The following is a 69,901-nucleotide window of genomic DNA, read 5'->3' as shown; positions in this document are numbered from 1 at the left end:
GACTACTTCACGAAGTGGATAGAAGCTGAAACTTTCCAACAGATAACTAGATTCGAAGTCGAAGGATTTGTGTGGAAAGACATTGTCTACCGCCACGGCGTCCCGTATGAGATCGTAACCGACAATGGAGGACATTTCATTTCTCGCGACTTCAAAGCATTTTGCGACAAGTGGAATATCCGCCATACCTTCTCAAACACCTCGACGACCTCAAGGCAACGGTCAGGCGGAGGCTGCTAATAAGTCAATATTAGCAAACCTCAAGAAACGCCTCGGAACCAAAAGAAAACCTGGTCTGAAAAGATACCTGAAGTACTTTGGGCATGACGAACCACCCCTAGAAAGGCTACAGAGGAAACCCCTTTCTCTTTAGCCTACGAAAAGGAAGATGTCGTTCCGGCGGAAACCTCCACTGGGAGCCTCCTTCGAGAGCTCTGTACGTCTGATCCCGAAGCTAACGACCAGCTCTTATCAGAGAGCTTCGATTTAATCGAGGAACGACAAGACCAAGTTTTGCTTCGGATTCAAAACTATCAGCAAGCAATGGCCCGACATTACAATTCCAAAGTCAGGCCCCAACAATTCGTTGTATGTGACCTAGTACTTAGGAAAGTTTTCGAAGGAACCAAGGAACCAGATGCTGGGAAACTAAGGACCAATTGGGAAGGTCCTTACCGGATTGTCTACGTGGTACGACCTGGCGTCTATAAGCTCCTGAAGGTACGAACCGAGGTACCTGAAATCAGATCGTGGAATGCCACAAATCTTAAGAAATACTATCATTAGGTACTTAAATTCCTCGAATTACGTTAGGCTTGACCCCTTGACTGGGTACGTAGGCAATTGTGTCATGAGTGTAACCCCAATCTCATTTTAACACTCTTTCCACCATGGCGAAAGGGGGCATATGTTTGAGAACATATAGCCCAAACAGCGATTGTATGATTATTGTGATACCATGTATCCTATTATCAATAAAGCAATTATCTTAGATACCTTAACTTTTTAACAAATTCAGGTCTCAATGAACCTGAACCAAAGGTTTTAAAACCCTTCGTACAAATTCAGGTCTCAATGAACCTGAACCTAAGATCTTAAAACCCTTCGAACAAATTCAGGTCTCCGTGAACCTGAACCTAAGGTCTTAAAACCCTTCGAACAAATTCAGGTCTCCGTCAACCTAAACCTAAAATCCTCAGTAATCTCGAAGGTCTTAAAATCCTTCCAACAAACTCAGGTCTTTACGAACCTGGACCTAAGGTCTTAAAATCCTTAGTAACCTCGAAGGTCTTAAAATCCTTCAAGCAATATCAGGTCTCGACGAACCTTGACTCAAGGTCTTAAAATCCTTACCAAATCTCCAAGGTCTTAAAATCCCCATCAAATCACAAAGGTCTTAAAATCCTTATCAAACCTTAGAAGGTCTTAAAATCCTTATCAAATCCCAAAAGGTCTTAAAATCCCTATCAAATCTCAAAAGGTCTTAAAATCCTTATCAAATCTCAAAAGGTCTTAAAATCCTAAGCAAACTTTAATGGGTCTTAAAATCCCACACACGAATTCAGGTTCCCATGAACCCCCTCCTAAGGTCTTCAGAGTAGCTCAGGTTCCTAAAAACCCGGAGCTAATCTCAATATTTCAGGAACTCCTTCTAAGGATCCTCATAATCGAATACACTCGAAATCTTCGAAACCTGATAAGTCATTAGACATTGTATATGATAATCAGGATACATGTCCTAACCGAAACTCCCACTTGACAAAAGTCAATCTCATCCAAGAAATGATCAAACCAAGTCAAATGACTTAATACGAAAAACAAAACCGAAATTTGAATAAAAGGGTTTAAAAGCCTCCTCAGGCTAACGAGGGTTCAGAGGACCCTAAGGTTTAAAAGCCTCCTCAGGCTATAAGTCTGAAACATAAACAAAGCCCATTGGGCAAAAGTCATGAAAAGCAACATTACAATTCAAAAAGAGCCGCAGCTCTTAGACATCATTATCACGGGAGCTCATCCCGACATCCTTGTCTCCCTCGACTGGATCACATTCTTTGGCTGGATCTCCCTCATCTGCCTCCTTGTCATCGCCCATCTGGGACGTCTCGACTGGAGCTGAATCAGGGCCCACCAAACCTAAGTTTGAACCATACTCTCCGGAAAAGGATAGATTAAACATGTTAATCTCGAAAGTACCTGAATTCTCTGAGAATTGAGGAATGGGAAGCTTGCTGGCCGAGAAGTCGGATACTTGCACCTTTTCATACGCAATCGTAGCCATCAGATTAAGCAAAGGAAATCTTCAATAAAGATAACTGTTGCTCGAGATCTCAACAAAAAGATTGATGCTCGGCGGCTAGGTCTAGCTTCCGAGATAAGGAATCTTATCTCGAAAGCTGGGGGCAACTGTTGGGCCCAAATATGACCCTCTAGCTAGTAATAAACAACAAGAAATGATAACGGGTTGCGATAGGCCCATCATGGATTAAATCCTCAGAAGCAGCTAAGGCAGAGCCGGAGGCTGTGAGCTGGAGATGTTCATCAGAGAGGTCAAGGAAAAGAGGCAGCTCGTTGACAAGTAAATAGGCGCAGGACCCGGTCAAAGAGGTAGCTCGTGGACAAATAAATAGGCGCAGGACCCGGTCAAAGGGGAGCTGTTACAAATCCCTCAAATCACGGAGAGGATCTCGGGAACCTGTTGATAGCAACCGACGGAGCCTGAGGCTATTTAAAGAAGACATCAAACAATAATCAAAGGATCCGCATTCTTACGATTCATAAGCAATAGCTCTCAAATTTATTACTTTCCTTGTAAACATTATAAACATCTCTTGTAAACAATTCTTACAAAAATATCAATAAATCATTCATTCATTCTACAAAGTTCTTACGGGATTCAGCCCACGTTATCTTTCCCTAATCTTTCCCTAATCTTAACCTGATCTCAAAACCAGGAGGTGAGTTTAATCCCTCACACCGATCATGCAGTACATCTTGTAGGGTAAGATCCCTCCCCCAATAAGTGGGAGGCCCGAAAACTCAAAGCATTAAGCGCAAGATACTGCATAATCGAGTCAGCCCTCCATAAACGAAGCATTTCCGGACCTTACATAAAATGCGTCCATGGCCCCGATGCTATCAATCTTATGAAAGAAATGCACGCATGCTCCTGAGGAAACCACTATAGAGGCAGAGCTCTAGCTATCCGAATCAAAAGACAAGGCTATTTCTGGCCCACCATTATCGCTGACTGCGAGGTTTACTCCTCTTCATGTGATAAATGCCAAAGCATGCACCGATTATACATCAGCCTGCGGAAAAATTATCCTCAATATCCGCTCAGTACCCGTTCATGAGGTGGTCCATGGACATCGTAGAACCACTCATAACGTCAGGAAGAGGAAGGCAGAAGCTACGCTTCCTCTTGGTCTTGACAGACTACTTCACGAAGTGGATAGAAGCTGAAGCTTTCCAACAGATAACTAGATTCGAAGTCGAAGGATTTGTGTGGAAAGACATTGTCTGCCGCCACGGCGTCCCGTATGAGATCGTAACCGACAATGGAGGACAGTTCATTTCTCGCGACTTCAAAGCATTTTGCGACAAGTGGAATATCCGCCTTACCTTCTCAACACCTCGACGACCTCAAGGTAACGGTCAGGCGGAGGCTGCTAATAAGTCAATATTAGCAAACCTCAAGAAACGCCTCGGAACCAACAAGAAAACTTGGTCTGAAAAGATACATGAAGTACTTTGGGCATGACGAACCACCCCGAGAAAGGCTACAGAGGAAACCCCTTTCTCTTTAGCCTACGAAATGGAAGCTGTCGTTCCGGCAGAAACCTCTACTGGGAGCCTCCGTCGAGAGCTCTGTACGTGTGATCCCAAAGCTAACGACCAGCTCTTATCAGACAGCTTTGATTTAATCGAGGAACGACAAGACCAAGTTTTGCTTCGGATTCAAAACTATCAGCAAGCAATGGCCCGACATTACAATTCCAAAGTCAAGCCCCAACAATTCGTTGTAGGTGACCTAGTACTTAGGAAAGTTTTCGAAGGAACCAAGGAACCAGATGCTGGGAAACTAGAGACCAATTGGGAAGGTCCTTACCGGATTATCCACATGGTACGACCTGGCGTCTATAAGCTCCTGAAGGTACGAACCGAGGTACCTGAAATCAGATCGTGGAATGCCACAAATCTGAAGAAATACTATCATTAGGTACTTAAATTCCTCGAATTATGTTAGTCTTGACCCCTTGACTGGGTACGTAGGCAATTGTGTTATGAGTGTAACCCCAATCTCATTTTAACACTCTTTCCACCATGGCGAAAGGGAGCATATGTTTGAGAACATATAGCACAAATAGCGATTGTATGATTATTGTGATACCATGTATCCTATTATCAATAAAGCAATTATCTTCGATACCTTGACTTTTTAACAAATTCAGGTCTCTACGAACCTGAACCTAAGGTCTTAAAATCCTTCGAACAAACTCAGGTCTCTACGAACCTGAATCTAAGGTCTTAAAATCCTTCGAACAAATTCAGGTCTCTACGAACCTGAACCTAAGGTCTTAAAACCCTTCGAACAAATCCAGGTCTCAATGAACCTGAACCTAAGGTCTTAAAATCCTTCGAACAAATTCAGGTCTCAATGAACCTGAACCAAAGATCTTAAAACCCTTCAAACAAAATTCAGGTCTCAATGAACCTGAACCAAAGGTCTTAAAACCCTTCAAACAAATTCAGGTCTCAATGAACCTGAACCTAAGGTCTTAAAAACCTTCAAACAAATTCAGGTCTCCGTGAACCTGAACCTAAGGTCTTAAAAACCTTCAAACAAATTCAGGTCTCCGTGAACCTGAACCTAAGGTCTTAAAACCCTTCGAACAAATTCAGGTCTCCGTCAACCTGAACCTAAAATCCTCAGTAATCTCGAAGGTCTTAAAATCCTTCCAACAAACTCAGGTCTCCACGAACCTGGACCTAAGGTCCTAAAATTCTTAGTAACTTCGAAGGTCTTAAAATCCTTCAGGCGAAATCAAACTTCGACAAACCTAAATCTAAGGTCTTAAAAATCCTTAGAAACCACTAAAGGTCTTAAAATCCTTATCAAATCTCAAAAGGTCTTAAAATCCTTATCAAATCTCAAAAGGTCTTAAAATCCTAAGCAAACTTCAGTGGGTCTTAAAATCCAACAAACGAATTCAGGTTTCCATGAACCCTCTCCTAAGGTCTTCAGGGTAGCTCAGGTTCCTAAAAACCCGGAGCTAATCTCAATATTTCAGGAACTCCTTCTAAGGATCCTCATAATCGAATACACTCGAAATCTTCGAGACCTGATAAGTCATTAGACATTGTATATAATAATCATGATACATGTCCTAACCGAAACTTCCACTTGACAAAAGTCAATATCATCCAAGAAATGATCAAACCAAGTCAAATGACTTAATACGAAAAACAAAACCGAAATTTGAATAAAAGGGTTTAAAAGCCTCCCTAGGCTAACGAGGGTTCAGAAGACCCTAAGGTTTAAAAGCCTCCTCAGGCTATAAGTCTGAAACGTAACCCATTGGGCAAAAGTCATGAAAAGCAACATTACAATTCAAAAAGAGCCGCAGCTCTTAGACATCATTATCACGGGAGCTCATCCCGACATCCTTGTCTCCCTCGACTGGATCACTTTCTTTGGCTGGATCTCCCTCATCTGCCTCCTTGTCATCGCCCATCTGGGACGTCTCGACTGGAGCTGAATCAGGGCCCACCAAACCTAAGTTAGAACCATACTCTCCGTAAAAGGATAGATTAAACATGTTAATCTCGAAAGTACCTGAACTCTCTGAGAATTGAGGAATGGGAAGCTCGCTGGCCGAGAAGTCGGATACTTGCGCCTTTTCATACGCAATCGTAGCCATTAGATTAAGCAAAAGAAATCTTCAATAAAGATAACTGTTGCTCGAGATCTCAACAAAAAGATTGATGCTCGGCGGCTAGGTCTAGCTTCCGAGATAAGGAATCTTATCTTGAAAGCTGGGGGCAACTGTTGGGCCCAAATATGACCCCCTAGCTAGTGATAGACAATAAGAAATGATAACGGGCCGCAAAAGACCCATCAAGAATTCAATCTTCAAAAACAGCTAAGTCAGATCTGGAGGCTGTGAGCTAGAGATGTTCATCAGAGAGATCAAGGAAAAGAGGCAGCTCGTTGACAAGTAAACAGGTGTAGGACCCGGTCAAAGAGGTAGCTCGTGGACAAATAAATAAGCGCAGGACCCGGTCAAAGGGAAGCTGTTACAAATCCCTCAAATCACGGAGAGGATCTCGAGAACCTGTTGGTAGCAACCGACGGAGCCTGAGGCTATTTAAAGAAGACATCAAAATCAAAGGATCCGCATTCTCTACGATTCATACACATTAGCTCTTAAATACTATTATCTCTTTGTAATCTCAAAAACATTCCTTGTAAACAATTCTTATCAAGAATCAATAAAATCATCATTCATCTTATAAGTTCTTACGGGATTCAGCCTACGTTATCTTTTCCTAACCTTTTCCTAAATCTTAACCTGACCTAAAATTAGGAGGTGAGTTTAATCCCTCACAATCTCCATGTGTGTTCTTCTCCACGCCTTGAGCATGTGCGGTTGCTATCGGAGGAGACGAGACGCAGCCACCACCATTGTTTACCTCCATTGCGAATCACCATCACCGGAGGAGGAGCATGTGTCATTGGAGCCTTCGTGGCGTGGTGTTTCCTCCCTTGTGTTGGTGTTACCTATTAAATCTATGAGATAGAGAGCATGAGGCGAGAGGGAGATAAGGCGTTCGAGTCGGAGCCGCCATGTTCCTCACCACAACCGTTCGTAAATCTGTACCCCGTGATCCCTTGGTCACCATAGTTGATCCATGTTGTCGAGAGCCATACGTCGTAACTTTTCATATTGGTTGGCGATGTGGAACATGTGATCAGTTATTATAAGGTTTAGTGCCTTATTCCTCTTTTTCTTGTGATTCAAGTAACCATCATAAACCTTATAATTATATATTAATTATGTGTTTTGACTTGTATCTTTCTTATTTCCCATTTGATGTGTCCTGGTGAGAAGTCGAGATCCATGACGAAACCCTAGATTTCTTGTTGATCAAGTCATTTCGTTTATTGTCGAATTCGATTCTGGTGTTTCCTTATTATCTAAGGTGATGTCTATTCCCAAAATTCTCATACACAGCTTAAGATTTTGAATAAGTATAATTTATTTTTAATATGTTTCGTCTGTGTGAAATCGAGTCGGTCATTGATTGCCTTGTGTTAGGGTTTTTTGTTTAAACCAGAATTAGGGTGTTAGAGGATTCAATATTAATTGTCTTACTTAATGTAAATTCTTAGTTAGAATTTTTTTAGACGAATACAGAGACGTACTTATGTATGCCAGATTTTATGGGGGTTACGGCCAGCTATAGTCGACCGGTTGGGCCGCAACGTAGAGGCGTCGACAAATAGTCTACGGGCAGTATTACCGAGCACTATCTCGACAGTGTTGTTGGCCCGTGAGTGGGCAGCGAGTGTGCACCTCGCTAGGACCATTTCTTGTTCTTTGAAAACTTTAGGTGCTGTGTTCGTTCATGTTAAGATTAAATTATATTTATTCAGAATGCTATGTCCGGGTGCTATGAATTTCAATTTTAGCATCCTATAACTCACTGAGTGACTCTCATGTTACTCACTCCTCTTTCTTCCTATTTTCAGGTGAGACGTACGAGTATATGATATTTTGGACGGTTTGGTGCTATTGGATTTTTTATTCGGATTTTATTTGGGCTTAAGGTGAGTAGTGTTGTGTATATGGGCTATTGTATTATGAGATATTATTGGTGGCACGATGTTCTCTAGATAAGAGGTGACGGTGTCACAACATTATTCAGAGTTAGGCTTGGATTCATGCTAAGATTTGATTGGGATTGCCAATCTCGCCTTCTAGTATCATTGCTTCGTCATATGGGATTGATCCTTGATTGTTGTCCGACGTATTGACTCATGTTGAAGTTGTACATTCTCTTAGGGATGCAGTGGAGTTCTTGGCGATGGGTCCAGTATATTGGTGATCAAAACTTGTTGATCTGCTTGAGTTTGGGTGATTTGTTCCAGACGTTGCAAAGCTTGCTGCCATGCGGTGTCCTGCTGATCTGCACGTCGAGTCAAAAAGAATATGTCATAATGTTTTGTGTACATGAACTAATAAGGTGTACAGATCGATGGATGGCACTGCTGGGCCAAACTGCTGTGTTCTAACCTGTTAGGTGATTGGATTTATGTCCAAGTCTAGTCTCAGTCAACATTGTTATTAGAGTTCTATCTGAGTTGACATTATGCACTCTATCCTAAGGATTGTTGTTGTTCCATGCTCCTGTTTATGCGAGTTTATAGGTTGTGAAGACTTTGCTTAATAAACTCTTATTTTCGGATGAACATTACAATAGAGTGTTACATTGTTTATATACACAATAGAAGAAGGATCTAGTTCTTAGTGTAATCTTATCTTTAATGCTAGCTGTAAAGCAGTCTTAGTCCTCTTTGACAGACTGTAAGATGCTGAATCTGTTAGCATTAGGAGAGTGTGAAGCTTTCTCTCTAACGTCTACTTTGTTTCCTTTTGCAGGTACGGAGAGAGCTTGAGACGAAGGTGTTGTCGTGACTTGAACTGTGGGCTTCGGTATTGGGCTTGTAATCTTGGGCTTATCTTCTTCAGTCCCCCTCAAACTCGGAGTGGGTGGCCCAGCAACACCGAGTTTGCTACGGAGATCCAGGAAGGGACGGCGAGGGAGGGACTTCGTGAAGATGTCGGCGATCTGTTGAGACGCCGGAATGTGCTGAGTTTCGATAAGCCCCAGAGCGACTTGCTCACGAATATAGTGGAAGTCAGTGTCGAAATGTTTCAATCTGCTGTGGAGAGCTGGGTTTGCACTGAGATAGACGGCGGATAGATTATCACAATGGAGGATCATCGGGCGATACTGAGGAATGTTGAGATTGCGGAGGAGCGCGGACAGCCAAGCTAGCTCCTGAGCTGCAGACGTGAGGGCACGTTACTCAGCCTATGTCGAAGATTTGGCAACTGTGGGCTGTCTCTTTGCAGACCAGGAGACCAAATTCTGACCAAGGAAGGTACAGACCCCCGTCGTTGATCTCCGACTATCGCGACAGCCAGCCCAGTCGCTGTCGCTAAAGGAGCTAAGCACCAGCACCTGATCCTTCCTGATGTGAAGCCCAAGTTCCAGCGTGCCTTTGATATAGCGTAGGATACGCTTGAGAAGACCAAAATCTGTCATCGTCGGAGCGTGCATACGCTGACAAATGAAGTTGACGGCGTATTGGATGTCTGGTCGGGTTATTGTGAGGTATTGGAGCTTCCCTGCGAGGCTCCGAAAGTATGTTGGCTCAGGAAACAGAGTCAGATCAACGTTGTCGATACGCTGGAGAAGTGGAGTGGGCATAGGGTTGCATTGAGACATCTGAGCTTGATGCAGTATATCAGCGGCGTAAACAGACTGGTGAAGAAACAGAGAGTCGTCCCTTGTGATGATCTCAATGCCTAAGAAGTACTTCGGGGTTCCAAGGTCTTTCATAAGGAAGCGGGTGTTGAGAGCTGCAAGCAAATCACTGATAAGGTCATCATCATCTCCGGTAAGTAAAATATCATCTACATACAGTAGAAGAACCATCGTCTTGTTGTGTTGATGATAAGTGAAAAGTGACGGATCAGATTTGCTGCAGGTGAAGCCTTGTTCCAGAAGAAAGTTGCTGAAGGTATTAAACCAAGTGCGAGGAGCCTGTTTGAGACCGTAGAGGGCTTTGGTCAACCGACAGACGTGATGAGGTCTTTCGGGATCAATGAAGCCCGGTGGTTGAGTCATAAACACAGGCTCTTCAAGTTCACCATGGAGGAACACGTTAGAGATATCCAGTTGCTTAATCTTCCACCCCTTAGCAACTGCAACATCGAGAACCATTCGTATAGTAGCAGTGCGCACCACGGGACTGAACGTTTCTAGGTAATCCCAACCCTCTTCTTGATCATAGCCTTTAGCCACTAACCACGCTTTAAACTTCTTTATAGTACCGTCTGGATTATACTGAATCTTGAAGACCCATCTGCAGCCCAAGACGTTCATATCAGGAGTTTGAGGAACCAAAGTCCAGGTACGCAGCATATGTATGTTAGTCATCTCGTCTGACACTGAGGAGTTCCAGTGAGGATGTTTTAGAGCCGCCGTAATAGATTTAGGTTCTTCAGTGTCATAGCGAGATGCAAGCAGAGCATAGCGGGTATTTGGCTTGTGTATACCGGCTTTGGACCTTGTCGTCATAGGATGGTTGTTTTGTTCAGGTACTGGAGGAACTAGAGGAGCCTGGTGGGGAGCAGGGGAGAGTGTGAACAGAGCCAAGGACCTCTTCAGACAACGTACCAAAGATCCAGAAGCGGACCAGTTGGTCAGAGCAGAACCACTGCTCATACGGTGGGTTTAGTTCTTCGACAGGAACCTCATCGACGACGACGGTACGGGTTTGAGCAGACGGTGTTGTCACTCCATTAACGAACCCGAGAAGCTTCTGACTGGAGAGCAGGGACTCTATCTACGTCTTCCACAACAGGTAGTTACTGTCAATAAGCTTTAGAGTGACACAACTTAGGACATGAACATTGCTAGGAAAGGGATAGGGATTTGCTGGATCGGCCATTGCAATAACCTGTTAAGGCAACAATGGCTCTGATACCATATGCGAGTTTATAGGTTGTGAAGATTTTGCTTAATAAACTCTTATTTTCGGATGAACATTACAATAGAGTGTTATATTGTTTATATACACAATAGAAGAAGGATCTAGTCCTTAGTGTAATCTTATCTCTAATGCTAGCTGTAAAGCAGTCTTAATCCTCTTTGAAAGACTGTAAGATGCTGAATCTGTTAGCATTATGAGAGTGTGAAGCTTTCTCTCTAACGTCTACTTTGTTTCCTTTTGCAGGTACGGAGAGAGCTTGAGACAAAGATGTTGTCGTGACTTGAACTGTGGGCTTCGGTATTGGGCTTGTAATCTTGGGCTTATCTTCTACACTGTTGTGTTTGATGTGTTATCTCCAGTCATTATGGTATATATTTCACGTCGGAATTTCAAAGGATTTTATGTTGAATCCACCTTTTTTTAGCGTCAAATGGTAGAATAGTGAGAAAATATGGTACATAATTACGGTGGCGTGTAAACAAAGTAATCTAAAAAATACATATAAACTAGTAATCAAACATAAAAACTATGTGTTTTAGTAAGAGAGTACAAATGTATTTAGACTATAAGTTCGATATGACAAAATTGTGATCCTCTGTTCCTCTTCGTAGTTCCCTTTTTTATAAATGTTAGGGAGATGGATCATTATGGTGATGTTATCTTTGGAGAGTATTAGATGCCTTTATAATTGTCTTTGTTTTTAATGTCTTTATTCTTTTTAATGTTATGGTTTGACCATGTTAGCTTGACATGAATTACTCTATCAGCTCGGAGTGGGCCATTGACCTTCGCAAGTCTTGTATCTTCTTTGGTTTCTATAGTAATATTGGACCAGACTCTTGGATCGGATCTAGCGTGGAGTGAATTCCACCTCCAAACATTATGTAAACAAAGAAAAGTTATGCTCACATGTCATGTGAGTACCAGGGTAGACGTAGATGCATATATATGGTTCTAGGCAAGCTTATTATCTACATCAAGAGGGATTACAATATCTGTCAAGTAACGATTCAAATTGAACGCCAATGATAATATGTTTTTGGTCTAGAGACAAATACAATACAACATGTATTAACCCAGCAAATGTAGAAATACAAAGTGATATATGTACATATTACATACATATGGATGATTGGCTTTTTAAGAAACGTTTATTTTTCTTTTAAGAAACGTTAAAACATTTGATTACATAAGGCGACAAGCGTGGACGTTATCGTCGTTAAAGAAGTTGCTGACTTTATCGTCGCCACGGTTAGTGACGTGGATGTGGCCATGACGGTCGCTGAGGTTGTAGCCGTGGCGGTAGTAGTTGTAGCTTTCCCTGAACTCGCGTGTTGTGTCTTTGAAGTAGTGGTCCGAGGAAGTGAAGTAACGAGGCATGTCCGGGTATGGCCAGAACTCCGCTCGCTTACCGGCTCTTCTTACCGCCTTTAGCACCTTCTTCCTCTCCACGTACCCAACCACCGTCACTCTCTCCAACTCCAGGTTCACCTCTACCGAGTCCACTCCTTCACCGCCATCAATACGATACCGTTTACTTTGTTAATTCAATTGTATATACATCATTCACAATTTTACTAATTAGCTTCTTTTCTAAAACACACTTTGATACCTCTCAACTTGTAAATGGCATGCTTGACTACCCTCTCGCATCCACTGCAGCACATCCGTACTTTTAGGTCTATCGTCTATTTTGTTGCAAAACATTCATATGTTGCAGACTAATTAATTAGTATCATCAATATGTGATAGTATCTAAAATAAATAAAACTAGATTTTGATCCGCGTTTTTGAAGCGCGGGATATTTTACGATGAAAAATTTCACTAATAATTTAACAAATATTTTGGTAATTTTTTAAGAGTGTGTATTTAAAATATTTTTTTCATTTAAATCAGTACTTTTAAATTCAACCCGATTGTGATTATACCGGTTAATCCGGAAATCTAACAATTCAATTTATGTTTTTAAAATATTCATATTAAAAATCACTAAAACCCGAGACTAACCGATTGAACTGATGGATGACCGATATGTAATCTAATTGGATTTAAATTGTAATAGTTTCATAATTTGTAATCTTATAATCGAAATTTTAAAGTTCACTATTTTGTAATTTATGAAATTATGACGTTTCTACAAAATTTTAAAGAAAAAATGATAGATATAAAATAAATAAGATTAATTATTGTATTATTTGAAAATATTGTTTGAAAACATTGATAGTAGTATATAGAAATAAGTATATGGTTTGGAAACACTGATAGTAGTATAAAGAAATAAGTATATTGTTTGGAAACATGGATAGTAGTATAAAGAAAGGAACATTAGTGATTAAATGTATGTTTAACTATAAAGTATAAAGATGTATTTAATTTAAAAACTTACAAAATAAATGTTAGGTCTAACAGAATGTTTCTGTTTTAATAAGATAGATAATTAGAACATTTGTATATGTATATGCTTAATCGGCCAAAGGTATATTATCAACATCCACTAGTGCGACAAACTAATGACATTTCGCTTCCGTTTTGTCCGATTCCCTTTAACGAATCAATAAAAAAACAAAACAAAAATCATGGTTTAACATACAAGGGAAAAAACGCTTGAAACACAGTACGTTAATATTTTCTTCCGAGAATCTAATCTGCCAATTTCTTTTTTTTTTCCAAAATCCGCATAACTTATGGTAAGTAACTAAGTAAAAGACTAAAAGCTAACGAGTTCCACTGATTAGCCATATCATAAGGAAGGTTGATACTGATACATGTATATTGCTATCCTAATTAATCGATTTTATACCTTTTTATTTACTGCATGACAAACTAATTTCATGATCATAGGGTCGACCAGAGACTAATTAAGCTATATACATGAAAACTGAGGATAGTTAAAAGAGAAGAAGAAAGGGAATACCTGTAAAGAAAGTGGACGAGCCTTTGGCATGGTGTGGTAATAGTTGAGGTGGCTCATACTTTTGACCTTTGGCTTCTTGTGTGGATAGCCAAGGAACAAACCGTATGTGATGGTCGATATGATGGATCTCAAACCCATTTCTCTGCTCCAACGCTCTCTGCTCTATATATATATTTGTACGTACTGTACCTACTCACTTAGCTAGAAAGATTGATGGTCAGGACTCAGAAATCTTAGAGAGAGGAAGCAATAAATATATAAACAAGAGGAATGCATGGAGAGGGCTTTTAAACAAAGAATAAGATTAGACAGAAGGAAATTTATTCCTTTGGAATCGCTTCTCTCTGTAATAAGTTGTAATCTCTGAGGTGATATTTATTTATATTCCATAGTCATTTTCATGTATATTATTTATAGGACTCAAAACACATTACTACTTTATGGTCTTAGCGAAATCAGAGGGTAACAAACAATAGCTTGTATTTTGTTTATAATGGCTTTATATGCAAAGGCAAGTTGATGAAGATATATGATTAGTTTGCTAACCATTATGGATATCATATAGTGATAAATTTCATAATTAAAGCTTCTTTAAGTATAATTTATAAAAAAGCGTTGTCTTGACATAATGCAATGGTATCAAGTGTATTTTCTTCTCACTGATGGCATATTAACGTTTTAAAAATGCAATTCTAACGAAGCGTGGCGCTATAGCTTATGCTTGATGTATTAAAGTTTATAAACAAATCAAAAGAATATAAATTGTCCTGGTTTTATGGCTTCATTGGTCATAAAGTGGCCGCAACCGCACTATCCAGTGCACACTGCTATAAAAGGAAGATTTTATTAAAGATCCAACCGAAAAATTAATTGAGTTGATTAAGAATATATCCATAGTTTTATACCCATGAGTGTATTTTGAAGGAGACCTCCAGAATTTTCATATCTAATTCTCTACTCTCTAGTAGAGAACTGGTAACAGAAACATAGAACAACTCCTACATACAAATCCAGAAACTCCTACAGTCCTACTATATATAGGGAATCTAATCTATCATTGGGTTGTAAACTTGTAATAACGGTGTAGCTTGCATGCGTTCAACAACTTGGGCTTCACGGCTCATTTTCTAGAAGTACATATGATTGTGATATTGTCTTCCTTCTAATTACTCCAAGAAATGAAACAAGTGAAATGTTTCGTTCGAGTATGAGACTATATCTTTATGTAAGAAAATGTTACTAAAAAAACGAATGTATTATATTTGAAGAATAAATAAATAAATTACTTGAACTCCCACTTAATCTGGAAGAACAGTACCCTATAGATGCTAAGATAATATTATATTCTGAAGAATATATTATCGTTGGTAGAAATAAAACGAAACCATAGATTTAAATTTTTGGAAGGAGAGCATCAACATGTGTCAGTATCATCCAAACTAAAAAATATCAGGAGAGAACGCGATATTCCCACGCATATATTGTAAACATGAAAAGACATGTATTGATGGATGATCTTAGAGAATCAACCAACGTTAAGAAAAAAGTCGATGAGTTAGAGAAAATGGAGCATGTGCTGCTCCTGCTTCTGCTGCATGGCCCTGATTAAGAAACCACTCTCCTCTCCTCTCCATTCCTATTATTCCTTTATTCCCTAAGTTTATTTTTATTAATAATATTACTATTTATTTTAAAATTGTTCCTTCTTGTTCACCCTTTTATTACAGTTCACATCTTTTTCCCAACAACTCTTAGTAAATATCTCTAGCAAGAGATTATCAAATACGTGAAATTAGTCGAGTTTCTGTTTCTGAGGGTGTTGTAGTTAGTATACTGTTTTAGATAAAACAAAGATCATCAAAATGTTTTGAAGGGATCGGGATTCGAGAATATAATTAACTTTACCTAATTATTCTTGAGTGAGTGGGAGCTTTTTAGATTAGTTTTTGTTATTATGTAGAAAAAGTGGTCGGTGTAAACAAAGCTTTCATATATTAATAGGAGAACATAGCATGTTTATTGTGATTTCAACCCTTAATTTATGGAGGACCACAGTTGTATTTTGAGTCAAAATAATTGATTCATTTTCGCGGTGATTTATTTAGCGCAGTAACAGTGGTGAACAGAGTCATTGACTGGAAGATTGATCAACAAATATGAAGTGGTCCAGAGCTATAGCTTGTTAACTAGACCCAACTAAAATTCCTTTGAATGCAAAATCAATCAAATACAAAAGTTACTTCTGCAAACGCAGTCTGTTTACTTTCCACTCCAGCTCTTCTACATTACTTTGCTTGGTGGTGGGGTGGTACAGCATCAATAACTTATGCGAGAATTCCTTCAAGGATTTAATTATGTTTCTTCTCGTCTCTATTGAGTCTTATGCGTTCCTACCTCTTCAGGAAGCAGATGAACTTTTTGTGATACTGAAGGCATCGTATACCATATAAAAACTGATCAAGATACTTCTGCTGCATTCACATATTTGCTCTAAGCAACTTTGATTCCACATCTAGAGAAGAGGAAAGTGTCGTTCAGTTTTGTACATAAAACAAGTTTGAAACTAGAAGATAAGCACAAGTTGTAAATTATCTCTGCAAAGAGTAGCCACCTTTATAGTACTTGGTTGATAATGTTGTGCGTCAAACTTTGCGAGTTCCTAAACTAATCTCTCTGTTCTCATAGAGACAAGAACCCATGCAGGGATACAGAAGACACAAACGGACGTTGTAATATCCTGCCCATTTATCAAATTTCAGAATCAGAATTATCACCAATGTAGATCCTACAGAGCATCGTCCATGTCAAGCTCATCCTCCATGCCAAACATACGGCTCATCTGCAAAACCAAATCAGCTCTATGTAACAGAGGGAGAGTATGCCCATTTGGAGCGGTGTCAAAGACAATATTTGCATAATCCATTGGTTGAACCAACCTAACGAAACAAAAAAAACATATTACAGTTAGTAAGCAGCAGCATTTGCTGATGGTAAGTGTGTATAAATACGTGCACACCACCGAATGAGTTTCAATATTTTAGAAGAATAGGCATAACCTCATCATCAAGCCGTTTTCTTAGAGGGGGTACAAATTTTTGAAAAGCTCTGTTGGACATAACCAGCCAAAGTCCAACTTGGGGATCAAATTCATATGAAGAATACAAGTGGAGCACATCCAAGTTCCAAACCTATTCCTACAATTCTCAGATTCGGATTGAAAGTTTACTCAGAGAACCCTCAACTTGGAAACATTAGGTTAGCTGCTGAGTAAACTTATCCTTGGTCCTTTATTTTGAAGGTAAAGTATCAACGTGTTCCTGGCCATGTCGTTGGCCTTAAGTAATTTAAGCAAGTGACTTGTATATTTTGTATAAATATAATCAATTCTTGTATTTCTTATAAATGCCTGACTTGGTTAGTCGTAAACATGTATATATATTCTTAGCTAGGAAACAATTTTTTTTCTTCCTAGGTAGGGGATGTAAAGCCGAAAAATGAAGAAGATTCGATCCCTCCACTTCTTCTGCTCTCAAACTATCTCATGGATGATGGCTTGGTGGGCACACTCTGCTCATCCCTGAAGAAGTTTTCTGGATCCACTGCTGTTTTTACGTTGACCAACCGATCAAAATTCTCTCCGAAGTACTTTCTCCCGTAAACCTCAGCTTCTCTGTAACTGTTTGGGCCATGACTGTTGATCCCTATTTCAAGATCCCTGTAGTTTAGATACGTGTGCCTTGGATTCTTGGTGACGAAAGGAGCCATGTAACTGTAGAAGCTTCTGGTCTTTTCCATGAAACTGTTCTCCGCTTCTATCCCCGCATCTTTCCAGTTCATTGAGTGCTGCACCTTGAATAGCCTTTTCCTGTGAGGGAAGGGGGTCTTCGTCGTAGGCACACTGCACATTATCCCTCCATAGGGGTTGAAGACGAGCCCTAGCTTCCCAGTCTCCATCAACTTTGTAAACAGGAAACTTAGACCTTCTTTGCTGATCTCTTTCTCCACGTAATCCGATTTCCTTTTCAAGAAAGACGCTTTATCCGGCTCTCTCTCCAGCAGAATCTCGGGTTTAATCAGCAAGGCGTTATCGCTGTTGGCCCACCACATCACCGACTGTATCCACGTCATCTCCGTGCAGTTCTCCGTCCTCAAACCAAGCTCCGGGAATTCTTTGCCCAGCAGAGACAAGAGATCGCTCTGTCTCCCCAAGTACAAAGCCACCACCGACGCTCGAACCGTCTGAGTTGTGTTCAGGGTCTTGGGTTGCAACATTAGCCTCATGAACAGATCCGGGCTTGTCTTGGGAGCAACAAACTGCCATTTGTGGACCATGTCTAGTGCATTTTCTTCTAGCGTTTTCTCCACTCTGAAAACAGTCACTGTCGGGGGAACAGGAACGAGCTTTATCTTGAAGGCTAAGATCACACCGAAGCTGGCCCCACCTCCGCCGTTAATAGCCCAAAAGAGATCTTCTCCCATCCCTTTACGGTCAAGAACACGTCCGTTAACGTCCACGATCTTGGCGTCCGTGACGTAATCAACCGAAAGTCCGTATTTTCTGATCATGTTTCCGTAGCCTCCGCCGCTAATGTGACCTCCAGCACCGACGGTGGGACAGACTCCGGCGGGAAAACCATGAGATTTGCTTGTCTTCCAAATGTTGTAATAAACCTCGCCAAGTGTAGCACCTGCTCCAACCCATGCAGATCCGCCATCATCGGACATATCGACCGTTATGTTACGGAGATAAGACATGTCGAGGACGAAGTAAGGGCGGTTAGAAATGTAGGAAAGGCCATCGTAGTCATGGCCACCGCTACGAGTCTTGAGCTGGAAGTTGAGAGATTTGGTACAGAGGACGGTGGCCTGGACGTGTGCCTCCGAACGCGCCGCGATTACGATCAAAGGTTTAGGGGATGTGGAAGTGTTGTAACGCGCGTTTCGGATGTAGGCACGCAGCGTTGGGGTGAAACTGGCACTGCTCTGTGGCAAAACAACGCCGCATAATTTACCTGGAGCTGTACATGTTTGGTTGCTGAAACACTTGAGAAAGCTTTCGTAAATTGGCTGATTCGACGGGTCTACCGCTAGAGAACTTGAGGCAAGGCTGAAAAATATAATTAAACAAGAGAGTTTCTTCATTTTCTTAATGTTATAATTAAGAAACTCTCTTGTTTCTATTGTTGTTTCCTTAGCTAATTGAATTTCTTGTTGTATTCTCATTAGATTAATAGTACACGAGTTTTTCAAATTTAGTCATAGTTCCTATCTTTAGACATGGCTATGGCATGCTAATGGTCAAAGCGTGATGTGCGGGTTTCTGAAATTCCTTGGTTTGTGATCCAAATCTCTTTATAGTCAAATTTGTAAGATCATTTTCATCATGTGATGTATGTATATGAAATCTTGATTGTTAGCATTGTTTGATAACAAATAAATTTTTGGTAGATATGACGTAGGGAAGGGACAGCTGTCCCCAGTAATTTTTAAAAAAATGTTACCAGTGTTTTTTTTTAAATGTTTAATATTAAGTTATTAACCATATTTCAAAGATAATGCCGATGTGGAAGCTATAATATAATAAGGGAGTTTTGCTCACTTATAAAGCTTTTTGTATCAGCGAATAATTTTTTTGTGGACCCCACTGAAATAATAAATATTTTTTTAAATCAATGTTTTTTAGTCAGTGATTTTTTGATATATTATTTGTTTTTTAGGTTGGTTATCTAAAATATATACCACTAGGTGATAATCCGCGCCATGTGCGGAATGAGTGACCAGAAATTATTACTTTTAATCTATAGATATTAGAAATTTAAAAGTTATAGTCACTAATATAAGATCTAATGATATATATATTTATAAAATTGTACATGTATATATAATGCAAGCTTATTTATTTTTTACTTTTAGAAGACTTGTGTAATTAGCTAGGTGTAAATGAGGTATATTTCTTTAGAAAACAATATATAAGAGTATACAAAAATTAATATAAATTTAAACAATATATAAGAGTATGCAAAGATAAAACAAAACATAGACAATCGAATTTTTTCTTTCATAAAAATATGATTATAATATTAAAAAGACATAGGTAATAGAAAAATAAAATACTAAAAAAACAAATAAAAAAACTGATAAAACCATAATAATGTGAAAAGTGTTTTCAAGACTTCTAGTTTGCACACAAAGAATTAATTTACCAAACTAAACATACTTATTTACCAAATTCATTAAACACAATGATATACCTCTTTCTGAAAGCATTAATTTCTGGAATATTATCGGATTTGTCCATGAGTGTTTTGCTTGCTAGAATGTTTTGATAAAGAAGTTCGAGAAGCAGAATGTGGTGAGGAAGAGATGCATTGTCGACAACGTATTTATATTAAGAACAAAACTGGTCTAGGATTAATGCCATGAAAACAAATCACCATAACAATAGAAAAATTTTGATATTTAATATTACATAACTTACGCTCAAATGCATAACTAAAACTTACCTTAAACTTGAAAACATAATTAAAATTCTCTTTTATTTGACCAGATTGACGAAAATCAATAAAAGTAAGATTATGATTTGCTTCGAAATTTTGAATTCATAATCTAATTTTCTTATATGCATCATTCAAGTATTTCCGGTGTACAATTTTTTAAAAATATGGCATCAATTCATAGCATTGATACACAAAATCACTTGCATATCAATTTCGGCATCGAGATTTCCTTGACCAACACTATAATTGGTGAGATAAAACTCATGACAAAAATAATTTGAATTAAAAAAAATTGTTTGGTAAGGATGGACACTTTAAGAAACGTTGGTAGAGTGATTAGTCAAATTTCAAATAATTAATTGGTAATTATGAGCATGAAAATCTGTAATAGGAATGATTTAAGGCAAATTTCACTTTGTTGTAGCCTCACAATACCATCTAAATATGATATTTGGATAGGTTGGTGATTTAAAAAAAAAATCTCATAAAGTATATAACAGGCAAAAGTATGGAATCATATAATATCACGAAACATGCATGAAGGATGCATAGAATGAACCACATAATATCATGAACAAAATTATAATAAATTAATATATTGATCACGCATGAAGCATACAAATATGTCAAATTTGTCGCTTTTTACTATTGTTGCATTAGTTTGTTGTATTTGAGTTTGCATTTATGTAAAAATTTATCTTTGAAAGAATCACACTTTAGGAAACATATTTTCATAAACATGCAAAATAAGGGAACCACAAGAACCATAATTGTAGAGTCAAAATGATCAGACATATTTTTGGAAACAATGGACATACGACTTCATAACGTATGTCATTATATTGACCTCCAAATATTAAATTTTTGTAACATAATATCATGTCTTATAATAAAATGCTAATATAATTGACAATGGCAATGCAATGTAATATTCCTAGCAATCAAAGGGTTTTTTCAAATTATGGTTGAGAGTGATTGTGGAAGTGACACCTAGAAAATAGCAATATGTAATTAACACATGAATGCAAGGTTATTGTTTATGAATGCTTCTAAAATAATATATAGGGGATATGCTACAGACGTGCCTAAAAAATCCCCAAGTCCATTAGCAAGCCTTCTTAGTAATGATCTGTCGTTTGGACCGGACTCCAAAGAAAACTTTTTTTTTGCAACAACCGGAAAGAAATCCAAACTATGCGTTTAAGGTGTTACTCAATTAGGTTTGAATTCGTCTCTATCTTCCACGATACAATATAAATCTCTGCCTTGTTTTAAAAAAAAATTCTGTTTACTTTTGACCTCCCTTATTTCTTCAATTCCGTCTCTTGCTTACCCTCGATTCAATGTTTCTCTCTTACCTACAATGAATCTTCAGTTTACATTGAAATCATTAAATCCCACCAACTCTCTGTCTCCCTACATTTACAATCGAAGCTTCATACGTGTTATAACCGATACACACCTCAAACCCTATAAATAGAAGAGGCTAGGGACTGGAATCTCGCCCCTGAAAGTCTCTCTCTCTCATTTTATCTTCACGCGATAACCCATAAGCCTCTTTCAAAAATTTCCAATCAGCCCTCCGACTTGGCCATAATTTCAAATCAGCCTCCTCCCTTTTAGGATTCACCCTCTTTTGTTGGATGAAAAGTTATTTGTATTTCCACTCTATCACACATTATATTCTATCTCCATCTTTTTTTTATTTAAATGTTTCGGTTTACTCTTCTTCTTGCTTAAACAAAGTTCTATGATCCACATATTCATCCCACCTGGGTGCCCCAGTCACTACCATCCATTGTTACGGACGGATGGATCACTACTGTCCATCGGACGGTTCCATTGTCAAAGTTGATAGGTTTTGAAGTTCCAAGATCTTTATCGGTTTATAGCCTCCCACAAAATGGCTGTTCAGTTCGTCTCATCCACCGGATGCAACATGAAATTAGACAAATCTGGCACTTCTCTCCTTTACAACAAATATGTTGCTCCCAACATTGCCGGTGTGATCAGCTACAAAGTTAGCATCCTCACCTATGGGAATATCATATTTTAAGATATTGGTTAACATTTTTCAAACTTTTTTACAGGTACTGTGTCCTAACTATCAGTTGAGGATGGCAACGATAGTGCTACATTTGTGATCTTCGACAGGGAGATGACCAAGCTCACCCAGCAAGATGCAGCTGCTCTGGCTCTTGAAGAGGTTCGTTTTGGTTATCCACTTCATTTGACCCATGTTTAAAATTGTAACAAGCACTCTAAATGTCTCTCAAACGTACTAAAGATAAATGGCAAGGACTCTCAATCGCAAGACCTACTAAGATGTCTTCAAGAACTTGCTGGCAAGGACAACATTTATTCAGATACGTCCCACTCCATGTACCTCTCAATCAGTGACAATAGCTTCTTTGGCATCCACACCGATGTTGAATAATTTTTGTTTTCCATAACGTTTTCTTCCAACAAATTTAAATTGACACATGTACAACTCTGTCTCAGAGTAGCATCAATTTGAAAGCTTCAGTTATTGTAGGGAAAGGTCGAGAAGCAACATCTTCTTCAAGCAACACGGTTCCAGCGTGAAGATAGTAATCAGAGGCGATGAAGCAAATCTGGCCAGTTTTGAAGGCAAAGATAGTAGCACTTTTAAGTTTTCTAAATTCTTATGTTTTTACTATTTTGAACTTTGGTTTTTTCTTTTTTTCTGGCAACAACCTCCCACCAGAAGGATAGTGATTAAAATTTTATATAATAAACATTGATGAAACCTTGCTTTTTTAGGATGTCCAAAACTAAATGCATCATTTAGTGTTTACATAGACACATGAACTCACATATACATGCATTTTCAAAAAAAGTAGCCTGAGTTACCCTTCATGTATACGTGCAATTCTTTATTTCTCACCATATGGAGACTAGCAACTTCAAATAAGGACACCAACAACAAAACCGTAGATTCCTCCTCAGATATAGATAACCCAACAACAACAACCCCTTGCAAGCGCCGGATCCAACCCCTAGTCCTTTTTAGTTTAGTGGGTTTATTAAAATTTAATTAATGTTTCTTAATTACGAGGTCTAAGGTTAAAATCATAAAAGATGTAAATTATGCAAATTATGAAAAAATAGTTACAAGAGATTTTAATATGGTGCAAAGCATAATTTGAACATGGATTTCACATAACAACTCAAAATAATGTAGCGAGAAGTGAATTTTTATAAGGTGATAGAATTGTTAGTTGTTTAATCGTCTACCTAATGTTTTTCATCGCTTTTCTTTTGTCAACATTTGTCATCGTTTATGATAATATAATTAAGAATATGTTAAAAAATAATGCTGATTAAAGTGGTTATTGCACTAATGTCAGGTCTCTGCCCCTATTTTCGCTTTAGTCACATTTTTTTACTTTTATTTTTGGGTGAATTGGTTTAAAACCCAAAAAATGATGAAATTAACAAACTATCTGTGATGTGACAAGTTTGCTCTCTATCAACTAAAGTGCCATGGTGTGAGATTTAAGGTATTTACTTAATTATGGTATAAGTTTTGTATACAAAGTACAATTTTCTATATTTTTGTATACTTATTTAGTTTCCAGAATAAATCATAAACTGTTTTCTAATCTACTTACCCATAACACGTGTTCAAAAACTCGGGCAACTCGGCCGAGTTTAGGCCGGATAATCGCTCGGCGTTAAGCCCACGTACTGATTAGTGGTAAAAGGCAAAACAAATCGGTCCTCTCACAAATCTGTTTTTTTTTTTCATTTTTCATGCAATAAATCAATGGTTATCTACTAAGTCCATCTTCAAAGGGGGAGCACATGGGGTGTGCTTGGGCTTAATATATTTGGATTTAATCCAAAAGTGGGCTAAGAGCAGTTTGGGAGGGCTTGTCGAAGAACTGTGCTTAAGGGAAGTGCTGGTCGATGTGGCAAGTGTGTATTGGTCGAAAAAAGAAAGGGAACACGGGTTTTTCTTTTCCCCATTTCCTAGGGTTTGCGATCTATCTCTCTGTCTCTCGAATCCACAAACGGCGACGAACGGGAGAAGCCAGTTCCGTTTTGGTGATGGTCACACAAGAATTCATGATAGACAAGCACATCACCAATTGAAAGAGGATTTGATTGAGAATATATGGAAAAAATTTGGATATTAAACTTTGTATTAATTAAATAAAATGTTTGTTTGTTTAATTAAATAATATGTTTGTTTCATACAAATTTCCAATTGTATTTTGTTTTTCTTTTTTTTTTTGGAATCAATTTTAAAATAAGTTTTTTTGTTACATTATTTAATTAATTTTATTTGGTTAAGCACACCCTTAATTAAGTGATCTCCTTTTGACACCCTTAATTAAGTGATCTCCTTTTGAGGATGTCCCATGTTCTTAGCCTAAATACAATATTATACTACTATTTTCACTCTAAGCACACACCTAAATTAGGTTCTGAGTGCTGGTGGTATTGAACCCATGTCCCAGCTTGTGAAAATGACATCAATTACCACTGAACCAAACGAGACAAACTGGTATTTTCAACAATAATTATGTGACGACATTACGACGACCAAATTGTCGTTATTATGACCTTGTTTTCTTGTGATAACAATGTTAAAGCTTTATTACAATTTTCAAGTTTTAGACAGAAATACAGAAGTTACAAGGAGAAGAGGATGCAAAAAATTAAACTAAACAACAATTCAATCTAAGTCAAACAAGACCAGCAACAACTACAAGCAAAGCAACAACAAGACCATAGGCTACACCAAACTCAACACAAACTCTTGCTAAAATTGGAACCACAGTTAATACGAGAAGTCGAGAACTGAACCCGGTAGATTTGGCAATACCCGGTGAACAATTCCTAATGATTAGCTCCTTAAGAACAGCTCGAGAGAGACCTCCTTATCAGCAGCAACCATAGACAGTGAGCAACACTTGAGCAAGCTCATCTGCGTAGACAAAAATGAGCTTTATTTGAAAAAAAAACTACCTGAGATCGTCACTTGCTATGGACCTACACCAAGAGATAGAGAAAGCCAGCACCACATCAAAATGACTTTGTTTTCTTGTAGTGCTATGTATTTTTATAAAAGTTCTTAAAATCTCTATACATTGAAAATTCTCCCCAACAATATGTATTATATATTAGAAACTATATGAAACTTTTGAAAAAAAATATACAATTTAAGAGAAAATCTATGATGATAATAATATTTATTTGGTTTATCTTTGTTAACGATATATATATGGGTATACGGGTCGGATCAAATCATTTCACCAGTGTAGAGACCTAGGTGTGTTTGTGAAGATGTCGGGTGGTCTCTGCCTAGGTTGCATGGAATGGAGAATTCAGACATGTATTTAACATGTGTTTGATTATCTCCTCAACCTATGTAAAACATTTTTCATTAATTTTTATTATTTCACACGTAAAAAACTACGTAGAACTCTGTAATGGACTACAAGCAAAAGTTAATTGATAGTTCAGATTCTGTTATAACTGATTAACAGAAAATTAATCAATATATTAAATGCAAAAAAAATCATGTATTAAATTTGAATTTATTAAGTGTCATTATTAAATTCACTGTTTTATCAATGAAACTTGAAGGGAACAAAATATTTTCACAGGATAAGGATGATATTGTCGGAAGACGGATTCCCAAGATGTTGTGATGGAGCAATGAATCTTCGAAAAAGCCTATCTCCTTTATATGCAGAATGTAAAGTATTGATTGGACGATGAAATGCATGAAGACCCTGCAATTTTCGGACGTAGTATTTGCAACGAATTGTTCTCAACTGGTGAAGATGATGTCATCACCTGCAAAATAGTCAGCTTTGCTACACATATGGAAAAAAATTCTTGCAATAAGATTTTCTTCTCTACATTTAAGATCAGACATATTCCGAGGACACAAAATACAATGACGGATAAACTTGCACATATTGCGAGGAATTCACCTTCAGCTATATTATATATTGATTCTATACCTCCGGTTTGGCTTTCTGAGCCGATGGTCTCTTAGACGTTTAACATACTGTTGTCAAAAAAAAGTGTCGGCATCGTGTGTACATATACTGATCGGGACCGGACTATTAAACTGTGTTGATGTTGAAATATGCCTATTTTTCTTTATGCACTAGCGTAGCGAAGCTAGTGCATGTTAAAAGGATACTGCACATGCATCCATCATTTAAAAGAAAGAAAAACTTAATGCATCCTTATTTTTTCAAAGAAAAAGTATATTTCTTCACAAATTTCATATATTTACGTAGGACAGGATTTGGATTCACCCCTTATGGTGAATCTTTAAATTCACCACATTCCTAATAACCAATCAAAATGTCACCTAGACTAATGATAAAATAATTAAAAAAATAAATAATGTCATATTTAATAATACTAATATTACTATTTAATCTCTAAACTCAAAATCTATACCCTAAATCCAAATTCTAAACCCAAAATTTTAAATTATAAACCCAAACTCTATACCCTAAACCCAAATCTTAAACCCTAACCCCAAACCATAAATCATAAACCGAAAAATCTAATTTCTAAACCCAAAACTATACCCTAATCTCAAACCCTAGACCCTAAACCCAAATCCTAGACTCTAAACCCAAACCATAAACCCTAAACCCAAACCATAGACCCTAAATCCAAACCCAAACCGTAACCCAAACCATAAACTCTAAATCCAAACTTTAATTCTTAACCTTAAATTTCAAAAGAACAACATCAATATTAATCCAAATATTTAGGGTATAGGGTTTGGGTTTTGTATTTACGTTTTGCGTTTAGAGTCTAGGATTTGGGTTTAGAGTATATGTTTGGGTTTAGAGTTCAAGTTTTTGGGTTTTTGATTTATGGTTTGGATTTAGGGTTTAAGATTTGAGTTTATGGTATAGAGTTTGGATTTATAATTTAGAATTTAGGATTTAGAATTTGGATTTAGGGTATAGAGTTTGAGTTTATGGATTAGATAGTGACATTAGCATTATTAAAATTGATACTATTTATTTTTTTAATTATTTTGGTTTTTGAAAAAAATATTTAATATTTTTTAGTCATTAATCTAATTGGCACTTTGATTGGTTATTAAAGAAGTGGTGAATTTAAAGATTCACCATAGGGGGTGAATCCAAGTCTTGTCTATTTACGTAAGTTTTATAATTTGTAAGTTTAGACTATATATTAGAGTATTTGTGCATCCAGTAAAATATAGTTCTAGATTGTACATCCATTTTTTGACCAGAATAAAAATTTGTTACGTAGAGACGTTTTCAATTCAAAGCTAGTTACCATTCATGGAAAAGTTCATGTTAATTTATATACATATAAAATTGTTTGTAACGCTGAATTTTCATATGCACTTATCTGTAGGTTTCTCTAGATTAAGGATAATTTCTATCTGCTCAGAGTAGAGGAAAACAAACATTGGAACAAAACTCAAGTGATGATAAACTACATCAAGCCACGTCCAAGTACGTGGTCACTTTTCGTAGCAGCAGAAGAGGACAAGTAAAAGCATTCAGATTACGACTTTACATCGGTGATTTTTTTATATTTCCGAGTCTTATCTTTCCTGGATTACGTACTTTGAAACCGAGAAGATTTTTCAGCTATGTTAACTCTTTTTATATCAAGAATTTTTGTTTTCACAAACAAAACTAGTAATCAGAATATTATTGTTGTTGGAATATTAAGTTGAATAAAGCAGGTCGAGTACTTATCAATATTCTTCCAAAAGATTCAAAGAAAATAAGTAAACTTTTGAGACAGCTACAGGTGTTCTATCCAAAATTCTACGTGTTGCAAATAAATTGTGTCTTCCTCAGAAAATCAAAATCAATAATCTCTTAGTCAATAGGAAATTGTGGAATCTCCTTAAATCTATCTTATTAAAGGTGAAGTACAAATTCGGTGCGTTTGGATACTTGGATAAAATTAATAAAAAAATTTGGTGTGTTTGGTTATAGCTATAAAAAATGGAGTGTTTGGAAACTTGAATAATAGTATCTATTAATTGTGTTTCCATATTTCACTTAGTTTAACAATTTAATTAATTATATTACTTTAATAATAAATTACATCATTAATTATATTACCATAATAATAATAGTGCATATTTTTATTTATTAGTTAATCAATATTAACTTTGTGCCAATTATAAAATCAAAATGCTAAATAATTAGGTTTTACATATGATTAAACATTTGGTTTATTTTATTTTACTAAAATATTTTTATTTTAGTTACAATCTGTGGAAAATTACATATCCAAAAACATAGTTCAAAAATATGTTTTGTGAATAAAATAATAACTTAAATCAAAATACTTAAAATGTCCTACATTTATTGTCACTTAATTTTCCACTCCATATAATTATTTTACTTGATAAAAAAACTATTTCTATTTCACTTAATTTAGCAAAACACATAAAACAGTTTTTTATTAATTTATATAATCATTTAGACATGAACATTATCTGTCTATTTAGATACATGTTGTTCTTTTCGGGTATCCTTTTTTTTTTGGTAACCAAGTTCCGCTTGAATATTATAAACTTATGTGTGGATTTTGAGTTGGATCATTCTAGATCTGGATAAATTCGGTTCTGATGTATAGGAACCTAAAAATATCTAAATAATCAATGTATCTAAAACGGGTTCGGATATTTGTAACAAAAATAACCATATAACCTTATTCGGTCCAGATCTTTTGAGTATCGTTAGTTACCAGATCTTTTGAATATCGATGTATAATAATATATTTCACGGGCCAATTTAACAAAATATTAATTGGTTCAGTTGAAATAAATATATTTTAAAAAATTATATGAACTGAAAAATCACTATAAGAGTACTTACATTTGGATTCAAATCATTTTTTTAATAACAAACTACACAAATATGTTGATTTGTATACAAATTTAAATTACAATGTAAATATTTAATTGAACACAATTAATACAGAAATATGTCACATTGTTTAAACAAAATATCAAAGTAAACAGTTGCGTTCTAAAATCATTTATTTTAACAACAAGCCAAATAAATATGTTGATTGGAGAAGGAATAAAATAAAGCCAGATAAATACATAGTTTACCAGAGACACTCTATATGTCAAATTTATTATAAAGAAATTTTTACTAAGATAAATACATTCAATAATTACAAACAAATAATATATTTCATAAAAGTAAAAAATAATATCCGCGCTTCGATATGTTGATTGGAGAGGGAATAAAACAAAGTCAGAGAAACACATAATTTACCAGAGACACTATGTGTGTCAAATTTATTATAAAGAAAATTTTACTAAAATAAATATGTTCAATAATTACAAACAAATAATATATTTTATAAAAGTAAAAAATAATATCCGCGCTTTCGAAGCGCGGGTCAAAATCTAGTTATTATTAAAAGAGAAGCATTTTGCATTTAATTCATTCACATTGACTCTGCCACGTGTCGTCACGAGAAGCGTTTGGGAGTTTTTTGATTCTCCGAGCTTTTCTTATTTAAACGTAGAAAGAAACGGAAAAAGTGAATACACGATTGTTTGAGACGAGTTGACTCTGTTCGACGACATACGGGGATTCTACACACACATATGCTATTTAGTTTACAGTGTTAAGATGTTTGAACACCAAAAAGATCTCAAGTATTTCCTGACCACATGAAAAAAATTTAGATTCTCTACTGGCAAGAAAAATAAAAAATATAAATAGAGTTTGAGCAAGACGTTTAATCGTTGCTAGGAATTCAAAAGCACATATGAAGAGGATAGGTTATTGAGCATAAGGTTGATGATTTCTGACGTTGGTAATCTTTACACGAAGCAGAGAATACAATAGAGTGTGAGTAAGACGTTTATTAGTTGCAATTTTTTTTTGCTGAGAAGCCTAAAACACGCATGAATATGATCGGTTATTGAAAACGAAGTTGATAAGCTCTGACGTTGAAAATCTATATATGAAACAGAGAAAATCAATTATGTTCATTACTTTGTTAAGAAACGCTCTGTTACAGAGAGGAAGCAATGATCGAGAAGAAGAATAGACATGCAGAAAGTACCTGCAGATTGATCAAAGCAATGTTGCATTCAAGGAAATGAAGGGATGGAGTTTGTTCAGTGTAGCTTCAAGGAAGTTAAGAAAATGTTAAAAATGCAATATGGTCGATGTTTGATGTAACCCTTATTGTTCCTCAAACTTCTTACGAATTATGTTCATTATGTTCATTACTCCGTTAACAAGCTTTCTGTTACAGTGAGGAAGCAATGATCGAGAAGAAGAATATACTTGCGGAAAGTACATACGGATTGATCAAAGAAATGCTGCATTCAAGGAAAAGAAGGGGTGGAGTTTGTTCAGGGTAGCTTCAGGGGAGTTAAGACAATGTTAAAAAAGACAAAATAGTCGATGTATGCTGTAACCAATAATGTTGCTCAAACTTATTACGAGTTAATGCAGGTACGCCTGTCTTAGTTCATGTTTAGTGTACCTTCAGGGGAGTTAAGACTATGTAAGAAAATACTTCACCATCAATATTTTTGTGATCATTAGTGGTCGGTGTCTTTCGTAACAGTTAATGGAGGTTCGTGTGAAAGTTCATGCACCTACGTAGTTGGCCAACTAAATTTCGAACGCAGTATTTTTTCATATAAAAAATGCACGTACGAAAATTATATTGTGGCTGGCGTTGTTACGACTTAACCAAAACGTGATTCAATCAAGACTAAACAAACCGTGATTCAACAAAAACTAAACAAACCGAATAAAACCAACGTGAATGCTTGGTCAGCAATTTAAGTGGTTGGCAAAGTACTTTAATTATACACAAGTAAACCGAATAAAGAACCCGAGAATAATTTTGAGTGATTGGCAAGAAAAGTTAATGATAGTAAATATCATATATTTGACATTTTAATTTTATGATAATTCTCTATATATTAAAAGAGAAACATTTGAAAAATTGTAACTTCAATTTTGTAATAATTAAAAAAAGACCTCAATATTTAGGTGTCACTCAATTAGGTAGTCAATTACATTCAATTGAAAAATAAGTAGATCCACATTCGATTTTTATATGTTGCTAGATACATTTGTTGGTTAAACTATATGATATGATCATATGATATGATATCTACGATAGAAACATTTATGATTGTTCAGCTAGATATAATTACTATTTTTTTTCTTTCCTCAAATAAAATCTACGGAATTATCATAAATGACTAATATATACATATATGACAATTAATGTTTCTAATAATAAAAATTTGATAAAAATTTATATCTCCTCCATATTTTTTTGTTTAATTTTATATTATTAAAATTGATTAAACAATTGAATTACCTATAAAATTAAATTCTAGATTTTTTCGAATATGCTATATTTTGAATTTTAACAAAATGACAATAAATGACTAAAACTATTAAAATTATTATGTTAAAAATTAATGATCAATGGTTTAACACTTTTATTATAAAAAGATACACATGATTTTAAAAGCATATGAGTAAAAAGTATCATTTAATAATAAAACAAATATATATATATATATATATATAGATTAAACTATATACCATATAAGATTACATCAATATTTTAATTTCAAAACTTTCAATAAATTTTCAAGAACATTTATAAATTATAAACTTATTAAATTTTTCACATTGAAAATTTTGTTATCAATTATTTAAATATTTTGTTATAAAACAATATGAATGATCATAGGACCATATGATTATGAAGTTTCATTTAATAAATAACTATATAAAATATAATATTCTTAGAAAAGTATATTGTTCATCTTAAATTATATTACACTTTTTATTAAACTAACTATCGAATTGATAAATAATGTACAAAAAACAATCTCGCACTTTCCTTAAATAAAAGTTATGAAATTACCTAATATGATTAACATATATATGAAAATTTGTTATTATGAGTAATGAATATTTGATAACAATATTTGTATCTTAGTTCTTTTATTATTTTATATTATTAAAAGATATTAAACAATCACATTAAATATGGAAGAATATAAAAGTTTTTATTTCATGCTTTTGTTTTGTTTTTTTTCTCAAAATTTAGAGTTTGGATATTAATTCTAGATTTGCTTATTTTATTAGATGATAGAAGCATTTTTATTTTTATTCTTTTATTTAAATATATAATATGATCTCAAAGTAAATAATTATGTTTTTTGGTATAAAACCGAATAAACTGAAAACCGATGTAAACCAAATTGAACCGAAGTAAATATGGATTTAGAATAGCAATTATATTTTATTAACCGAAATACCGAAAAAAAAACCAACTGAAGATATCCGGATTGAACACCCCTAATCCAAATGAAACCGAACTGTTGTTTCATTCTCCAAAACATAATAAAAATAACAACTTCATCCCGCGCAAGGCGCGGATCTTATCCTAGTTGACATACTAAAATGCTTAAAATATCATGTTCGTAAAGAAATATTTGAATAGATAATTTAATTTACCAGTCTCTTCTTTTGTCATATACAACTTGTTTGGAAGCTGTGTACATGACTCATTTACGCGGTAAACCATATGTATCACCTTAGAAACGCTTACAAAGTCATACAACCATCTATAATTAAATACTAGAATGTAAGAAATAATTGAGTTTCTAACTCAAAATCAATAGGTACGATCCTGATTAATGTATGCTTTGACGTACGGTTAAGGAACGTGATTAGAGGATTTGGATTTTAGTTAGACATTAATGAGGACTGTGGTTAATGAGGATTTATATTTTACTAGTTTATGAGGATTGTGGTTAATGAGGATTTATATTTTAGTAGTTATGAGGATTTTTATTTTAGTTAGACATTGGTTATATATTTTAATGTTGTTAGCTTTTCATTACTCACATGTAGGTTTAAGAAGGTTGGAAGAAGAGAAGAATGTCTTCGGAAAAGGAAAAAAGTGTGTTAATAGCCAAAATTATCTATAGTGTAATTAAGAGTAATAAAAGTGTCTTATGATATAAATCTCGTTGGTGTTTATCGACGAGTCTGCTATATCTGCCCGGAGAGAGATTATTCAAACACAATATGTTAGAGAGAGAAGCCAATTTTTAGTGTTATTAATAAAAAGTTGGAGACTAAAAAAATAATAAATTGATTTAGTCAAAACCCAGCCAAATGCATTGCCTCAATGACTATATATATTGCATCTTTGAGAACTCATTAAATACTCTTCACTTCAAACACAGACCAGAAGAAAGTTAGCCAAACAAAATTAAGAAGAATGTCTATCTTCATTTGTTTCCTCTTACTCTTCCCTCTCTTGTTTATTTTCTCTAAAAAGCTTTTATCGTCGAAAGAGAAGCGTCCTCCTGGACCTACGGGTCTACCGATAATCGGAAACTTGCACCAGTTTGGAAGATTTCTTCACAAATCTCTTCACAAAATCTCCCAAGAATATGGACCGGTGATGCTTCTCCATTTCGGGGTAGTCCCCGTGATTATTGTCTCTTCCAAAGAAGGAGCTGAGGAAGTGCTCAAGACACATGATCTTGAGACTTGTAGCCGACCTAAGACGGTCGGGACCGGGTTGTTTACTTACAACTTTAAAGACGTTGGTTTTGCTCCTTTTGGTGAGAACTGGAGAGAGATGAGGAAAATCATGGTGCTCGAGCTCTTTAGCCAGAAAAAACTCAAGTCCTTCAGGTATATTAGAGAGGAAGAGAGCGAATTGTTGGTCAAGAAGGTGTCAAACTCAGCTAATGCTAAACCAACCTCATCACTTGATTTGAGAAAAGTCATTTTCTCCTATGCGGCCAGCATCATTTGTAGACTCGCTTTTGGGCAGAACTTCCACGAGTGTGATTTTGTCGATATGGAGAGAGTAGAAGAGTTGGTGCTTGAATCAGAGACCAACCTCGGCTCGTTGTCGTTAGCTGACTTCTTTCCTGCTGGATGGCTCATTGACCGGATTTCCGGCCAGCACTCGAGGCTGAACAAAGCCTTTGCTAAACTCACCACTTTCTTTGAACATGTGATTGATGATCATTTGAAGTCAGGACAAACCCAAGATCATTCAGATATCATCAGTGTCATGTTGGATATGATCAATAAGCCCAATAAAGTCGGTTCTTTTAAAGTCACTGATGACCATCTCAAAGGAGTCATGTCGGTGAGTATGGATAATCCCTTAATTTGAGAAACAAGTCTATAGCTAGGGATGTAAGATATAACAAATACCTCGTTTATTGGTTCATCTTGGTTTTTCTTCTTCTGATTTGGTTCCTATTGCTCTCAGGCCCGGTCCTATGTCACAAAAAAAAAAAATTATTGTCTATAAATCTGTTACACCGAAAAATTTGATCCTAAAAGTTTTATATAATATTTTTTTTATAAATTTTGGTGCCTAAAACGAGTGTTGAGCCAGCCATGATTTTATAGGTTTTATTTTTATATATATCCTCTTTTTTTTGAAAAAAATTAATATCCTCTTTCAAAGTCAAATTATGAATAATTCTATATGTCTATTCATCAGGACGTGTTTTTGGCTGGAGTGAATGCGGGAGCCATCACAATGATATGGACAATGACAGAGCTAAGCAGACATCCAAGAGTTATGAAAAAACTCCAAGAAGAGGTTCGAGCAACACTCGGGCCCAACAAAGAGAGAATCACAGAAGAAGATCTAGAGAAAGTTGAGTACTTAAAGCTGGTGATTGAGGAAACATTCAGATTACACCCACCTGCGCCTCTCTTGCTCCCAAGGCTAACGATGTCCGACATCAAGATTCAAGGCTATAACATCCCCAAGAACACCATGATCCAAATCAACACTTACACGATAGGACGTGATCCCCAAAACTATACAAAGCCCGAAGAGTTCATCCCCGAGAGGTTTGTTGATAACCCTATTGAATATAAGGGTCAACATTTTGAGCTACTGCCGTTTGGAGCCGGACGTAGGGTATGTCCTGGGATGGCCACGGGGATCGCCATGGTTGAGCTCTGCCTTCTCAGCCTTCTTTACTTCTTTGATTGGAGTTTGCCTGAGGGAATGACTATTAAAGATATTGACATGGAAGAAGATGGAGCTTTCGTCATCGCCAAGAAAGTTCCTCTTGAACTCGTACCAACTCTTCATCGCTGGTGAAGAATATAATAAAACTAACAATTTAAATAAGATCAATATTTCTACATGTTTCTGGACTTTATTATCGGTTTGGCTTGTTTTGCTTATGTTTTATATCCTGTCTTGTAATAGATATATTTCATGTTTGTAACAATGTTTAAATACTTTTAAAAAACCTATAGTTTAGTCTAACAATTTATCTTCAATTTTAATTGAAATATTCCATTGTGTAAAACATCATTTTAGGTTTAGTTTGACATAATGTTGGCAAAAACTAGTCAACGTCTGTACTATTAAAAAACCACTAAAACGTTTAGTTACAAAAAGTTATAGTTAGCTATTACATTTTATTAACCTTTCTAGTTATTTTAAATTACACTTAAATTAGTTATCGGATAAATGTTCGATATTTTCATGTTTTCAGGTCAAATTTTGTGTAAAATTTTGAATACTTTTCAGGAATTTAAATATTTTCAAATATTTTTTGTGTTTCTGGGTACTTTTTGGGCCGGACTCAATAAAATCTGAACCGAATTCGAATCGAAACCAAACCGAATCCGAACCTACAAATTCTGATTATCATGTTGGGTCTAACTATCTAAGACCCGGATTGATCTAGACCCAACATGACTCGCCTCGACAAATTATTATTACCATATTGGATCTAAATATTTAAGACCTGAAAACTCTGAATCCGACAAAAACTCATCCGAAATCCGAACGTCCAGCCTTAGGTATTGGCTTCCAAATATTTTAAAGATTTTATATAAGTAAAGATCTTCAAATTTTGAAAAATTTTAATTAAAATTCTTAAAAAATGTTTCAAACGTTTAAAATCTCAGATCCGGTACTTCCTACAGTTGAACGTGGGAGGGACAGTTGCCCACTATAAACTTTTGAAATCAATGCAGTTTTGTAATGACTTTTGTCTACACTACACTATATTGGTTTGGTTTCAGTTTTGTCTTACGCGTGTCATCATGATTTGTAATTGGTATATTGCGTATAACGTTTCCCTAATTCTTAAGTAAAATTATGTAGTACATTTTTTAATTGAAATGGCCTTTTCAAACAAAATTCGTTTCAAGTTGACATATAATTGTTGACAAAACAATGGAAGTTGACATATAATTGTTGACAAAGCAATGGAAGTTGACTTTAGTCAAAAAAAAAAAAACAATGGAAGTTGACGTGACATGAAAGGTATTGCTTCCGCAAGATTTAAGAAGAAGAATAAGCCTTGTTTTATAACAACTTAGTCACAACTCAGAGTTTATGATAAAGTTGTTTTTTTAAAAAAAAAGTATAAAGTCTTCTTTTAGTTACTTGTCAAATGCATTCAAAAAGTCCAAACCTTGGAGTCGAAAGATTGAAAACTTCTCTAACTCGTCAAGGATTGAACCGCATTATTAATTAGTTAATGTGTATGAACCAAAACTTCTTTTATTGAACAACCAAATATACTAATTAGTTTGGAACAGTGTATATGTTACATTAAAACAAGTGGTTGAGTAGATAGAAAGTGTACGTAATTCACCATCTTTACAGCTTTGGGATCTACTATCTAGATTCACTTACTATAAGATGATTGCTTCTATAGTTTGCTATATCCTTTTGCTGATTAGGATCCAATACAATGGTGTGGGAAACTGGGATCAACAACCAAAAAAAACTGCTGCAGTCTAGCTGTGTCAATTGGCTCTCTTTTAGTAGATTTTATTACTACATGCTTCTACCTTCGTTAGGATTTTTTCTTTTATGTCGAATGTTTATTCCGCAAATAAGCTGTTGAATATGAACTTGACAAGAAACCTGCAGATTATGTAAAACAGAAACTATTTCTTTTGGTTTAATGTCTGCATAGAGACAATGGGGACATCAGTAATCCAGCTCTAGAAGAAGAGAATGGCACAGTATTCGATCAATGTGAAGATTGCAGAGAGAAAATTGTTGTGTGTGGAACATGAGACCATCGATGTCTGAAGTGATAAAAGGAGATTCAGGGCAACGAGGATGGAGAATGAGCAAAGCAGTACTGCCTTTTTATTGCAGCCAACATTAGATTGTTTTCAGTGGTACTAGTAATGTCTGTGGGATATGTGAAATATCATTTTATTAATCTAATGCTTTTAGTCCTCTATCAAAATATAAATCACTCTATAGAACTCTACTTTTGCTTCACTGTCTCTGTGTTATGTCAAGCTTGTTGGATTTGTTTGTCACCATGGAAACATATTTCAAAAGTCATATAGATGCAAACATAATAAGCATTCAAAATAAAACTCGAAACATCATATTAAGTTCACACGGTTTCTTGGGGATAAATGAAAGTACTAATAAGGTAAAACCTGATAAAAAAAAACTACAACAAACCTAAAACAAACAAAAGCCATAGATCTCATGATAGTGATGATGATGAGCGATGGATGAAGGGTGTGGTGATGATGAATGATGATGATGAGTGGTTTAACGTCCACGTGTGATTGTGATCTTGATTGAATGAACTTTCTTCCTGATATGAAGCATCTCGCAGTGGACAATATCAAACTCTTTAAGCCTGTTCCTTCTACAAATCCTGTCCCATCCTTTGAAACAAATCCTGTCGTCAGACCATTTCCCTTTAGCCCCATGCATGATCCCTTCTGCATCAATGTACTTGATGCGGTCACAGAACGTAAGCCCATGTTCTTTCACCACATTTGCAGGAATCAACTTGCATAACACACAAAACATGTATGAGCCAACCATTATTAGGAGAAGGGATAAAGACAGTGAACAAATCTCTAAGTTCTTTTTTTCTTACCAGCTCATAGATCCTATTCTTGAGGGTGGTAGTAAACCATGGATTAGACTCAACCTCCAAATTAGAAAACCCTGCAACAACTGAGACAAAAAAAAACATGCTTCATCAACACGTTTGTGTGTTAGTAAGTAAGTAAGTAAGTACTACAAAGAACTATCTCACCTTCAGCATTGGATACAGTGTCATCACTGTCAACAGGGTAGAGACTCTGGCTAACTCTTTCATCTTCACCAGCATCGAATGAAGGATCATCATCACCTTCTTCTTCTTCTTCCTCATTTGAATCAGCAGCCACTGAAGAATCTTCTTCTTCTTCTTCCTCAGAGTTAGCATCAGAGAGGTTGACTGTCTCCACCACAGCTCTCATCTCTTTACAACCAGAACGCCCAAAGACACTGACTTCAAAAGTGTGGGAACCGTCGTAGACGAAGGTCAAGAACTCTCCGTCCTTGAGCTCATGGTCCTCTGCAAACTTGGACCACCCTGAAGTGAAATACGCACAGTCACGTATCTTCTTGAAGCTCACAGTCCAAACACCACCTCCAATGCCTTGGAGCTTAGCTGTATGTGGCAGTGGGTCTTGAAGATGCTCACTGAAAGACATTGGAATCGCCTGATAATTTACCAAAACACAGAAGCATAAAACATCAGAAAAGCTCAGTGTAACTAAAATCTAAAGATTTAGACGTATGAAGAGAAAAAACAAAGGAAGGCATCCAGAATCTTCACCCTAAGCAACTAAAGATTCTTCGCTCCTAAACAGTAACGCTCCCTACTATAATACTTTCTACTTATTACATGGAAGAAGGAAAAACAGAAAGAGAGGAGGAGATGTACCATGGATTCAGAAGCAGTTTCTGAGAGGAAGACCTTGAAGAAACGGGGAAGATCAACATCTTCTTCACTTCCAGACATGGTGAGGTCTGTTTGTAAGAGAGATTCTCTAAAATGGGTTCTGGAGAGAGATATGCGAGAGTCTGTTTGAAAGAGAAATGAGACAAGTTGAGTCAAAGGAGTCAAAAAAGCTTGGGAAGAAAACAGAGTTGTACATCTAAAAGATCATGGTATTTACAGTTTAACCCCATGTAATGTTATAAATTACAGTCAACGAAAGTACAGCTTTATCTGATCACGCTCTTTTGCAGTCATATTGACACAGAAAATGCATGTCTGAGTCTGAGGAAATTAGAAAAAAAAAGAGTAAGACTAAAGAAAAGATATTAATGAAAAGTTGAACACCAAGGTAAACGCACAACTGAATATTATTACTGTACTTTGCTTCTTATTCGCTTGGTTGAGCTAGAATATTTTCTATAACATATAACCTAATCGTTGATTACATGTTATGTAGTTACATTTATTTGAAAATCTTGCTTTTTAAAATTAATTATATTTTAGTTAGTTATTTTTATGTTGATTTCGAAAATATTATATATTAAGTTAACTTATTTTTTTTTTTACTTTTATACATTTACCATATTTGGTATTAGTTACATTTTATTATAAAATAACACTTTCGATAATTTTATATTAAAGAATCAATTTTGAAAATTTTGAAAATAGTAAACAAAAATCATTCAAAATTCCACTTGGAGGCTCTAAAGATTTATATCCTCAACTTTTATCAAAATGATTATTTTGATGGTTTTTACTTTTTATTTACTAGATATAATATTATTATTTTTTATTTAAAACTATTTTTAAAAAAATCTTCAAAACTTTAAAAATAATAAATAAAATGGTGATTTATCATATATTCTTCAGTGCTTTAAAATAAATTTTGGACACCATCAATTATTTATAGCATCAACTTATATCAATTATTTTCTATTGCATATAACCTATTTTTATTATGTGTTGTAAATTTATATAGCTAAAATTATTTTAAAATATCTTGCATTTGTGAATTAATCATACTTTAGTTAGTTACTTTTACGTTAATTTCGAAAACAATTATATATTAAGTCAATTTATATAAATTGTTTAATGATTTATCCTTTATTTTAAAATAAAGATTTTGATAATTATAATGAATGAACTAATTTGGAAGTTTTTACATTTAAAAAAATATTAAACTAAAATAATTGTTTTTCAAATTTTGATTGGACGTTTTAAATTCTATATAGACGATGACTTATCATATTAACTTTTTAATTTAACTTAAACCAAAAGAATTTAAAAAATTAGTTTTCCTTTTCTTAAAAAGCCTTAGGCAAGAAAATGTGAAGAAAAAATATTTCACATAAATAATTATTTAATAATAGTATTTCATTTTAAATGTGGGTTTAAGATAATAATAACATTCAAAACATTATTTTAAGTTAAATTTCGTTACAAATTAAAAATTTTACAAAATATTTTCCTTAAATATTTAATAGTATTATTTAAAAAGAATATTAAACCAAAGAGAACTGTAAACAAAATCTTATAAGTTAAATGAAAAGGTATTGGGTTAAAAATTAATCTATAAGATGAGGAATTTTCTTATTAACAAAAATAAATATGGCTTATATCCTCAACTTTAATATAATATAGATTTTTCACTATTTTTTCTTCTATAATTTTTAACTAAAAAATTGATCTCCTCTTTATTACTCCCTCTGTTCCAAAATAAGTGAGTTTTGAGGTTTTTGGACGTTGATTAAGAAATTAAAAATTTTTATTATATTTTTCTCGTTTACCTAAAAACAATAGTGATTAAAGTAATTTCAACCAATAAACAATTAGACTACAGAATATAAATAATTAAAAATATTAAATACATTTATTTTTTACCTAGAAACTTGAAAACATCACTTAAAATGGAACAAAAAAATTTCCCTAAAACTCCACTTAAAGTGGAATGGAGGGAGTATTAACTTTCAATCTCTTTAATATAATTTTTATAAATAACCAATTATATTAAAAATATATTTTATAACTTGCATTTTAGATGGATATATATTTCTCAAAAATATGAATCTGAATCCAGATTGTTTTACATACTATATGTCCTAACTGTAACAAATAGAATAGAACTCCAATTCGTTGTTAATACAAACACTTGAATATCTTCGGTATAAATTGACTGGTCTACAAATTCATGAAGACAAAACTACAAACTTTAAATTTAATGCAAATCAGACTTTGATCCGCGCCCCCACGCGAATGTTGGATTTAACTTGTGTTTAACTTAAATTCCTAAGCCATTCGTTTATAAAATGCCATTTATATTTTTATGTGTTGTAAATTCAATTTAGAGTAAAATATATTGTTTTATAATATATATATATATATATATGTTTGATCATGATTTTTAATATGTATATAATATTATATCTATAATTTTATAATTTGATGCAATTTGATGTAACTGTAATATTCACATATTAACTTCTTCGTTTTTTTCTTTATTATTTTAAAATAATTTATTTTTACTGTAGTTTTCTATGAATTATTATTAGTTTTATGATATTTTATTCTCTTTAAAATTGTATTGTAGTAGATTAATATATATTATATATTACATTTTGTGTTTTTATTTTCATCACAAAGAAACAACAACTATAAATTACACAAAAATATTGTAGTTCACTTTATACATATAATAACAACCTTAATTGGAATAATATCTATATATTTACTAATAAAAATCTAAAAATGAATGTTAGATTTGTAGAGAATCACGGTAGATTAGTTTTTACATTATTGTTTTCGGGAAATTATGATTTCAAATCTAATGGTTAGTATATTCTTTTTTCATATCCGAAAATATCTATATTAAATTTAAAAAAATCTAAATTAGAATGTTTGATCCGAAGAAAATGAGGATAGATTAGTTTTTTCTACATAATAATATACGGGTAATTGAGATTGCAAATTAATTAAGCTTGATTGTAGAAAATATATATATATTGGTGACGTATGTTAAATATATTGGTAAATATTAGTATATAAGATCACAATATTTGTGGTGTGGACAATACTGCAATCTAAAAAATTAATAAAAACCTCTATATATCGTGATGTACCAATTAAACCGATTCAAAACTAATTTTCTCTTGCTAAATTATCTAATTCCTTTAATTATTTATATCTTATATGCTAATTATATATGACGTGTTTGTTAAAAACTATTTACAAATAGTTTTATAAATTGTTTTATCAAACTATATTTATAAATAATTATGCGATACTATATTTCGAGGTTTGTTTTTAATTTCAGCACAAAAAATAATAATCCATTGTAATTAATAAATTTAAATATTTGATTTTAAATGAATTAGTAGAATCTGTAAATAATAAAGAAAACAGTGACTAGATATGTAAATAAAAAAAATATTTGATCTACTATCCGTGTTTCCAAACAAATCTTATTTAACCTGATATTCAAGTTTCTAAACGGCATAATATGTAAATAAAAAAAAGAATTCAATTGTAAATATGTAAAAAAAATATTTAATCTTCTATTTATTTTTCTAGACAGATTTCATTTCATATGTTATCCAAGTTTTCAAACAATACCAAAAAGTACTTCAGTTTTAATAATATAAATATAATTCCTTTCACATGTTTTTTCCAGTAACCAATATATATATATATATATATATATAGTATATTATAATATTATTGAAACTATACTATTAATATTATCGATGCTATTCTATTGCCGTCAAAAACAAAAAAAAAATTGATGCTATTCTATTTTATAGATATAGTTTTGTTTTTTATTTTTGTAAAAAAAATAGTTTACTTTCTTCATTTTCCCTCTTCTTTTTCCTCTTCCTTTTTCTTTATGTTTTCATTATAGATATAAAATAAAATATATTAAATTATTTTGAATGCTATTTTGATCAGCACCGTCTCAAACAATTTCAAGGCCCTTCAGATTTTTTTTTTAATTATGAAAATTTTAGCAATATCTTAGATTCTTAAAAAGGAATCTTATGTTGAACTAATTTATATGAAAATTTGAAGCAGATCTAATTATAAAATATATAAAACAAAATTTAAGCTGGTAAAATATATGTGAAATTTGTTAAATATATGTAAATGATTATATTATAAAATTAAACTAGTTGTATTTGTGCAAAAAAATTAGTAGTATAAAAATATTTGGGCCATTCTTACTCGTGGAGCCGTGGGGCACGGGGCGGTGTACACTTGTATGAAAGATTCCAATATGTAGTTTCCTGGAGCAGTCTGATAGTTGGATATGCACAGTCTGGACTCTGGATTTGGAGAGGAAGCTCTCGTATTGCTCAAAGAAATGAAAAGTTCAAGCATAGAGCCAAATCATGTAACTTTGTTTGGTGTTCTTACAGCCTGTCTGACTCACTAGCTCGTGCTGGCCATTTAGAGGAAGCTAAAAAATCATTGATGAAATGAAGTTGGAACCTGATGTAGTCATGTGGAAGACTCTACTCCCTGCAATCAAAGGCATGTGAAGGCAAAACTAAACTTACCAAAAAAAGTCTAACCAAACAAAATGGGTGGCTTCTATCATACAGAACTCATGTCACAAGCAAAGGAAGCAAAATGTTACGAAAACAAACATAAAAAAGGTGTGAAATTCAATGAAAATTATAAGCCTTTATCCAGATTTGAACAAGGCACAGGAGTGAATCTAAGGTGGGTATTTATTCTCCAGGCACAGGGACACCTTGCTTCAGCTTCTCCCGCTTGAGCTTCTTCTTAGAAACGGGCTTCTTCTTCCTTGGGGGTAGGTTCTTCTGAGCATACACGTACATCACGTAGTTGGCGACAAGGAACACAACAAGCGGACCTCCGATAACAAGCAGCACGATTAGTCCCGGGTTCAATCCTTTGGCTTCAGCAGCCGCCTATCAAATGTCAAACCAATGAGTTGCATATAAAATATCATACCGAGCATAGAAACAATGATCTAGAACAAAGACACTAGGATCACGCATATACCAAGCAAAACGTGCATGCAACAGGAATTGCGATTGTTTATAAATCATCACACTATTAACAATGTTTCCAAATGAGATGAGACTGGTTTCACATTTGAAGAATATCGCAATTTCTTCTCGAAATTAAAATATGCATGTCACATGGTTTCCTTAATTCCTTAGATCAATAACAAAATAGTCTAAATTCCCCCAAAAAAATAATCAAATGAACCTCTAAGAGATCTAATTATAGGGATCGTAGATAAGGAGCCGTTGGATCATACAGAAGCAGCAAGTATAGGGATGATTTAACGATACCTTTCCGGCGAAACCTTCTTTATCCATGAATACGATCGGAAATCTCTAAGATCAGCTTCAGCAACGTAAGAATGGTAGGAGGAGAAACAGAGTGATTTGTAGGAAACGAAGATCTGTTTTCAGACAAGAGATTATTAAGACACAAATACACACGCAGATATGTCATTACACGTGTTTTGTATCCACTACATAGCCACTTCCAGTCATTGTAAAACTCTTATTTTGACCCCTTACTTTTCAGGAATGTTCCAATTCACCCTAACTTTTATTTTCTACGGCTAGACCCCTGAGTAAACCAGAATTGATCATTTATCGGTTTTGTTTTGAGCAATCTGGTTCTAATTCGTATTTTTTTTCTGAGAAATCTGGTTCTAGGTTTCTATCTTCGTCTTTCGTCTTTCGTCTTTCATCTTTCATCTTTCATCTTTCATCTTTCGTCTTTCTCTCTCATTGCATTTAGTTTTACTTGTAGGGAGCATATCACTATGTTGATTCTCTTGTAAAGTCTGCTTTTGTATGTCACTCCTTTGTTGTACTGAAACCTCTTTGCTAATGATAGTTTTAAATGTTGTTCAAAAAGAAAAATATTTATAAATTGTGATATATAGCTGAAGGCTAGATTAATCGTGGGATATTGCATTTTTGTTTTATAAACGAAAACCATGGCCTGTTGCAGTGTTGTGTTGCTACTGGTTCTAGTGCTCTGTTTATTAAACTAATCACAAGACCTGAACTCGCCTAATAGTACCAAAGGTAGCCTAATGATATACATATATACTAAACACTTGAAAACTGGAATATTAAAGTATCGTTGGCATGATGTAGTAGTAAGTAACTTGAGTTTCAACATATCCAACCAAAAAAAGCTAGAACAGACTCTGTACAAACAAGGGAAGAGCAACGAGGCAGAGCTCAGCGGATGGAGCCATTGGTGTTGACAGTAATCTCCAAAAGCTTATCCACAGGTTGTCTACAGATGGGACAGAGGTTTGTCTGAAACCTCAAAAGCTTTGCACAACCGCTACACATACACTACCAAAAAACAGATGGAAAGTTAGCAAAAATCTATTCAGCCATATTTTTCCCAAAAACCTCTCCAAGATGAGGTCAAGTAAGATTGCAGAGATTAATAATGCTTTACCATGTGCCTGCAAGGGAGAACAGTGGTGTCACGTGGCTCAGTCAAGCAAATCACACATTCTTTACCACACTCGGTTTCACCTTCTCCACTACCACTACCACCATCAGCTGTATTACCAATCCCATAAATCTCCTGAAGAACATACTTACTCCCACTAACCCACAAGATCTGCTTCACCACTTTAGCCTTGTACTCGCCTTTATCTTTCTCCAAAACCGCGTGAGTTATCTGACGGTTGGGCGTTCTAGACTCAAGCTCATCTTCTTCTTCTGATGATGACGCCTCTGCTTTCACCGCCACATGATACACATCAGACTCGTTAGCCTCAACCAACTCAGCCTCTGATAAAGCAGAGAAATCAATCCCAGTTCCAGAAGGTTGCTTGAACTTCTGGCCTAGACCCTTGGGGAAACTAACAGTTGTGGATGCAAAGAGATTCGGCTTAGTAGCAATCAAGTTACAGTCTTTGTCTTCTTTGGCAAAGAACATCACAGTGATGCTGTTTGATTGGATCAAGAAAGACAAGTAAGAGATATCCAACGAAACGAGACAATCTCTACTCTAGTTTAAAGTTAATCTAACGGATGTGAAGGATTGATCGTTTACCTTCCGGGGACGTTGGCATCGAAGGTGAAGGAGAGGAGGAACTTGGCAGGGTTAGATTCGTCAGGCTCGAATCTGAGAGTCTCCTTGTTTAGATTGACGTCGTTCTTTATAGTCACCGCTTCCTGGTGCTCCACGTAAGCAACCTGTGGAGGAACCCTAGCAGTAGCACCTCCTTGATTATTGTGGTATGGATAATGGCCTTGGTGGTACTGGTAATACTGCAACGGTGGTTGATTATTAGGGTTTGGGTACGGCGGCGGATCTCGGCGAATTCCACCGGTTACATTGCCCATTTTTAAAATCAACTTTGCGAAGATCGACACAACGGTGGGAGGAATGATGATCGGGGAAGCCAACGCTAGAAACGGTCAGAATCAAGATTGGTTTTATTATTTAATTCTCTTTTTTATCTCTTCTCTTATTGTTATTAGTATTTACTCTTATAATTCTTCTTTCTTTCTTTTTTTTATAATTCTTCTTTCTCTACTCTCTTTGGGCCTTTACTTCAAAATATATAAACAAATTAACAACTGTTTTTGATAAAAAAAAATTAACAACTGTTTTTCTTTTAGTATCCTCCTTCATTTCTTCTTGTAAAATCAACTGTTACATAATATCTATTACAAAACAACAGTTGGAGAAATACAGGAAAGACAAGTGCTAGACTGTCTCGGTTTTGACCGATCAGTATATATCTGTCAATGCAATTACCGGCGTGAATTAGTGGTCGTTTGTGCTATTTTGTAGGTTTTAAAAGTTAGGATTCTGAAGAAGGTTGTAAGAGCCGAGTCTGCTTGAAGATTGGCCAAAGTCTGGTGCATTGCAATCTGCGGTGGATGATAGTTCTGTCATGATGGTTTAGTTTTTAGTGTTATAGTTTCTGAAATGAGTCACCGTTTTCTGATAGATTTGGTCAGAAATTTATAATCGCTCAGAAACGATCAGAAATTTCTAACCGATAACTAATGAATTTTTTTTTCTGTCAAAAATTTCTGACGGTTCTATTAGTCGAAAAATTTTAATAGACAAAACAATTAAAAATTTCTGATGGATATTACTGTCGAAAACTTCTGACATACTGAACTGTTAGAAATATTGACCAAAAATTTTCGAAGGTTCGATAGGTAGAAAATTACTGACGGCTAAATCTGTTAGAAATTTCGTTTTACAATTTAAAATAAAAATAAAAAACCGTTTAATAGAGAATTTTAAATTTTAAATTATTTTAAAAGTCTGCAAAATTCAAATAAATACGAGTCTAATAATTAAAACACAAAGTTTACATTGTCACTAATAAAACATAATAGAATACATTAATTTGATAAACATAATTTCTTAGAACAGCCTGTTGTTTTGCTCGCTCTTCAACAAGATCTGTCTTCAGCTGCTCCATCTCTTGAACAAGACATGGCGAAAAAAAGGTGGACTCGATGAGACAGCAATTAGAAGTTTTTTTTTTGAAACTTTAAGGCAATTACGGGATTACTGATTATATATGTAGTTAGACCAATTTTTGAACGTTTAGACCAATTTACAAACAGAAACAAACATAAAACGAAAACATTGGTAAAACATAAACGCAAATGCAAGAATACAACCTCATTGATTTTAATTCAGTCACTCGATAAACTTGGCAGTGGTGTAAGAAAAAACAATTACACCGAATGAAATTGCAAAAGCAAGTAGAAGACATAAATAAGAAAACAGAGATTTGATTTAGATAATTTGTACATAAAGAAAAGATAACTATTTTTAGTTATCATCTTATTATTTCAGAATGCGTTTTGGTGGGCAAAAGCATTTATTAGACGTTTGCAGCACTTCTGAAAGACCCTAGAGACTTGGAACCTGAAGCTCTAAGAACAAACTGGTGGTAGACTGCAGCAATCGCAGCTCCAATGAATGGTCCCAGCCAAAAGATCCACTGTTCCATGTTTTAATCATCAAATTAAAGTTAGTATTTGCTTACTTATCTTCCCTTATAAACTACTTATATAGTTACTTAAAATATAAATGAGGGAAAAACATGAGGTCATACGTGATCATCCCATGGCTTGCTCTCGTTGAAGATGACGGCTGCTCCGAAACTCCTCGCAGGATTTATTCCAGTTCCGGTGATGGGAATGGTAGCCAAGTGTACCATGAATACCGCAAATCCAATAGGAAGTGGAGCCAACACCTTTCATTTCATTTATATTCCAAGTTAATTAAATATTTACTATGATCGAAAACATGCACATTCGACTTGATACGGGGTAACAATTGCTTTTATAATTTTAATTTGACTCACTGGAACGTGGGAGTCTCTGGCACTGCGTTTAGGATCAGTGGCCGAGAAGACTGTGTAGACAAGAACGAAAGTACCGATGATCTCTGCAGCCAGGCCAGTACCCGTGCTGTAGCCATCGGCTAGAGAGTTGGCTCCACCGCCGTAACGGACGTAGTAAGCACTTTGGAAGGCTTTGACAAACCCAACTCCACAAATTGCACCCAAACACTGAGCTACCATGTACAATATGGCTCTAACCAAGGATACTTTTCGGGCCAAGAGTAACCCAAATGTCACTGCTGGGTTTATGTGACCACCTATATAAACAAACAAAATTCAAAAGGTGAACAAGTGAAAAAATAAGGTACGCTCGGTAACTAAAATTAACATGTTTTACTTCTGGTTAACATTAGGTTAATCAATGGCTCGATATAATTAGCATGCTTAAACTAGAAGTATTTAATATCAAATTATCAGTGACCCCGTAATAAATATATGACTCGTTTTCGTGGATATTAAACAAAATCAAGAATTCAAGATTGACGATTCATACCAGAGATACCGGCGGTGCAGTAGACGAGAATGAAGATCATGCCACCGAAGGCCCAAGCAATACCAAGGATTCCAACTCCACCGCAGTCAACGCCGCCAGCAGTACTATCTGTCTGAACCTTATAACCGATGACTGTCAAAACGGTGATGTATAAGAAGAGGAGAGTAGCTACGAACTCGGCGATGACTGCTCGGTAAAAAGACCACTTCGTCAGCTCCTCCGGATCAAACAGAGGCGCTGGCGGCGGGTCTTGATAGTCTCTTGTCTGAAACCCTTCTCCGGCAACGGCTTCCACGTCCTTGGCCATTACTTATTTCTTTTTTTTTTCCTTTCCAGCAAATGGTTTTTGTTTTGCTTCTATGTTGTGTGGTTAGTGAGAGTAACATGTGCTCTGTTTTATAGCGAGAGCTCCTCTTGTTTTTTTTTGCAGCTCCTCTTGTTGTGTTCATGTAATTTCTTTTTAATTAAATTAAGAATTATAAGAATACGTTATTGTATTTCCTACAACGTATTTCCTAAAGTTCTGTAATGAAATGACGTTTTTAACAAAAGAAATAATTGAATGTAGAAAATGCATGCAGCGTGTATGATTAGTATGAGCTTACTGACTTCCCAAAATAATTATAAGCTAGTTGTCCTAAGCTAAAATATGATTAATAATTTCTTGAGAATTATTAATACGTAAAGTCAAGAGCCCTAGATACAATTTTACAATTGTTAACCATCTAAATTAGCAAACGAATATAAGAATTTGGTTTAAACTTTAGTAGAATTTGTCTTCTAGACTCGGAACTAATCAAGTTTTAAGTTGTGGCAATACTATACTTTGAACCAAGTCCTAGACAAGAAAATATTGATCCAAATCTATTCAACATGCATGGAATACATAAATAACGTGTCAGATTAGTTAGTTTATGATTTCATAAGACAGAACTTTATGTCCACTCGTATACACTTGTTTATGGTATGGTTTTATCTATCCTACTAAAAGACTAATAGTACCAAATCAGTGGTGATCGCCGATTGCCATCAGAACCACAACTTTTGAAATAGTTTAGTAGTTTTGAGTCATTTTAATTTGAGATTTTCTATTTTTCTGGTAGACAAAGGAGGTTTATGTTTACTTTAACTTAGCCTCGCCGCCCAACACCTAAATGTCATTTTCATTCCGACCGACCCAATATGTATATATATATGTGTGTGTGGTGTGTGTGTGTATAAATGATGTTATACTCTTTTTGTCTTATAATACCATAGCCTGTCATTTATTCACATTTTAAAAACAACAACTTTTTTTGCCCAAAACATTTTTATTTTATTTATAATAAACATTTTTTATGAAAAACACACTTGATATGATATTGAATATCATAATGTCTAATCCTAATTTAAAATTTCTTCCAACTGATGTTAGAAATATCCAGATTGTCTATTATTCGATAAATATATAAATTACATGAACTAAAACTGAAATCTAAACTTGTCAAACATTAACAATTTTGTTCTTAAAAGAAATCAAATCCAGGATAAACAGATTTACGCAATACAAAAAACTTAAAATTATGAAGAGTGAAAAAAAAAAAAAAATATATATATATATATATATATATATATATATATATATATATATATAATCAATGTTGCTAATTACACTTGATTAAACAAATATTCTATCTTCTTAAAATAATATATATTTAAAGTTAAAAATGTATAAATTTTTTATTATAAATACATTATTTTCTGTGATTAGTTATTTTTACAATTTTTAACCAATCAAAATTCAGTAAACACAATTAATATTTTCAAAATTGCAGTTTATCATTATTATATGTATAAAAAGTGTATAATATGTATATTTTAGAAAAAAATTCTAGAGTATTGATCATTTTGAAACGGAAGAAGTATAATTTAAAACTCAAGGATTAGGATATAAAATCAAGGCATCATGCAGCATGAACTAACCATCCACACGTAAAAGCTTCGTGGTTCAGTTTCTCTGCGTGGAGTCGGCTTTTAGGGATTCAAAAAGTAAACCGTTTTCATCCTAGATCTACTTTTGGTAGCTGTCGCATGTGGTGGTGGATATTTGGTACCATGCTCTTTCCGATCTACGACGATCCTTCTGTCTACAGATCTTGGTGCGTTGTTCACCTTCTGTGGTCAATCTCGTGTCTCTCGATGGTGTCGTCGGAGATCGTTTCTTTTGCGTTGTGGGCAAGTGAGCTCTGGAGGTATTCTCTTCCTCGTAGAAGTGTCTCAGGTCGATATATACTGGTGGAGTTGGTATTTCAACTTGGTTTAAGGCTCGTTAGGGTTCGGCGTACAATGCGAAGGTGGTTGTCTATGGTCGTGTGGTGACACCGAGCACTGGTTTTGACAAGCATCAGTAATTTTTTTACGGTTCTCGTGAGAGACAAATATAGTGGCATTTTTTATGGCTCTAATCTCAGGTCGCTGCAGTGTCAACATTTGGTCGGATCCCACATCCCATTGCCTTCGTTGCCTCTTGGTCAGCTTAGGTAGTGTGCTCGACACATTTCTGTGCAGGTTAAGGAGATCTTACATGTTAAGAGACAGTGGCGGTTAAACGATAAAGAAGAATGCAAACTTGGTAAGATCATCGATTACTGGTTAATTCAGACGACGTTCTGGAGGTTCTTGCATCCGAATTAACGAAGTATCCACCTTTCCAAAATTAACGTCAATAGTAGAAAACGGTTATTGGTAATCTAGTAACCATTGAACTCTCTAGCAGAATGCGCCGTATGTATAGTAATGCGAAACTATAATTGCAAACATAGTAATCTAGATTATTTTGTTCGAATTTGGTTTGTATTCGATCTTGATGGCTTTTCGGGATTGATAAGTATATATTTTTTTAAAAAGCCTCGACGAATCCATCATGGCATCTAGTGCATCAGTTATATTTGCACGGAATACAAAAAGAAACAAAAAATAAAAGAGCTGAATTGCGCTGATGAACAGAACGTGAGCGGGGTACATATTCCACTGAGGTCATACCATGTGATTTGGACAAAAGGGACACGTTTGGCACGCCTGAAACTGACGCGTCGCTAGCTCCCAACGAAGAGATCATCGCCGTCCATATAAATGAAATTCAGTCGAACATAGCCGTCGGTTTATTTAAGGGAAAATTCCATAAAAATATCCGAACTAAATTTTGTTAAGCTTTTTAATACCCAAACTTTTTCACTACCCAGTTTAATACCTCAACTAATTATTTTGCTCATTTTAATACCCAAATTTTTAACATTGTACCCACTTTAATACCGAAACTTTATTTATTTAAATAAAAATACTAATAAGTTTCAAACAAAACTTAATAAAATCTCAAAAAATCTAAGAAAAAAATATTAAAAATTCTAATTTTATTTTAAGATTTAGAAAAGAAGGTAGATAAACCATGGAAAATTTTTTTTTTTCAAAAATAAATGAATTTGAATGATAAAAATAAATTTCGTTTTTTTATCAGAAAACAAACTAAATACAATATTTAAAACTTAGAAATTTTATTACAAAATTTAATATTTTACACTATTTAGTTATTTTTATTTCTCAAACACCAAAAAAATTTAGAATTTTCTGAGTTTATTTGTAAATTTTAGAGATTTTTTAAACTTTTATTTGAAACTTATTAGTATTTTTATTAAAATAAATAAAGTTCGGGTATTAAAGTGGGCACAGTTTTAAAAGTTTGGATATTAAATGGAGTAAAATAATTAGTTGGGGTATTAAACTGGGTAGTGAAAAAGTTTAGGTATTAAAAAGCTTAACAAAAATTTAGTTCGGGTATTTTTATGGAATTTTCCCTTTATTTAACCACTTACATATCGCCACGTTATGCAGTGCCCACAAACCATTGACACTCTCTTCATCCAATTCCAATCTCTTTGTGAAATTGCAGATTCCTGACAACAAATTGAAAACGAAAACTAAATAAAAAATGAATAATTAGTGGCGAAATTAAATAGGCAAAAGATGCAGTATCATGGTTATTCTTCACTTGGCAGTATCCTTATCGTTTTAGCTATGTTAGTTGGCTACTGTTAGACGAATACTAGTGATTTTTTTTTTTCTTAAAATCATGAAAATGTGAAAGAAATTTATATATATATATATATATAGTATGTCACATATTTCGGTTTATGTAAGAAATAGTATTTTTCTGAGTTGTATATCATTCTTTAACTCTATTTCTATTTTGGTATATCAATAAAAATTTGTTTAAACAATATATATATGAATTATTTTAAAGTAAATATATAATTTTTAATATCAACATTTTTTTGTTGAACTTTCTTTTTGAAATTATATTATGTATAACATTTATTTTTGTTTATATAATTTATCATTGTTTCTTTCAATAATTTTTTTTTGTCATCATATATGTTATTTGGAAATATGATAGAAAGGAAACAAAAGTTGAAAACAGATAAAAAATCTGATTGTCACAATTAGATATAATATTTCAATTCACTAAATTTACATTTGTAATTAACCATCATAAAAATTAAAATGAATGCAACACGTAGAATAGTGATTTTTCAAATAATATATTTTAAATTATTTGATCCAAATAAACTTATAGTAAAAAATATTTAAGTTTCTTATAGATATTTTATATATGTAATTCTTAAAAATATAAAGAAAGTGTAAATCATAATTTAAAATTAAAAAAACTATTTTGAAAATATAAATACAACATCTCTGTAGTATTAATTCTAAATATTTTTAGCTCATTAAAAATATTTTGGTTTCTGTTACTGAAGTTGTGTTTAGTTATATGAGAAAATAGCTTGATAAAGAAAAAAGTTCTGTTACTTAATCTATATATATTTTGCTATCTAAGATTATCTTTTAAAATAAATTAATTATTTTTAATATCAACATTATTTTTTTTTTGTGAAATTTCCTTTATATGAATGTATAATATATGTTTTCGTATTTAAAATTATTGTTTCTTTGATAAATATTTTCTTTTATTATATATGTTTTTAAAAATAATAGAAAAGAAAAAAAAATAGAAAAATTGATAATGGCAATTAGGACTAATATTTTTAATTCATTAATGATAGCTATGTAACTAATTCATTAATGGCAATTAGGACTAATATTTTTTTAGCGGTTTTGGCAATCATATACATTAGCATGGCTCAGTTTATGAACTAGTAGGTATGAAAAAGAAAAACTAATTGGTGATTAAATTGGAACATTCTCTATAAAAATCTACAACTTTGCCTTTTTATAATGCTAATGTTCCTAATTATAAGAAATGGTAGTGTTCCTTTGAATTTTTATTTGTCTATCTAGGACTTCTCGTAATTTTGGCAATTCTGAACATGTTTTACCTTTCGTTCATGGAAAAAATTAGGGGTGGGCGTTCGGGTACCCGTTCGGGTTCGGATCGGATATTTCGGATTTTCGGGTATTTCGGTATAGGAATATAGAACCCGTTCGGGTATTTCTATACTTCGGGTCGGGTTCAGATATTTTTAGTTCGGGTTTGGTTATTTCGGATCGGATTCAGATATTTAGATTTAAAAGAAATAAAAATAAATTTTTCATTTTTTTAAGTTTCTTGTATTTAAAAGTATAGGTTTTATTTAACTGATTTTTCTATTTTTATAGATTGAATGATTAATAGTTATGGAGATAACATTTCAAAAATAAAAATATTAATTTGGCTATTGTTTTTAAACTTTGGATGCAACTTACATGAAACAAAATGTTTGACATGCATTTTAAATAAATATCACATTATTTTCTTCATAATTATATATATACTATATGATCTTAAAGTATGTGTAACATCAGTATAAATATTTTAAATAAAATGAGAGATGTAAACTAGAAAAATAAGGGTAAGTATACATATATTCGATTATCTTCGGATATCCATTTGGGTTCGGGTATTACCCGTTCGGGTTCGGATATCCAATATATATCTTCTAACTTAATATCCGTTTGGGTATTTTGCTGCTTCGGTTCGGATTTCGGTTCGGATTTTTCGGATCGGGTTCAGATGCCACTTCGGGTATCGGGTAAAGTGCCCACCCCTAGAAAAAATAGTAAACTTAACTTTAAAAATGTAGAAAAATGTAAAAATATATAAAAATTATTAGAAACATAAATATGACAATTTATATGTTTAAAGCTTTTTATAGAAAATATAAAATCATATTTTATTTTATTTTCTAATTACAGTTAAAATACTTATTCTACTAATCTACTTAGTCTATAAATCGAATACTAAGTTTTTTATATATAGATCTATCCCAAGAAGGTTTGGAGTACGATATTTATCCCAAAAAAACAAAAGTGAATCGCCACGAAAAAGCAACAAAACAACGAAGAATAAATATGAGGAAGAAGGAACATAGAACATAGAAGAAGAAAATGAGAACATAGACGACTGATTTTAATAATGCGAAGAAAAAGAAGAAGAAATCACCATTGAAGAGAAGAAGAAGCTTTTGACGGAGAAAACAAGCGAAGAGAATAAAAATTAAGTTAACCGTATGTTTTTCTTTGTATTTTAAATTTCCTTTTTATTTATAAAATTATATTAACAAAATAATTAACATATATTATATATTTTAATTAATCTAAGGGTATAATTGTATTAACAATAATTAAAATCCTAATGAAACAAAAATCTTAAACAAAATTTTAGTGGGACAAATTTAAGTTCTAAATGTCATTTTTATCCAATTATCTCAATTGAACAAAACTTAGGTTCACTCCCTACGGTGAACTTCTACATTCACCCACCAATAGGATTTAGTTATTTAAGATTTGATATCTTTTAAAAAAGGAAACTAAATAATAAGAATTTAATGAAATAAAATTATGTTTTTAGTGAAATAAAAAATAGTAGAAATTATCAAAAAGATATTTATTTTAATACTCATAAATCCGTCGGTAAATACTAAACCCTAAACCCTAAATTCTAAATACTAAATCCTAAACTCTTAAGGAAAGCCTGAACCCTTGGGCAAACCTTATACCCTAAACTCTTAAAATTAAACCAAACCCTAAGCTCTAAAACCTAAATCATGATCCCTAATACTAAACCCTAAATCCTAAATTCCAAAATGGTTTATGGTTTAGGATTTAATATTTGTCCAGGAGTTTAGGGTTTAGGGTTTCGTGTTTAGAATTTAGGGTTTAATATTATGATTTATAATTAAGGGTTTAATTTTAAGAGTTTAGGGTATAAGATTTGCCTAAGGGTTCAGGATTTCTCCAAAGGTTTAGGGTTTAGTATTTAGAATTTAGGATTTAAAATTTAGTATTTGCTAAAAGATTTATCAATATTAAAAAAAAAAATTTTGATAATTATTTATCTAAAAACATATTTTTATTTCACTAAATTCTTATTATTTAGTTTCTTTTTTAAGAGATATCAAATCTCAAATAACTAAATCATATTGGTGGGTGAATATAGAGGTTCCCTTTAGGGAGTGAACCTAAGTTTGGTTTATCCTAATTATATATCCGATCTTTACCGCATGATTTGAAACAAATTAGTATACGGACTATTAATTACTATTTCTGTTTCGTTCGCTAGTCATAGTTTCCAGACGTTTGTTTTGTTGGTTGGTTCTCAAAGCCAAAGGTCAAATGTTGCGGCAAGTCAAGTTCAGAAATGTGTTCTTTTTGTGATCTGTTGCAGAATGATCTCACCTACAATGTTTTTTTGGTTGAGTTACATGGTGGAAGGTGGATAAAAGTCACTCCTTGTCCTATTTTGTCTTCATTTTTTTCCGAATTTTCACTTTTTCAGTCATGAATGACATTTTTACAAGAATATGACATAGAGCATGGCAAGGAGATTTTTTTTTTTTTTTTGTCAAACAGCAAGGAGATTTCTTTATACCCTCAAATACAAGGGATTGGTGGAAATAGTCTCAAAAGTACTCAACAATATGAACAATCTAAGTCCTAAAGACATGGCATTGCCCGCACAATTAGGGTTTCTAGCTCGGCATGAAAAGCTGATAAACCTTTTAGGCGAATAAAAAGGGGAGACATGTTCTTCCATTGAAAACCAACGGACTCCAAGTCCACAGTTCATCTGTGGAGGCACAAGCTAAATATTGATATGGCACCGTGACAATAAGAGATGTGATCTAAAGAGAGAGCTCTCTGTTTTACCGAAGGCGAGTTGTAATGCGTCTATTGGAGACCGATTTAACTATAATGAAAATCATCACACTACGTTCTTTTCGTACATAAACTATCAATCTACTTCAACGCCACGAAATATGGTACAAGATATTGCTTCAAGTAACAAATTCACTCCACGAGCTCGAACATTTGATTTAAGATTGAACAAATGTGAAACATGTAACATTTTGCGAGTTAAATATGTTGATCATCTTCAAACTCTATTGGTTCAACTATATAGAAAGATAATGAAGTTCTCCAGCTCAATGTTCTAGGAATCAAATTGACCATAATTATCCAACCTGTGCGCCAGTGGAGGACACATAACACACTATGGTGGAGGAACTAAGACTTAATAAACATCACATGTTTCATGTTCTCACACAATCACATAACAGAGAAGACAACGCGAGGTAAGCTAAATGGCTCACTAACAAATAGACAAATAACACATAAGAAATCGTAACCGGAATTCTTCCTATACAGAGAGCTAACGTAAAAAACTAATCTAAAAACCTCTATCCATGAAACCAAATGGCCACAGTTATGTTAATACATGCAAAAGCCTTCACTAATCATGTTATCATTATTCATTGATACGGACACTACATAACTGGAACCAAAGTAGCATAAATCTAAACGATAATCAAGACTAAACGAACAGTTACAAAAAAGCAGGATGCAAAAGACTGATAATAATTAAACCGAAGAAAATGACACCAATCGCTGAAGAAGACAGTTACGCTTAACTGTGAAAAAAATGAACCCTAACATACATCGTAGGCAGTGAACAACAAGAACCAATTTAGAAATCAAACCTCGTGAAATTTACATACTTTACCATCAATAAGCAAACTACAATAACTAAGAAACAAACAATCACGGTCAAAGTTTCCAACTCTAAGAAAGCAAACGCATAGAAACAACAACGAATCTCACATACTGATAATGAAACCAAAGTGAGAGAGATTCAAAACATTGCGATTGATAAACTCATTAGTGTTCTTGAAACAGAGAAAAGAAAACGCAACAACAAATCCAAAACTGAGTCATTTCTAAGTGAAAAATAAAAAGACAACATCTATCTTTCTCGTTTCCCTTAGTTCTCAGGAATATCAATCTCGCCCTCTTGGATCTCCTGCTGAAGATCCTTGGGGTCCTTCCCATCAACAGTGCACCCAACAGAGACACAGGTTCCAAGAATCTCCCTCACAGTCCCACTCAACTCCTTAGCAATAGATCTAGGCCTCATGATCCTAGCGATCTCAATCACATCATCAAACGAAATGTTACCATTGTGCTTGATGTTCTTCACCTTCTTCCGGTCCCTCTCCGGCTCCTTCAACGCCTTGATCACAAGCGCCGCAGCCGATGGAACCACCGTGACCTTAGCCTGACGATTCTGAACCGTTAGCTTGACGGTGACGCGGAGTCCCTTCCACTCTTTGGCGGTTTCTTTGGCGATGTCTTCTCCGATCTTCTTTGGTGCGAGACCGAGGGGACCGATCTTGGGAGCGAGGGAACTGGCGGCTCCGACTTCTCCTCCGGTTACACGGACGTAGACGTCCACGATCTGGCTCGGGTCCAACTTTGGCGGCATGGTTGGTTGTGGAGTGTGAGAGGCGCCGTCAAATGATTTCTTTTAGGGTTTTTTTTTTGAAGGAGAAGGAATGAAAGTTGTGGCGGAACCTAGTGTTTATATATGACGATGTAGATTACTCGTCTGACGGCCCAGCCCAAATGTATATGGGCCTTTAGAGAATCTCACTGAAATAAACAAATTCATTCTGTTTTTTTTTTGAAAATGCCACGGATAAAATTTTTTGGTTCGGAACTCGGGTTGTTCGATTCCGTTCTTGGGTCTATATCGGTTTATGTGGTTAGTTTGATGTAAAATCCAAATTCTGGTTTGTAAAAATCCGGTTTATTTCGGTTTATTCGATTAATGTGGTTGCTACGTACAAAACCGATCGATTCTTAACTTCACCCGGATGTTAAATAGAAAACCGAAAATGTCGGTTTGGATTGGTTCGGTTTTTGCAGAAAGCCCAGGACTATTTGCAGTTAAGAGAGATTTGAACAAAGTTAATTATGTTCCAGTTCCGTTGAAATGTAGTTGAACAACTTTTTTTTTTTTGTAACATTTTAATCAAGAACTTAAACTAATAAAAAAACATATTCTCTGATTAATAATTTCACAAGCATGTCTTTTGGGAGCATGAGTATATTGCTAAGATGGCTTAACAAACTGAAGTACCTGGAAAGTCTGCTCAAAAGAATGTTTCGATAGAGTGAACTCTGAACTCAATCACTCCTAGAGCTAGAGCCAGGAAGAAGACAAACTTATCACCAATTCTGCAGTGTTCACTCACTACTTCTGAAACCTAACTCTCACCAAAGGCTGACAGAGAAGAGGCAAACTCTCAAAGAAAGCTATCAGACGTTTACTTGAGAAGCAAAGTCATATGGACCAAGGTCTTGGGTTTGATCTCTTCTCTGTTCTTGATCCTGGCGCTACTTGCAACTTTCCTCTCAACTCCAACGGAGAAAGAGAGAATTGTTGGAAGTCCAAAAGATCAAGCAAAGCTCGTTACCCCTCCAGTGCTGAAACATGTGAAGAACAAGGCTTCGCATGATCAACTTGTGTGAGTTAAGTTTAGTCAGGTGTTATTCAGACAACAAAAAGTTGATTATCTTTTAATATAAGAATCAAATTTTGATTACTGTTTTTTGTGATATAAAGGCCAAAAACATTTAACTTAGTTAGAGAGGAAAGTGATTCATAGAAACATAAACATTTCAGAGTTAAAGAGAAGTAGTACAATTTACACAAAAGATCTTCTTCCCTCAAGTGGAAATTTTGCAGTTTACACCTCCTAATCAAAAGTTTCTAAGATCTTAAAAATCTGTTTCCTTCCTGAAAGTTAAGATCTATCTTGAAATCTCCTGACATTAAATAATTATAATTATATGACTATAATGATCCTCAGTCTTCAGAGGAGTAGCCAATCCGCTCAATCTCCCAGCATAGCTTAGAGGCAACACTTTCATGACAAGGTGAATATTCCTGCAGACAGACAACAATATCACAGTTTATATCAGAAACCCGTTTCTTTCTTTTGAATCCTTCATCTTGCTAGTTGACAAGTTACCTCAAGCTTCTTTACAAGCTCCTTAGCAGTAGGTGCAGAAATTATGATTTGGCGTGCGGTTGGACTGATGAATCCTTCTTCAACAGCTTTGTCAATGAAAGAGAGCAAAGAGTTGTAGTATCCATCAACATTAAGCAAACCCACCTGCATCAAATGGATGAAGGTTAGCTTTTAATGACTTGGGTTTGAAATTATCCACCAAAGTTTGAATCTTTACCGGTTTGTCATGTATCCCAAGTTGAGCCCATGTTATGACCTCCAACAGTTCTTCAAGTGTTCCATATCCACCTGTAATTTCAGAAGCAGAAAGAGATTATTATCTCTTTACATTATTTTTTTTTGGCTTTTATCTCTATACATTATTACTACTATTATTTGGTAAATTCAATGCTTCCTCCTGTTCTCTGGCTCTGTTTTACATACGGACATGATCAGAAAAGCAGGGTTTTATTGAAGAACAAGACCTCCCTGTATGGGCAAAACATGCTTTTTCTAGGACTGTTTTAGGTTTTGTCTTTATACATGAAACAGGTAATAAAAAAAATTAAAACTTTAGTCACAGTAACAACCCAACAAGCTATATGGAGTAAGTACCTCCCAAGTATAGGTAAAAGGCAAATAACAAAGAAACATATTAAAGATAAGAGATAGGTCTCATTTTCAGTGCGAGATGTGGAGGGGTCAAGGCTTCTTTATCCTTTTTATTTACTTGTCTATATAAAAAACTGAAAATCATATACTTTTAAAATTTCAAACTTAAAAGAATGTATACAGCTTGAATTTTTGACCAAGAAAACATGTTTTTACCAATGTTTCCTCTTCCATCTTCTTTGGCACTAGTCAAAGAGTTAAAACCCTTTTCGGTGCTCTTTTTCAATCATTATATTGTTCTTCTTTAAAAAAAGAAGCTGATTTTGCACAATTAAGAAATTACAAAGCCTAAGAAGATGCTTATTAGATCCTTAAACAAGGCTGTCACTAGACTGTCACAAGTTTTATCTCACATAATCATTACTTGTTTGGAGAACTGACCGATACAAACAGATGGGACTTTGACCAATTTCAAGATTTAAGAAAGGTTTTAAAACTTCAATACTGACCTGGTAAGGCAATAAAAGCATCAGAGTTTCTAGCCATCTCTGCTTTTCTTTGATGCATATCTGCAACTGCTCTTACTTCTCCTACTGTTTCACCGGTCAACTGCCAAAAAGAGAACCCCATTTAACCGATAATCTTGAAACTTTAGATAAAATTAAAAGAAGGAAAGCAAAGCAGCTTTTGACTGTTCTATGACAGAAGCAATGATGACATGTAAGCAAATTGGCTTATTTTGAAATTCCTTACAAGACTTAGCTATCAAACTCTCCATCTCACTTTTCTTTTTTCTAGGCAACCATACAAAACTAGTGCTTATGAAAAGGGTTTGAGTTAATGGATTTAAAAGATAATAGTTAAAGAGGATTCAATAACCAAATTAAAATAGTTTAAGCTTTTTTTCTCAGGGCTTATAGCAAAATACCTCTCTAGGCATGAGCGTCCTGGGAATAACTCTGCAGTAATATGATAATAAAGATGATAAAAATATACATATTAGTATGTTTCAATCTCAAGTCTCTGATTAACTGATTGAAGAGTTTACCCAATCACATGACGACCACCGTCATGAACAGCTTGTGAAACCAAACCCATCAAACCTATGCTTCCACCTCCATAGACTAGATCAATGTTCCTTGAAACCTGCCAAGTCAAACAAAACAAAGGAATCTTCTGAGCCATTTTTTATATTAGAGATAGATTGATAAAAGAGCTAAGAAGAGGAATCAAAACCAAAGATACTCCTATTTGTACAATCATACATATGCACAGATAAAAGATAACTATGATTAAAAAAAGGAAAAATGAAAAACTGAGCTATCAAAGAAGCACAGTTTTCACATGTCAACAAAATACTTTTAAAGGTTTTATTACTTGTAACATGAAAAGTGTTTGTAACAGAACAAAGACAGAGGAAATGCTCTGCATTTGCAAAAGAAGAGGACGAACAAAACACCCACAAACATGGTCACTAATATTTGGTAACCAGAGTATTGAAGCTGTGATAAGTTAACATAGATACGTATGTAATACCAATTCGTTGCCTAGTTCCACAGCAGCATCTTGGTAACTACTCTTCTTGCCTTGGCTGCTTCCACAGAACACACAGATTCTACCAAACTTTGACTTTTGCATGGTTTCAGTGTTCACTTCCATTGATTAAGCAAGAAAAAAATCTAATATTTTTGCCCAAAGAAAACAGAAGGTTATAAAAAGCTCTGGGTTTGCTTCATGGACTAGAGTGGTACACACCGTACATGTGTCAAAGAAGAAGCCTTATAAATACAGAGTGCGTCTTCTCGTCATGCTTATTTATTTATTCTTGGAATTTTTTTTAATATTTTTATTAAACAGTTTTCTTTGTATTTTCGTGAATTTTCCACGTGAGAAAATGAAGCGCGCGCGTTGCATCCACCAGCACTTACATTTCATGTTGGCACGCGTGGACCATTTCCTTTTGTTTCTCGTTATTTGTTGAGTTGATTACGAAATCAAACACTTTTTTTTTTGCATCATCAGAAGCATGCCATTTGAGGCACACTTCTTTTCTCTTCCCCCTATGTGTTTATACCACTATATTTTTACGCTCTAGTTAAGCTGAGGAAGAGATGAATTTGTTATATTAATATAATAAAAGTGTGTGGGGACCAAAGAAAGGGACGTGTTTCCAAAGAGTGGCGTGTTTCCTTTGGTTTGGGAGACATACTATTTATCCTATCAAACATTTTTATTTGTTTTTCCTTAAAATTTAGTATATATAAAATAAATATTATTTCATAACTGATTGTAATTTGTTTTCTCTACATTTTAAGATCTACTAACATATATATATTTTATATATTTTAAAAAATTATATAAAATGTGTGGATATGAAAAATGTGGATAGAAAATATGTTCATGTACAAAAAAATAAATGAATAGAAAAAATAAAAAAGATGTCCACACCGGAGCTCAGATCTGCTGGCCAACCTGTCGTCTGAACTCGGACTTGCTTGCCGTCTCGTCGTTCCCTCCAGACCAGAGCTCTCGGATCTGCTCGTTATCTCTTCCGTTCACAGAATCTCAGATATTTGAAAAGAAAATGAGCACCACAGAGATAACGAAGAGTCATATTTTCATTTTTTTGGTATTATTAAATCACTTTCTCACCCATGTATTTGTTAGCTAATTTTTTGTTTTATAACAAACATTTAGCTCTTTTTTGGATGCAGTGAATTATAATTTTTTTTCCTTTACATTTTAACACCCATTCTAATATATTTTATATAATTTGTAAAAAAGATGCACACTTGAGTTTTAGACATAGAATGAATACACACTTGAGTCTTAGACATAGAATGACTAGTATTGTGAATATGAATAGATGTGGATATCGATCTGTGGACAGTAGACCAAACATACCAAACTAAAAGTTTGAACCCTTCGAATTGCAACCCACAATTGACTAAATTAACCAAACTTTTTTTTGAGCAAAAACTAACCAAACTAAACCAAGCAATAACTGACATAATTTGAAACTAAACAAACCCAAATCTCCAATAACGAACACATTCCTTGAATCTTAAAGATTCAAAAGACAATATGTCTATGAGTTACCGTAAGCAAGTCTCTTTGATATGCATATGTGTGTACGTGTTTGTGGATGCTGAAAATGGTTATTATTTGTGGATGTGGACGAAAGTTCGCCATTGCCATTTGTGGATATGGATAACTGATGGAATATCAAGAAACTATAATCTTCGAGTTAAGAATTGACATATCCAACTAACTGATGGTCCACAAACTGCTTCATTGAGTCAAAACATATCCTAAATCCAATCAACCAAACAAAATGTTCAATAAACAGATGAGGCCAATTTTAGTAATCATGAGGAAGAGTTTATAGTCACAAACAAGAGTTTACATCATCTGTAAAATCTTTAATAGACACACCACAAAACATAATCACAAAATATAATAGACAGGAGAGCTTGTCGTCGTCTTTTCCACTACGGAGGTCGGACCTATTCGTCGTCACGTCCTCTCCAAACCGGAGCTCGGATCTGCTGGTCGTCCTGTCGTCATCTCCACAACTCGGACCTGCTTGCCGTTGCATCATCCTCTCCAGACCGGAGCTCTCGGATTTGCTCGTCATCTCTTCCGTCCACAAAATTACAGCTTAAAACAAGAAAAACATAAAAGGTTAGAGATTTCGAAAATCCTTGAAAGTCAAAAAAAATTAAGGAATTCAAAATACAAACCTCCAATGTCGATCTGCGGTGAAGAAAGAACTAGGATTAGTAAACGAAAGATTAAATTTGGGAAAGTAGATCTGACTTTCAAAAAATGGAGTCAGAGAGAGAATATAAGTTGTTTTTCGAAAACACAAAAAAAAAAGAGTTGGTATATCAAATTTTTTTTAACTATGACGAAAGTGACAGCTTAGTTAGGAGTAACTATAGTTTAAATATGATGTAGTTAGTTTGAGGACAAGAAATACATTGAACAAGAAGAAAGCAACAAGTGTTCTTTTATGCAATTTCAAAGACAGAAAGTGTCTTACAGAGTAAAAAAATCTTATTTATTTTCTTTTTCTTCCATTCTGTTTTTGTTTTATTAGCTTTCCTCCTTTCCCTTTATGAGTATATTCTAAACATAAAAGTACTGTATAAAACATCTTTGCACGAAAAAACATCGTTGATATCTACTAACTAACTCCAATGATTCTGGAACAGAAGAAATCAAAATGGTATAGAAGTTTAGAAAACTTTGGTTGAAAGGTGTATTATATAACATAAAGTATATAAGAAATTAGTATATAGTAGTAATGAAAGATTACACATGAGGGATGTTTAACATAAAAATGGTTGCATAATACATAAAGGAGTACGTATAAGAGATACAGCAAATCTGTAGCACGAGTTTTAATAAGAGAAACTATGACATGTTTACAAATTATTTTACATATATTATTTATTTTGTGCTCATTTACGTATTATGAAATAATAAATATATTGAATAATTGACAATCGGATATATATAAATAAATTGGAGTAAACATATAAATCAAAACAATCAATTTTGTTTCATATACAATATTTTTTGTTGGTAAATGAATTAAAACAATCATTTATTGATTTTATATAGTATATAATTAAATTTAAATGATATTGACATAACTATATAATATATTTTAATATGAATATGTATTATTGAGGCTTCCTACTCACATAATTTTATTAACATTTATATATTTGCTATAACAAAATTTAAATCACTAATCACAAATTTTCGATGTGAGTTTATAATAGTTTTATTAAATTATAATCATTTTAAAAATTTAATGAAAAATTGAAATTCAAAAATTTTAAGATCTCAATAGTTTCCGATGAAAATTTCTAAATTAACATATTTATATATTTTATATGGTATATAGTTTAATTTAAATGATAGATATATATCTATATATATATATTATAATATGAATAAGTATTAAATAAGACTTTATGTTTATATGATTTTATGATCATTTGTATCTTGTTATAACCAAAAAGTTAAACCATTGTCACAAAATTTTCAAAAATTTCAATGTGAGATTTTTAAAGTTTTTAGTAATTTATAGTCATTTTAAATTTTCAAAATACAATAGATAAGTAAACATTTAACTTTTTATTATATAGTTAATGTGAATGTTTAATTTCTTTAAATAATATAATTTGAACAAAAAGAATGGAGAATACAAAAATATTATCAAATCTTTATTTCAAAATTATTAATTGTCATATATATGCTAATCATATAGAATAATTTTGTAACTTTCATTTAAGGAAAGAATGAAGAATATATTTTTGTACACTACTAAAAAATTTGATATTTAATTTAATAAAATGTATAATATATGTTTAGATGTAACAATATATATTTCTTAGCATTCTAAAAATCATCCTAGTGATGACATGTGGATACCTAAAAATGTTATAATCCTTTTTAATTAATAATATATAATAATTTTTTAATTAGAAATTATCATAAAAGCTGATTGAATTATTAATGTAAGTAAATCTAGGAACCTCACGGAAAGTCCTAAATGTAAACTATGATTAAAATTAATAATTTGTCTTTAAAAATTCTCTAGCTCATTTATAATGCTCATTTTAGTTTCTTTTTGCTAAATCATATACATAATGCCACTCTTTCCTTTTTTCTTAGAGCATCTATGTGTGCATTTCTTAAAATTTGTGGGTCACATTTACTGTTCGATTTAGTTTCGGTCGAATAGGTTTGTAGTTTGGCCGGTTTAGTTTGTTCGAATAAGATTGTCGTATTATGAAGCCTATATGTTTTGTGCTTCATCCGATTAGGGCTTCATCGTTGTCCTCCTCCTTACAGAACTCAACCTCGCTGTTTCCAATTTTCATAATCTGGAAAACTAATGTTTCTCTTCTCATCTCTTTACCTTCCATGTCGTCATCTCTTCAGCTCCTCTGTGGTTCAATGTATTTCTTTTAGTTCAGGGATAATTGTTATTCACATTAAACTTATTTACGATGTCGATGCCTCCGTTTCCTTCATCTCAAATCTATAAATATGAATGGGTTGGTAATAGAATGGGGAATAATCCAAAGTAGACAGTGAATCAGAAAGAAACACAACTTTTCTCTCTAGAAGGCAACCCAAAGAATCGTCGACCTAACCTCTGCGCGGGCGTGCGGTCTCCACCGCCGCCGCTGTCAGAGGGTTCTTCTCTTTCCCCTCCTTGTTTTTCTCTTTTGCCTATACTCTTTTCTCTTCCGCCATCTGATATGCGGGCTTTTATGTGAGTCTCGGTTCTCTCCTGTGAAGGTCGGCCGCTGGATCTGTGTTTGAGTTGGTCTTATGGTGGAGCTGCGAGGATGTCACGGTGGAGATGAGAGTAGGGTCGACTTTTAAGGGTTTGAAATCGGGTCTCATTTTTTCAATCTGGGATCCGTTTCGTGTGTCGGCAGCACGTGGAGGAGAGACGGCTCAACCACTAGATCCGGTTTGCAGGCTTCCAGTTTTGTCTCTCTTTCCGGTCTCAGCAATATGCGTCTGTATAAGTCTGTTGACTTCTCCTTGGGGTCTTGGGCTGTCTTGTCCTTTGCTTCAGAGACGGGTGCTTCCACTACAAGAAAACATGTTTTTTGCTACTGCACAATTAGTAGGTAATCAGTAGCTAAATCAAGATTAGTAACCGATTAGCGACTGATTAAGGCTGTCGTTATAGTGCTCGTCGCTAAATAAATCAGTCACTGATCGGTCAGTATTTTGCGACTGATTAGCTACCCAAACATCAGTCGTGCAACAGTCACTAAGTAGTGGGTAATTTACGACCACGGGAACGACTCTAAAGTGACTACTTTAGTGACCAAATAAACGGTCGTGGTACAGTCGCTAAATTTAGTGACTGCATTGCAATTGATTAGCTACCGAAAACTGACTGAGTTGCAACTGATTAGCTACCGATGTAGCCACGGTTTGTGACCAATTACTAACTGACTTAGCAACTGATAAATGACTACAAACATAGATTTGGTATTTGCATATTTATCCATTTCGTTTTTTTTGTGCGATTAAAAGTTTATACATAAAATTTAAACATACAAAATGAAAAAACTGAGAGTGATAAACGTTTTTAACATAATATAAGAGGTACCAAAAATATACATTGTATCACTTGAGTTGTTTCCTTCCAAAAAGATACATAAGATCAGAAAACAACTCCAACACTTGAGTTGTTTTATGTTCAAGATACCAAAACACCATAACTCAAGTTAACACCATAACAACACCATAACCAAAACACAACTTAGCTTCTACTGATTAGTAGAAGCTGGAGATGATGATGCTTCAGAGGCAATGAAAGCATGGTACCTTGGGTCAGTTGAAAGGATATACTTCTGCATAGTGGTGAACTCGGCCATCTTAGACTGGTTAGCAGCTTCAACCCTAGCACGGTCTTCCTCAGCCTTGGCAATAAGAACAGCTTGTTCTTCTATCTTGCGTTCAGCTTCTTCAAGCTTTCTTTGCATGTGCAGGAAAGAAGCAGAGCTGCTGGGATCATTTCTTTTCCACTTAAGCTTCTTTTTGAGGCTTCCAATACCAAAAAGATCTCCTCTGTCATTGCAGAAAGTGGACTACAACAAAGAAAAAAATATGTCAATCATCACCAATCAATTTCCAAGCTGGAAAACATTAGCTAAAGTCTAAATGCAAAAACAGAAGACTGAATTTTTTTTTAAAGAAAAAATACTAGACCTGCATAAAGAGATCGTTGTCCTCTTCTACTGATAGCAGTGGCTGGCGGTCATTGAGATTTCAGTGCTATCCTTCACAAGGTTAGCCAACTTCTCTTCCTTATTCTTTTTGTAAGCCTCAATAACCTTTTCTGCTTTGAAATCGACATAGGTTCCATCTTTTTTTGTATGAGCCTTGATGAATACTTCACCAAAAGTCGCAGGTCTTCCCAACTCAGCTGTCTGAAATGAAATGCAAGAAAGACATAATGAGTGAAGTGTTACTGCTTATGAGACAAAAAAAAACGAGACAAAGAAAATGAGACAGAGAAAATGGGACTAACCAGCTCCTGTTCGATTTGCATATATGACTTCTGCCCTGAGTTATGCTTGGCAATACCAAGACCATTACGGTCAGACTTTCGATCCTTTGATGCCTTTTTGCTCTTATCCACTGCTGCAGCAGTGTCCCAATAGGTAGTCATTTCCTTCCAGAGTGTATCTCCTATCCAATTCGGTTGCTGTCGAGATGTCCTTACATCACTGACCATACCCTTCATTCGAAGCTGACAAATGGCTTCAAAGTGTTCTTGAACAAGACCGGTTAGCATGGGATTCCATGTGTGTGATTTCTACAAAATAACAGAGAAAATGTGTTAGTCTAAAGAAAAGAAAGAAATATAAATCGCATGTCAAACGAAAAGCTATGTATACATAATAATCATCACAAAATAAAGGACTATAGATAGAGAAGGTACCGCAAATTCAACAAAGTATCATTCTTGTCTGTATCTAGGCACACAGGTCCAGCTATAGAATGGCTTATTAAATTTCTTTTTCATGATCTTTGATATCTTACGGGCCAAGCTGGACTTGTCATAGCCAAACCTGCAACACAAGAGGAAAAAGAACAGAACTCGCAATCAGCAAACTCAAACTTAATGTCTCCATGATGTTAATATCAGCAAACGCAAACTCAAACACCAAGCTGGACTTAATGTCGCAATCAGCAAACTCAAACTTAAGAACATAACAGACAAGCTTCTTCCTTTATTTTGATCACAACAGACAAGCTTCTTCCTTAATTAAACAAAACTCACACTTAATGTCTCCATGATGTTCTAACTATTATAACCAGTGTAAAATCTTCACAACAGAACAGAAAAAAATATAAGAAAAACCTTCAGTTTCTTTGTTTTGAAATGAAAAGCTTCTTCCTTTATCAAAACTAAACTCACACACAGACATAAAGAATCTTAGACTAAACTCACACACAGGAAGGTTCTTAAACTAAAGTCAC

General features: G+C 34.3%; 10 protein-coding genes and 1 pseudogene across 11 annotated transcripts; 1 reads left to right on the top strand and 10 right to left on the bottom strand.

Moving 5' to 3' along the window:
• Positions 1-11,780: 11,780 nt before the first annotated feature.
• On the bottom strand, positions 11,781-14,159 carry LOC108815047 (heavy metal-associated isoprenylated plant protein 30). The gene is made up of 3 exons (XM_018587707.2): positions 13,702-14,159; positions 12,399-12,474; positions 11,781-12,294 (listed from the first exon to the last, which is right to left on the bottom strand). The coding sequence occupies exons 1-3, from the start codon at positions 13,837-13,839 to the stop codon at positions 11,972-11,974; spliced, it is 537 nt and encodes a 178-aa protein (XP_018443209.1). The 5' UTR covers positions 13,840-14,159; the 3' UTR covers positions 11,781-11,971.
• A 1,778-nt stretch (positions 14,160-15,937) lies between these two features.
• On the bottom strand, positions 15,938-16,762 carry LOC130498067 (ATPase GET3A-like; annotated as a pseudogene).
• A 307-nt stretch (positions 16,763-17,069) lies between these two features.
• Positions 17,070-18,891, bottom strand: LOC108816334 (berberine bridge enzyme-like 1). The gene has a single exon (XM_018588910.2). It carries the CDS (start codon positions 18,841-18,843, stop codon positions 17,236-17,238), a length of 1,608 nt encoding a protein of 535 aa, XP_018444412.1. The 5' UTR covers positions 18,844-18,891; the 3' UTR covers positions 17,070-17,235.
• Positions 18,892-33,454: 14,563 nt separating this feature from the next.
• On the top strand, positions 33,455-35,543 carry LOC108816885 (cytochrome P450 71B5). The gene is made up of 2 exons (XM_018589446.2): positions 33,455-34,391; positions 34,755-35,543. The coding sequence occupies exons 1-2, from the start codon at positions 33,504-33,506 to the stop codon at positions 35,367-35,369; spliced, it is 1,503 nt and encodes a 500-aa protein (XP_018444948.1). The 5' UTR covers positions 33,455-33,503; the 3' UTR covers positions 35,370-35,543.
• A 2,056-nt stretch (positions 35,544-37,599) lies between these two features.
• Positions 37,600-43,459, bottom strand: LOC108814622 (B3 domain-containing protein REM20). Of its 2 annotated transcripts, XM_018587232.2 has the most exons (6): positions 43,261-43,459; positions 39,224-39,327; positions 38,989-39,128; positions 38,314-38,764; positions 38,152-38,231; positions 37,600-38,060 (listed from the first exon to the last, which is right to left on the bottom strand). In XM_018587232.2, exons 2-6 carry the CDS (start codon positions 39,234-39,236, stop codon positions 37,815-37,817), a joined length of 930 nt encoding a protein of 309 aa, XP_018442734.2. In that variant the 5' UTR covers positions 39,237-39,327; positions 43,261-43,459; the 3' UTR covers positions 37,600-37,814. The 2 variants fall into 2 exon arrangements, with proteins under 2 accessions (XP_018442734.2, XP_018442735.2); XM_018587233.2 differs by lacking the exon at positions 39,224-39,327.
• A 147-nt stretch (positions 43,460-43,606) lies between these two features.
• Positions 43,607-44,773, bottom strand: LOC108814623 (DNA-binding protein S1FA1). The gene is made up of 2 exons (XM_018587234.2): positions 44,364-44,773; positions 43,607-43,973 (listed from the first exon to the last, which is right to left on the bottom strand). The coding sequence occupies exons 1-2, from the start codon at positions 44,388-44,390 to the stop codon at positions 43,770-43,772; spliced, it is 231 nt and encodes a 76-aa protein (XP_018442736.1). The 5' UTR covers positions 44,391-44,773; the 3' UTR covers positions 43,607-43,769.
• A 332-nt stretch (positions 44,774-45,105) lies between these two features.
• On the bottom strand, positions 45,106-46,577 carry LOC108814772 (probable E3 ubiquitin-protein ligase LUL2). The gene is made up of 3 exons (XM_018587397.2): positions 46,111-46,577; positions 45,505-46,003; positions 45,106-45,395 (listed from the first exon to the last, which is right to left on the bottom strand). The coding sequence occupies exons 1-3, from the start codon at positions 46,401-46,403 to the stop codon at positions 45,276-45,278; spliced, it is 912 nt and encodes a 303-aa protein (XP_018442899.1). The 5' UTR covers positions 46,404-46,577; the 3' UTR covers positions 45,106-45,275.
• Positions 46,578-47,694: 1,117 nt separating this feature from the next.
• LOC108814455 (aquaporin PIP2-1) lies at positions 47,695-49,313 on the bottom strand. The gene is made up of 4 exons (XM_018587031.2): positions 48,933-49,313; positions 48,401-48,696; positions 48,149-48,289; positions 47,695-48,034 (listed from the first exon to the last, which is right to left on the bottom strand). The coding sequence occupies exons 1-4, from the start codon at positions 49,237-49,239 to the stop codon at positions 47,915-47,917; spliced, it is 864 nt and encodes a 287-aa protein (XP_018442533.1). The 5' UTR covers positions 49,240-49,313; the 3' UTR covers positions 47,695-47,914.
• An 8,774-nt stretch (positions 49,314-58,087) lies between these two features.
• On the bottom strand, positions 58,088-58,789 carry LOC108836274 (60S ribosomal protein L12-2). The gene has a single exon (XM_018609451.2). It carries the CDS (start codon positions 58,720-58,722, stop codon positions 58,222-58,224), a length of 501 nt encoding a protein of 166 aa, XP_018464953.1. The 5' UTR covers positions 58,723-58,789; the 3' UTR covers positions 58,088-58,221.
• Positions 58,790-59,881: 1,092 nt separating this feature from the next.
• On the bottom strand, positions 59,882-62,636 carry LOC108836275 (cytokinin riboside 5'-monophosphate phosphoribohydrolase LOG4). The gene is made up of 7 exons (XM_056990668.1): positions 62,402-62,636; positions 61,914-62,011; positions 61,794-61,824; positions 61,375-61,474; positions 60,492-60,562; positions 60,275-60,418; positions 59,882-60,189 (listed from the first exon to the last, which is right to left on the bottom strand). Exons 1-7 carry the CDS (start codon positions 62,522-62,524, stop codon positions 60,109-60,111), a joined length of 648 nt encoding a protein of 215 aa, XP_056846648.1. The 5' UTR covers positions 62,525-62,636; the 3' UTR covers positions 59,882-60,108.
• A 5,545-nt stretch (positions 62,637-68,181) lies between these two features.
• LOC108838241 (uncharacterized) lies at positions 68,182-69,086 on the bottom strand. The gene is made up of 3 exons (XM_056991411.1): positions 68,946-69,086; positions 68,701-68,844; positions 68,182-68,502 (listed from the first exon to the last, which is right to left on the bottom strand). The coding sequence occupies exons 1-3, from the start codon at positions 69,084-69,086 to the stop codon at positions 68,182-68,184; spliced, it is 606 nt and encodes a 201-aa protein (XP_056847391.1).
• Between the last annotated feature and the right edge of the window lie 815 nt (positions 69,087-69,901).

This window comes from Raphanus sativus, chromosome 7, assembly GCF_000801105.2.
Source record: "Raphanus sativus cultivar WK10039 chromosome 7, ASM80110v3, whole genome shotgun sequence".
NCBI lineage: Eukaryota > Viridiplantae > Streptophyta > Magnoliopsida > Brassicales > Brassicaceae > Raphanus > Raphanus sativus.
This window is presented reverse-complemented; position numbering and strand designations above follow the sequence as displayed.

Excerpts from the sequence above, each read along its gene's own strand:
- LOC108836275 (XM_056990668.1), bottom strand. The coding sequence starts at position 62,524 with ATGGAAGTGAACACTGAAACCATGCAAAAGTCAAAGTTTGGTAGAATC. Across the intron at positions 61,825-61,913 it reads GGTGGTCGTCATGTGATTGG|AGTTATTCCCAGGACGCTCA; the intron begins GTAAACTCTTCA and ends ATATTACTGCAG. Across the intron at positions 60,190-60,274 it reads AGCTTGTAAAGAAGCTTGAG|GAATATTCACCTTGTCATGA; the intron begins GTAACTTGTCAA and ends GTCTGTCTGCAG.
- LOC108814623 (XM_018587234.2), bottom strand. The coding sequence starts at position 44,390 with ATGGATAAAGAAGGTTTCGCCGGAAAG. Across the intron at positions 43,974-44,363 it reads AAGAAGGTTTCGCCGGAAAG|GCGGCTGCTGAAGCCAAAGG; the intron begins GTATCGTTAAAT and ends GACATTTGATAG.
- LOC108814772 (XM_018587397.2), bottom strand. The coding sequence starts at position 46,403 with ATGGGCAATGTAACCGGTGGAATTCGCCGAGATCCGCCGCCGTACCCA. Across the intron at positions 46,004-46,110 it reads GATGCCAACGTCCCCGGAAG|CATCACTGTGATGTTCTTTG; the intron begins GTAAACGATCAA and ends CCAATCAAACAG. Across the intron at positions 45,396-45,504 it reads TTCTCCCTTGCAGGCACATG|TGTATGTGTAGCGGTTGTGC; the intron begins GTAAAGCATTAT and ends GTTTTTTGGTAG.
- LOC108836274 (XM_018609451.2), bottom strand. The coding sequence starts at position 58,722 with ATGCCGCCAAAGTTGGACCCGAGCCAGATCGTGGACGTCTACGTCCGT.
- LOC108814455 (XM_018587031.2), bottom strand. The coding sequence starts at position 49,239 with ATGGCCAAGGACGTGGAAGCCGTTGCCGGAGAAGGGTTTCAGACAAGA. Across the intron at positions 48,697-48,932 it reads CTGCACCGCCGGTATCTCTG|GTGGTCACATAAACCCAGCA; the intron begins GTATGAATCGTC and ends TTGTTTATATAG. Across the intron at positions 48,035-48,148 it reads GCAAGCCATGGGATGATCAC|TGGATCTTTTGGCTGGGACC; the intron begins GTATGACCTCAT and ends AACATGGAACAG.
- LOC108814622 (XM_018587232.2), bottom strand. Across the intron at positions 38,765-38,988 it reads AAACTGCTTCTGAATCCATG|GCGATTCCAATGTCTTTCAG; the intron begins GTACATCTCCTC and ends GTAAATTATCAG. Across the intron at positions 38,232-38,313 it reads CACTGTATCCAATGCTGAAG|TTGTTGCAGGGTTTTCTAAT; the intron begins GTGAGATAGTTC and ends TTTTTGTCTCAG.
- LOC108816334 (XM_018588910.2), bottom strand. The coding sequence starts at position 18,843 with ATGAAGAAACTCTCTTGTTTAATTATATTTTTCAGCCTTGCCTCAAGT.
- LOC108815047 (XM_018587707.2), bottom strand. The coding sequence starts at position 13,839 with ATGGGTTTGAGATCCATCATATCGACCATCACATACGGTTTGTTCCTT. Across the intron at positions 12,475-13,701 it reads CTCGTCCACTTTCTTTACAG|ACGATAGACCTAAAAGTACG; the intron begins GTATTCCCTTTC and ends GCAACAAAATAG. Across the intron at positions 12,295-12,398 it reads TGCCATTTACAAGTTGAGAG|GAGTGGACTCGGTAGAGGTG; the intron begins GTATCAAAGTGT and ends ATGGCGGTGAAG.
- LOC108816885 (XM_018589446.2), top strand. The coding sequence starts at position 33,504 with ATGTCTATCTTCATTTGTTTCCTCTTACTCTTCCCTCTCTTGTTTATT. Across the intron at positions 34,392-34,754 it reads ATCTCAAAGGAGTCATGTCG|GACGTGTTTTTGGCTGGAGT; the intron begins GTGAGTATGGAT and ends TCTATTCATCAG.
- LOC108838241 (XM_056991411.1), bottom strand. The coding sequence starts at position 69,086 with ATGACTACCTATTGGGACACTGCTGCAGCAGTGGATAAGAGCAAAAAG. Across the intron at positions 68,845-68,945 it reads TGCAAATCGAACAGGAGCTG|ACAGCTGAGTTGGGAAGACC; the intron begins GTTAGTCCCATT and ends ATTTCATTTCAG. Across the intron at positions 68,503-68,700 it reads AAGAGAAGTTGGCTAACCTT|TCCACTTTCTGCAATGACAG; the intron begins GTGAAGGATAGC and ends TCTTTGTTGTAG.